This window comes from Podarcis pityusensis, assembly GCF_964106645.2.
Source record: "Podarcis pityusensis genome assembly, chromosome: 9".
Lineage (NCBI taxonomy): Eukaryota > Metazoa > Chordata > Lepidosauria > Squamata > Lacertidae > Podarcis > Podarcis pityusensis.
In genome coordinates this window covers 74397797-74468670 of record NC_138034.1, presented here as the reverse complement: position 1 = coordinate 74468670, position 70874 = coordinate 74397797, and the positions used below count along the sequence as shown (strand labels likewise).

At 48.3% G+C, this 70874-nt stretch overlaps 2 protein-coding genes and 1 pseudogene across 3 annotated transcripts in view; all 3 read left to right on the top strand.

The window, feature by feature from the left end:
* The first annotated feature begins 13281 nt into the window (after nt 1–13281).
* On the top strand, nt 13282–13588 carry LOC308485099 (thymosin beta-4 pseudogene; annotated as a pseudogene). Its single transcript has one exon. The product of its transcript is annotated as a thymosin beta-4 pseudogene (transcript).
* An 11122-nt stretch (nt 13589–24710) lies between these two features.
* On the top strand, nt 24711–43524 carry LOC308485228 (RING finger protein 145-like). The gene is made up of 10 exons (XM_081020779.1): nt 24711–24983; nt 26972–27080; nt 28769–28860; nt 29342–29577; nt 31978–32156; nt 33483–33623; nt 35488–35670; nt 37450–37597; nt 40363–40719; nt 41996–43524. Exons 1-10 carry the CDS (start codon nt 24812–24814, stop codon nt 42764–42766), a joined length of 2388 nt encoding a protein of 795 aa, XP_080876905.1. The 5' UTR covers nt 24711–24811; the 3' UTR covers nt 42767–43524.
* An 11681-nt stretch (nt 43525–55205) lies between these two features.
* LOC308485435 (transcription factor COE1-like) overlaps nt 55206–70874 on the top strand; it is a 93923-nt gene continuing 78254 nt past the window's right edge. The window contains 2 exon segments of the mRNA XM_081021317.1: nt 55206–55586; nt 56831–56952. Of these exon segments, the coding sequence (XP_080877443.1) occupies nt 55236–55586; nt 56831–56952 (473 nt within the window). The 5' untranslated portion in view covers nt 55206–55235.

Sequence of the window (70874 nt, the reverse complement as noted above, 5' to 3'; positions counted from 1 at the left end):
TGTCCTGCAAATTTGAAACACCCCTGGGAGGAGTGACTCACCTCATTTCCCCCCCAATTAAACCACTTCCCCTCAATAAGTTGAAATGAAAATGAAAACAATTATCATTATGAACTCATGCTGGGAGTGATGTGGTGGTGTTGGGGAGGCGGGGCGGGGAGGAAATGTGTAAAGTAGAAGAGATGGGGAGAGGAGGCAGCCCATGGAAGAAAATGACCAGGTGAGCCAAATGCAACCACCTGATTTCCTTTGAGGAAAGAGGCTCTTGACTCAAATGAGTCCTCTTGAAATTAGATAGTCTTGAAGAAAGGAGGTGGGACAGTTTATGAAACTGCTGGGATCAAGTTTGGACGAAGGGAGAGATGGAGACCTGTTGACCTGCCTATCTATCTATTTATCTATCTATCTATCTATCATCTATCTATCTATCTATCTATCTATCTATAGCCCACCCACCACCCTAAGATCCCACGGCAGGTCACAACATTAAAACGCAACATTAAAAACCGTTTAACTCAACCTACAACCATAAAAATAAGGTGGGCCCTGAAACTCGAACCAGCAGCTTCAGGTTACGAGAAAGGAGATTCTGACTAAACTTCAGGGAGGCCTTTCTGACAATAAGAGCCCTTCTCAGGTGGAAAAGACTCCCTCTTGGAGGGAGGTGGAAAAGGCTCTCCTTCCTTGGAGGTTTTTAAGCCGCAGTTAGATGTCATGGATGCTTCGGTTGAGATTCCTGCATTGCAGGCGGTTGGACTAGCTGACACTTCGGCTCTCAACGCTACAATTCTATGATTCCAAGTGTCAAAAGCCAGGATAAAGAGGTGCATTTTCAGCTCCCTGCAAAAGTTTTACAGTGAAGGTGCCAGGTGCACCTCTGTGGGGAGGAAGTTCCAAAGCTTAGGGGCCACCCCAGAGAAGGCCCTCTACTTCTGAAGGTGGAGATTATTTACCCTTCCTCTCATTCACTTGTGTGAGAATAATGTCTAGTTAGCAGAGTTTAAAATTACAATCCCTTCACGGTATAAAATGTGGAAACTTCTTAGTCAAGGTTACTTAACCTTATTAGTAATTAGCCAGGATGCTTTAGCAGACTGGACCTTCTCCTTTTTATCCCTCTAAACAAAGGAGAGACACATAAGTCTGTAGTGTAAGAATAAAAGTAGTTTTTACTTACATAAAGCTTCAGACTTGATTCAGGAGTAAGCAGCAGGGAAAATAACCCAGGCAGAATCTACTTTTAGATTACAGAATACATGGTGAAGATCAAAATGGAGTCTGTGCTCAGGAGAGCACAAAACAAGCAACCTCTCTCTCCAGTTCTGAACAGGGAGGGTGTAATGAGGATTACTGTATTTTGCTTTTCTTAATTTACCCACCAGGGCAAACAGGGGGTATGACCTCACAGAGTGCCCACTTTAGGAATTTAGCAGGGAACTCCATATGTCCTAACCCTTTGCTTGTCTAGCAACACATGAATTTTTATTTTGGCTGCATCATTATTCCCCACAGATGGAACTATGAAAGAGATCCCCCTGGGCCAATCTCAGCACCCTAAAGGGTTTGTAGGGAAGGAGGTGGCTATTATGATTCCTGGCTAGCATGGTGTTTTTGAGTATCATTTACTAGTGACCAATTTTAAGCCCTCAGTAGCTCCTGGAGTTGAGCCACTCTGGTGTCCCATAATTCTTTGCCCATCTAAGTGGTTATTTTAAAAATCATTTTGTTGAATTTTACATTTTTATCATAATAACAACGTATCATAGAACAAAAAAATAGTACAATTCCCAAATCCCCCCAAATTCCCTGGTTTTAAACATATTAACTTCTCCTGCTTGCTTTATATCTTGATCTTAAGTTCTTTAAATTAAATATTGTTATACTCTCACAATTTTAACATCATCTTTATAATTTCTATGTTTGTTTTCTTAGTTGTAAGTGTTTACTCAAACCCTGCTACTGAGTCCATTTCTTTACATTGTTTCTGTAGATACAACATTAATGGTTCCCAATCTTTTTTTAAAAAGTCTTTCTGTTAGCTTCGCCATTTCAGCATATTCCACCAATTTTTCCTCGCCATTCTTCTTTGGTTGGTATTTTGTCACTTTTGTATCTTTGGGCTAGGAGTATCCTAGCCGCAGTTGTAGCATACAGGAAAAGTTTCTTCTTCTCTTTTGGCAAATCTTGACCTGAAATGCCTAATAAAAAATGCTTCTGGTCTTTTAACCAAGGTTATCTTAAACATTTTTAAAATTTCGTTATAGATTGTATTTTGTCCATCAAAGTGTTAATGAAATGCATGTCCCATCCTTCCATTAAAGAACTCAGAGCAATAAACTGCAAACAAACAAACAAACCATTTTTATTCCCACAACAACCCTGTGGGGTAGATTAAGCTGCAAGGTGTGATGGCCTGGGACTCAGGCTTGGACTCGGAACCAGAGGAGACTCAGTCTGCACCGGATCCTTTGCCTCAGGCATCATCTGAACCAAGCCTGGGGCCTGATCCTGAAGAGTCCCAGTCTGCACAGGTTCCCCTGCAACAAGCACCAGCCGGGCCGAGTCAGGGGCCTGAGCCTGCCCTGGCTCCAGATGCGGGGATGACCTCGTTGCCTCCAGCTGGGCCATCACTTACAGCAGCTCCACTACCAGTTGGGTCAGGGGAGGCTGAGGCGGCTTCTGGGTCTAGTAACCCACCAACGTCTCCTGAGCTGCAGAGACTGAGGTCTGAGAGAAGGAGAGACCTGAGTACTCGCAGGAGGAGTGCTCGCCTTTGGGCGAGACAGGGAGGTGAGTCGCTGGGGGATCAGGACCGTCCGTTACCCAGACAAAGATAAAAGGCTGTCGGACCCCACCCCAGGTTGCAGGAGCAACATTGCTGTATGCTGGAACCTGCCTGAGATCCTGTACCTGTCCTTGCCTGGTTTCCTTCCTCGTGTCCTCCTTTGGCCCTGTTGGACTGACTCCTAGCAGAACCTGTGGATTCTGGACCGGACCTGGACCGGGCTTCTTGGGTTACCCACAGGCCCAGCACACGAGGTGGTGAACGTCCCACAATCAACCAGTGAGTGTCATGGCTCAGGGGGGAAAGGATTAAACCTCAGCCCTCTCAAGTGCTACTCCAACACTCTAACCACTATACTACATTACCCTGGGTCTCTAAAAACGGGTTAGAGAAGCACAAGCTGGAAGCAGATATTCTGAGACTCCCTCCTTAATTTCTCAAAGTATCACGGGCTATGAATAAAACAAACCAGCACACACAGCCCCAAACTGAGGTTCCTTCTATATCCAGCACCCCAGGATAAACAGATCATGGAAAGATACACTCCAGTTTAAAATTAGGGTGGGGGTGGGGGTTCAAACTGCAGGTGTCCCTGAAAACAAAATCACATTAAAAATAGAGCACGTCAAGAGAATTCACAAAGCAGCAGGCAAGGGGAAAAAAGAGCATAATCAAAAAATTAATAGACATGTCTGATTGAAAACAACAGAAACAGTCTGAGTGGAAGCTATGCTCCCCGGTTTGGTGTGTGGGACCGCAAGTTCACTGTTCACTGAAAAACAAAAATAACAACCAAGTATAATTGACGCAAAATTGACTCTTGTCAGACTGAGTTACAACTGCCACACACAACAATAATCAGGGCGGTTCCACCCACCCTACTTAGATTGCACTGACACCTCTGCAAAATGCAGACTCTTTTCATGAAGGCAAGGCAAGGTCCCTGTGGCATCCTTTTGGCAGCGCCACACACCTCGTTCCAGGGCATCTGGCTTTGACAGGCAAATTCCAAAGCTCAATCAAGTCCTTTGATTACCGTTATTGAGAAGCTCTGGGAGCAGATGCCTTGAAAACAGTAATTTGCAGGAAAATGGGGGGGTGGGGTGGGGCGAGGAGCTTTTCAAACATCAAAAATCATTTTATTAATCTGTAGGAACTTGACATCTTAATATGTGGGTTGATTTACCTTGAAAGGGAGAGGAATACAGAGAGAGAGAGAGAGAGAGAGAGAGAGAGAGAGAGAGAGAGAGATGGATCGCTCTTAGAGGCAAAGAGGGATGTGCCTCCCCGCTCAGCTCACAGCAAAAGCATCTGGTGAAGATTCCCAGGAAATGCAAAGAAGAAAAGAAGAAATTCATTAACCTAGCTCTATCTGCACACACACACACACAAACACATGCATGCACAAACTGTTGGGTACTTACCGTATTTTTCGCTCTATAGGATGCACTTTTTCCCCTCCAAAAATGAAGGGGGAAAGTGTGTGCGTCCTATGGAGCGAATGCAGGCTTTCGCTGAAGCCTGGAGAGCGAGAGGGGTCAGTGCGCAAACTCCCATTGGGCTCCGCAGGCTTGCAGATAGCTGCCTGCAGCCCGAAGTCCGGGGAGCGCATCGTAATTTCTGCAAGCCTTTGAGCACCACAAAACTCCTTGCTTGGGAGAAGGGTGTTCACAGAAGCACAGATGTCGTAGAATTGTGGAATTGGGACCCTGAGGGTCATCTCCTCCTCCCCTTGCAATGAAGGAATCTCAACACACCTGGTCTCCCAGATCCCACTTCAGTGCTCTTACCACCACCCCAAACTGGCTCTCTCCCCCTCCTGCCAAGTCAGGTATTTGATGGCTAATAAGTTGCATTAACTTGCTGTCTCGGGAGACAACAGAGGAGTGCACCTTTGGGGGTGAAGGCAAAGCGTTGGAGAGTTACAGCGCCTGCTGTGGCTGTAAAGACTGATATGGGAGAGACATGTTTTGTTGCAGCTGGGGCAGATGGAGGCATACAGTCTGGCTGCTGCAGATGCACCAGGGTGTTCTTCTCTCTGCAGTCCTCCCAGCAGTCATTCCTCCTCTGGTCACTGCTGTGGGTGCATGACCTACCTGCCTGCCTGCCTCTGGGCACTGCGGTCGTCTGCAAGGAATCCCAATAAACAGTGGGGTTAATGTTGCCAGCCTGTGGCATCCATGCGACACAAACCCTGCGGCAGCTAAGACCTGCCTTTTTGTTCTTTGCCCACAAGCTTTGGACAGCCTTGCCGCTGCTTTTCTCCTCCAGTCCTTGCCCAGATGTTGTGAAGCGTCTCCCTGGATATACAGGGAGAGAGGAAGGCACCCGCCTTGTGTTCAGAACTGCCTGCCAAAATCTCCATGGCAACAGGAGCCAGGAGCAACTTGCGCAGGTGCAACCGAAAGTTGCCCGTGTGGATCAGCAGGAGAGGAAAAGGTGCAACAACTGAAACCTGCATAGACACCGTGCCTCATATTCCTGCAGTCATTAAGGATTTATTTGGGGGGGGGGAGGGGTATGCTCTGCACACTGGTTAAGATCCTTTAGCTCCCCCTGTGATCTCTGGAAGTCATTTGCAACCACTTTCGGAGTCACAGATCCCTTCCATGCATTGGAGCTAAGTGGACAGCAACAAAGTGCCTTGGAGTGCATTGCGTGGTGGTTTCTCTAACGCTGAGCTGGGGTTGCTGCTTGAATTAGCAACAAAAATTCTGCTAAAGGAAGAGCAGGGGGAAGACAACTCATTGCTGAAAGCGGGGGTCCTTAAAATGGGCAAGGAATGGAAGTTCCCCCGCCCCCAGCTGTGCTATCTTAAGATACTCCAGCTCTTAAACAAAGACCATCTCTGGTCTGTTTCAGAAGGGATTTGCTTGGGAACATAGCTGCTTATACTGAGCCAAACCACTGAGCCATTTAGCTCAGCACTGTGTGCACTCACTGGCAGCAGCTGTCCAGGGTTTCAGACAAGGACCTCCCAGCCCTAACTGGAGATGGACTCTAACTTAGTGCATGCTCTGTTCCTGAGCTACTGGATGTGTGTGTCCCCCTGGCTCTCTCCAGCTAAACAGCTGTCTTTGCTACCCAATCCATCTCACTACAGACTGCTTGCCCCCATCCTAGAGGGCAGACTGCAATATAGGTCAGTGTTTAATTTTCTCCCCACTCCGGCTTGCAGGCAGAAATTAGCTCCGCGTGGCGGCTCCAGCTGAGACAAGCTGTCTCCGGGGACCTTCCTCTGTTCCCGAGGATGCCAGTTTTCTCCTGTCTCCCTTCATAGCCATGCAAAGTACAGCTGCTTAACTCCCTTCTCGCACGACTAACTTGCGGGGGGTGGGTGCGGGGAGACAGGTCTGATGGCTTCCAGGGACTTCCAGGCCATGGGAAGAAGGTGTTTCAGTCTCTGTCTTTGGAGAGTCTAGAAGTTGACTGGTGTGCAGTATTTGTTGTTGTTTAGTCATTTAGTTGTGTCCGACTCTTTGTGACCCCCTGGACCAGAGCACGCCAGGCACTCCTGTCTTCCACTGCCTCCTGCAGTTTGGTCAAACTCATGCTGGTAGCTTTGAGAACACTGTCCCACCATCTCCTCCTCTGTCGTCCCCTTCTCCTTGTGCCCTCCATCTTTCCCAACATCAGGGTCTTTTCCAGGGAGTCTTCTCTTCTCATGAGGTGGCCAAAGTCTTGGAGCCTCAGCTTCACGATCTGTCCTTCCAGTGAGCACTCAGGGCTGATTTCCTTCAGAATGGATAGGTTTCATCTTCTTGCAGTCCATAGGACTCTCAAGAGTCTCCTCCAGCACCAGAATTCAAAAGCATCAATTCTTTGGCCATCAGCCTTCTTTATGGTCCAGCTCCCACTTCCATACATCACTACTGGGAAACCATAGCTTTAACTATACAGACCTTTGTTGGCAAGGTGATGCCTCTGCTTTTTAAGATGCTGTCTAGAAGCAGGCGTCTTTTAATTTCGTGACTGCTGTCACCATCTGCAGTGATCATGGAGCCCAAGAAAGTCAAATCTCTCACTGCCTCCATTTCTTCCCCTTCTATTTGCCAGGAGGTGATGGGACCAGTGGCCATGATCTTCGTTTTTTTTTGATGTTGAGCTTCAGACCATATTTTGCGCTCTCCTCTTTCACCCTCATTAAAAGGTTCTTTAATTCCTCCTCACTTTCTGCCATCAAGGTTGTGTCATCTGCATATCTGAGGTTGTTGATATTTCTTCCGGCAATCTTAATTCCGGCTTGGGATTCATCCAGCCCAGCCTTTCGCATGATGAATTCTGCATATAAGTTAAATAAGCAGGGAGACAATATACAGCCTTGTCGTACTCCTTTCCCAATTTTGAACCAATCAGTTGTTCCATATCCAGTTCTAACTGTAGCTTCTTGTCCCACATAGAGATTTCTCAGGATACAGATAAGGTGATCAGGCACTCCCATTTCTTTAAGAACTTGCCATAGTTTGCTGTGGTCGACACAGTCAAAGGCTTTTGCATAGTCAATGAAGTGTGCAGTATAGAAGAGTCAGTTTTCTTCGTTTGGAAAGTAACTCCCTTTTCTCACTGTCCCATAACTATTTCCTGGGGGAGGGAGTGCTTCGCAGTGTCCACCAACCCAGTTCAGTCCTGAGAGTGTTGTTGTTGTTGTTGTTGTTGGCACCTGCATGTCTTGGGGGACAATGGAGAAATGTGCCTTTGGGGTAAAGTCAAACCATTGGAAGGTTGCAGTGCCTGCTGTGGCTGCAGAGACCGATAGTGGAGAGACATGTTTTATTGCAGCCGGGGCACATGAAGGCATCTGGTTGTTCTGCTGCGGATGCACCAAGGCGTTTCTTCTCTCTGTGCTCCTTCCAGCGGTCATTTCTCCTCTGGTCACTGCTATGGATGCATGACCTGACTGTCTGTCTTCAGGCACTGCAGTTGTCTGCAAGGATAGCAGGGTTGATGTTGCCCGCCTCTAGGCCATGTTTGCAGACATCTTTGCAATGCTGACTTGGTCTGACAACAGGCTTGGTGCCTGAAGCTAGTTCCCCACAGAGCACATCCTTGGGGATCCTGCCATCTTCCATGCTGTGGGCACGGCCAAGCCAGTGTAGACATCGCTGAGACAGGAATGTGAACTTGCCCTTTCCATGTGAAGGGCTGGCACATGGAAGAGGGAACAAGCTTGTTTTCTCCTGCTCTGGAAGGTAGGACTCGAACCCATGGCTTCAAGTTACATGAAGGGAGATTCTAACTAAACATCAGGAAGAATTTTCTGACAGTAAAAGCTGTTTGCCAGTGGAGCAGACTCCCTCAGGAGGCTGCAGACTCTTCTCCCCTGGAGGTTTGTGTGGGATGTGAAACACCAGAGCAGTCAAGTACAACATGCCTAGAGTGAACATGTTTACACATGGGGAGGAATGTTTGTCCAGCCAGCAGGTAAACTTCCTCTTTCCCTCTGGGCTGGGACAGACTTCCTCTGCATGTGACTAGAGGTGGGCGTGGCCTCACCTGTGCAAGGGCAAAAGCACAGGGCAGGGCAGCCATCTCTCTCTTTGACTACATGCATCGAAGAAGCAACATCTGCTTAGCCAAAGATGCTCTCTTGGCTTCCAGCCAAAAGAGGACAAAGGGACTGTCTCCTTATGAGATACTTTCCAGGTATATGTTACTTTTCTAAGCTAAGTCTGCCTTCTGGGATCTGATTGTGAACAGAATGTGAGTAAACTCTTTTTATACTTTTGTAGAAGACTGTGTCATGTCTTATCTTTTATGAGGGAATAAAGGGAAAACACCAGAACAGTTATTAGAGAGGCTTTAGCGAGCCTGAGCAAACGCATCCGCTGCAAGTTTTAAAAAGGGGGAATGTTACTCTGCTAAATTGTGAACTTGTTAACACAAGCTGGAAAGGCTATAACCAAACAATATATCCTCTCCTGCATCCTTGAACATTCCCACAGTTTGTAAGCAGACGCTGGATTGTCATGGATGCTTTAGATGAGATTTCTTGTGGTGGGAATGCAAATGCATTAAAAAATACTGGGCAACGATATATAATGAACTGGGGGGGGAAATTAAATGAATTTTGGTAAACATCCTGAAGCCTTTCTACTAGGTACGGTATCTCAGATCAAGAGCTGCTGAAAGAAAAATGGACATTATTTATGTATGCTACAACAGCGGCAAGAATCTTGATTGCACAATACCGGAAGATGGAAGAAATATCATCAAAAGAACAACGGCAAGAAAAATTGGCTATGCAGAATTGGCTAAACTAACAGATAAATTAAGAGAGGACAAAAAGGACTTCAGAAGAGTTTGGGAACTCTGGACTGGAGTCACTGGCAGGGTTTGAATAAACGTTCACAACTTTATTATAGTAACAGATATTTTAGAGAATGATAAGGGAATTTGCTTTGATACAAAGCAGGACACAATAAACAAAACCAAATAACTCAGTAGAGGGGGAGTTGAGGGAAGTCCGAAGGAGGGGAGGGAGAACATTTGTATACAATATGATGAATGAGATTTGTATTTTTATTTGTTATAAAACCCAATAAATATTTAAAACCCGGGGGGGGGGGGGAATAGATGAGATTCCTGAATTGCAGGGGGTTGGACTAGAGGACCATTGGGGTCCCTTCCAACTCTGCAATTGAGTGATTCTATGCTGAGCTAGGACAGGCCACTGGCCTGACCAAGAAGGGCTATTTTTATGTTCTTTTTCATTAGGAAAGGTTGCATCACACAAAGAGCTCTGTCCTCCAGCATTTCAGGGATGCTAACCTTCCTGCCACTGCTGCTGGGCCAGCATCTTCCGCCTCCTCACACTACCCAATGGTAGGACCGGCTCCAAGGCAGACAAGAAAACACCTTGCGCTGTCTGATTTCTCCCCCCGTTTCTCTCACTCTCCTTTTTTCTCTCCCTTTGCCTTGGGCCTGAAGGAAGCCCCAGAAAGAAACCCGCCAGCTTTTGTTTCCTCTTCTACTGCAACCCCCCCCCCAACTTTTCATGCTTTTGACTGCACTAGTAGAACAATGGGACTCCTGGCAGTGGTGGATTTCTATTAGCACTTAGAAAGGATTGTTAATTGCGAGCCCGGGACTCAGGAGGTTGGCACTGATTGAATAGCTGCCCGGTGGCAAAACCTTTTGTCCCGTCTTTAGCAGAAGGAGCTGCCCCAGGGATGGAGAGCGTGGAGGGGAATTCAAATTAGCAGGGCCTCCCCTCTCCCTCTGGGATGGGATTGTCGCTGCTGCTGTATCATCTTGGGCTCAGGAAGGCCCTATAGCCCTTCCTAGGAATAATGGGATTTAGAGGACCCCTGGAGAGAAGGGTAAAGGGAAAGGGAAATTTCCTACAGATGCCCGCACCCCTCAAAATCATCACTGCTTCTAAAGACAGCTTTACACATTGCAGACTTCACTTCTGCATCTTTTGCATAATAGCCATGATGGCTATTCTCTGCTTCCGAGGCTGAAGGAAGCAAAGCTTTTGAATACCGGTGACTCTCAACTTACCGTATTTTTCGCTCCATAAGGCACACTTTTTTCTTCCTAAAAAGTAAGAGAAAATGTCTGTGCATCTTATGGAGCAAATGCATGGTCCCTGGAGCCGAATTGCCCAGGGGCGAAAAGCAGATCATGCTTTTTTTTTTTTTTTTTTTTTGAAAGAGGGAAGGGGGTGTTGAAACAAAGCCGCTGATCGGCAAGCAGTTGGGAGATAAGGGATGCTAGCAATAAAGGAGGCAAGGGTAGGAGACAGGAAGACTAAAGCAATGAGGAGAGAAATTAGAAGAAATTAGAAATTAGAAGAAAAGGAGAAGCAAAAAACTGCTCCAGCTAAGGAAAAGACACTAAGGCAAACAAGAGGGAAGGGAGTATTGAAAGGAAGCAGCTGATCGGTAAGCAATCAGGGAGGGAGATAAGGGACGCTAGAGATAAAGGAGGCTGCCTGAGAGGGGGGAGGTAAAAGCCAATGTATCCTCAGGATTTTTACATTGGGTCACCCCAAATTCACCATCAGATTACATAGCATGTCCATGGCTACAGCCTGCACAAAAAAATACACGCACCCACTGTTTCATGGGGACGCTATGGTGCATAAACATGGTTACAAAGCACGGATCCACATGCATCCTCAGGATTTTTGCATTGAGCTACCCCAAACTCACCGTCAAATCACATATCATGTCTGTGGCCACAGTATGAACCACAAAAATCATACATCCACTGTTTCATTCAGAATATTTTTTTTCTTGTTTTCCTCCTCTAAAAACTAGGTCCGTCTTATGGAGCGAAAAATACAGTACGAGGGGATCGAGTCCCAGGGATAGCTGCACTAAGAGCAAGAACTGTGGGTAGTCAAAACACATTGTGTTCAATGACAGATGGGCTTGCGAAATGCCCACCCCCTTTAAAAAAAAAAATCCCTGCATTGCAGGTGACCCCTGGACTCCCTTCTGTGGGAATGTTGTGGGTAGCAGGAGAGGATATATTGATTAAATATTTTCCTTCCTGACTCAAACTAGTGAGTTTATTCATACAGCAGAGTATACCCCCCCACACACACACTTTTACACAACAGGAAGCTAGTTGCTAGATTCGTTTAAATCTCTTAAGTTCTATTATTCTGGGTAAGCCCCCTTGATTCCCTCCTAAAAGAATAAAGACACAACAGTCTTGTTCATAAGTAACAATAAGAAGTTTACGCATGATCAGAGCACAGTGTGGTCCCTGAAAGCAGGCTGTAGGCTTGAAGTTACAAATAAGTAGGAGTGGATTTACCCCATATGGGTATATCCCTGGCTCTCAGCCAGCAGTGCAGTCCAGGAGGCAAAAGGCAAAAGGAGTTAAAAAAGAAAAGAGGGAGATAGCTGAGCGACTGGACCTTTTGTTAGGTCTGGAAGGGTCACGCCCACCTACCTGGTCACATGCAAAAGGAAGGATGCTCCAGGCCAGGTGTAACAGGAAGTTCAACTGGCTGGACCAACATTCCCCTGCATGTTCACTCTAGGCAAGCAGGAGATGTTGTACTTGACTGCTCCAGAGGATTACATCCCACACCTTCCAACTCTATCCTTCTGCAATTCTATGAAATGAACAACGAGAAATGCTGTAATGAATCCATCATGGCTTGTCTGAAAAAGTCAGTATGAAGTCAGAAGGATAGGGAAAGCGGGTGCAAGAGCCATTGATCCTGCTCAACCCAACATTTCCTGGCTAACTTTCTCACTTCAGGAAAAAAACCCCAAAAACTTCTTTCCTTTTCTCTGCCTCAGCTGGTTCCCGCTGGGAAGGTGTCAGCTGTGTTGACATGGAACAATCAATCTAATTAAGAACCTAAGAGGAAGAGCCTGGCTGGATTAGACCTAAGCTCTGTCAGGTCCAACATCCATTTCCCAACAACAGCAAAGCAGAGACTTCTGGGAATCTTGCACAGAGGGCATGGCAAGCCCTGTCCTTTGTCTCCTTCAGCTGGTAAGCAAAGGTTTACCGGCTCTCTGGGCCACAGCACCTGTGGGGGCAGATTGCAGGTTGGAAAAGTATGAAAGGATCAGTTTCTTCCCACCTTTGTGGATAAATTTGCTTATAAGCAGCAGTTTAACACGGAACTGCAGCTGTCCAAAATTCTTGCCAGACCACTTCCGATGCTCTTAATAATAATAATAATAATAATAATAATAATAATAATAATAATTTATTGGGTTTCCCCAGCCACTCTGGGCGGCTTCCAACAGATTAAAATACAATAGTCTATTAAACATTAAAAGCTTCCCTAACAGGGCTGCCTTCAGATGTCTTCTAAAAGTCTGGTAGTTGTTCTCTTTGACACCTGGTGGGAGGGTGTTCCACAGGGTGGGTGCCACCACCAAGAAGGCCCTCCTGGATCTTTTACAGCCAGAGTCACTGAGGTCTTGCTGGCGGTTCCTGGAAAGATGGTTCACACTCAACTCCAAGTCCATAGCACCACTTGCAAAGGGTTGTACAGTGGTACCTTGGGTTACAGACGCTTCAGGTTACAGACTCCACTAACCCAGAAATAGTACCTCGGGTTAAGAACTTTGCTTTAGGATGAGAACAGAAATTGTGCAGCAGCGGTGCGGCGGCAGCGGGAGACCCCTTTAGCTAAAGTGGTGCTTCAGGTTAAGAACGGACCTCCGGAACGAATTAAGTTCTTAACCCGCGGTACCACTGTATTCAATGCTCTGCAACAGGTTTGCTATCCTCTCCCCTGTACACACACACCAAATGTGCCCCAGTGGCTCCACCAGCCCTCCAAGGTGGATTTTGAGGGCTGGGGGTGCAGAGGAGAGGAATTGGGAGCTCCAGTCCACATGCAGAAATCTCTGCTGGTGGAAGAGGATCGTTGGCGACCACCCCTTAATCCTTTCTCTTTACTCCTTCTCCTCCCCCATCCTAATAATAAAAATATTAGGGACACGGGTGGCGCTGTGGTCTAAACCACTGAGCCTGATACGACGGTCCAGAGCAAATGATGCAAAGAGCGGAATTGTACCTGAAGAGAGTGCATCACTGATCAATCGGCAGATATGTCTGACAAACCAGATATGGCTGAAATTCGACAAGTCTAAGTTGAAGAAGACGGCAATGCAAGAGAAAAACCCACTGCCTTCAAAAGAAACAATTGAACAAGAGAAGCAAGCGGGTGAATCGTAATGAAACCGGCCCTTCCAAATTATGCACTGTACATTCCACAAGCATTGCCTTCTTATTTTACTTATTTTAGCTGTTTTAACTTCGTAAGATGCAAAGAGGTTGGATAAAGTTTGAATGACTGAACTGCCCCTTTCGCATCCATTTTTTTAAAAAGAATGGAGAGAACTACTGATGCTGTGAACGAAGGTTATGATGCAATTAACAGAGTGCCGTTTTGTTGTTGTTGTTCAAGTGATTTTAATTATTGGAATGCACAATTAGTATTTTTTAACCACTGAGCCTCTTGGGCTTGCCGATCAGAAGGTCGGCGGTTCGAATCCCCACGACGGGATGAGCTCCTGTTGCTCTGTCCCAGCCCCTGCCAAACTAGCAGTTTGAAAGCACCTCAAAGTGCAAGTAGATAAAGAGGTACCACTGCGGCAAGAAGGTAGATGGCATTTCCGTGTGCTCTGGTTTCCGTCATAGTGTCCCGTTGCACCAGAAGCAGTTTAGTCATGCTGGCCACATGACCAAGGAAAGCTGTCTATGGACAAACGCTGGCTCCCTCGGCCTGAAAGCGAAATGAACGCCACACCCCATAGTTGCCTTTGATTGGACTTAAGTGTCCAGGGGTACTTTTACCTTTTTTAATAAAAATATAGGGTAGAAGCACAAATGAATAGTTAGAACATAAACAAAACAATACACACCCCACATACAACACATTTAAAAGGCCACAGAATATTAATCAGCCAAAGGCCTGGTTGAAGAAGAACCAGGAGTGTCCAGTACTAGCACCTTTTTTCCAAATGTTAAAAGTGCGACGCTTACTATAACAACTTCACAGAGAGTACCGGCACCCTTTTTTCTTTAAAAAAAGCCCTGAGAGGAATGTTTTCGCCTGGAGCCTAAAGATGTATAATGAAGGCGCCAGGCGAGCCTCCCTGGGGAGAGCATCCCACAAATGGGGAGCCAGTGCAGAAAAGGCCCTTTCTCGTGTTGCCACCCTCTGGACCTCTCACAGAGAAGGCACACGAAAAAGGGCCTCAGAGGATGATCGCAGGCCCCGGGTTTGTTCATATGGGGAGAGGCAGTCCTTGAGATGTTGCAATTCTGAGCCATTGGTTGGTTGGCCATCAGTTAGGGATTCTTTGGTTGCGATTTCTGCATTGCAGGGGGTTGGACTAGATGACCCTTAGGATCCCTTGCAACTCTGAGGTTTTGTGATTCTATGATTCCATGATAAGTCAAGATGAATGCTGAACAATTAGTCCTCTGCTGAAGTCGCGGGGGATCTTGGGAATACGTTTTGTCGCAGCACGTACCTGATTGAGCCCCACGCAAAAGGGTACAGCAATTGCATCAGTTCCTCCCTTTCCCCACCGGCTGCTCTGCTTAGCACCTCAGTGCCATGAGTAATTAGCCGTAAACCGATAAGGCCATTGGCACGGAGGGGAAACGGAGTGACGTTTCGAACGCCCGGCCAACAGAATGCAACGTGCACACCTCTCGCTTTCGCTCTGCAAAGAGTCTTGGGCTCAGCAGATAACGGGATGGGATTGCAAGCCAGACTAGGCCCAAGGTGGCAGGATTGCACCATAGCACAGGTGGTCTCTTGGCTTCTACCATGCAGGCAAAGGCAGTTTGTTGAAGGATATGTAAAGTAGTGGTGTACATGGCGACTTCTAAAAGAAACACAGGAAGCTGGCTTGTTGTTGTTGTTTAGTCGTTTAGTCGTGTCTGCCTCTTCGTGACCCCAAGGACCAGAGCATGCCAGGCACTCCTGTCTTCCACTGCCTCCCGCAGTTTGGTCAAACTCATGCTGGTAGCTTTGAGAACACCGTCCAGCCATCTCGTCCTCTGTCGTCCCTTTCTCCTTGTGCCCTCTGTCTTTGCTAACTTCAGGGTCTTTTCCAGGGAGTCTTCTCTTCTCATGAGGTGGCCAAAGTCTTGGAGCCTCAGCTTCAGGATCTGTCCTGCCAGTGAGCACTCAGGGCTGATTTCCTTCAGAATGGAGAGGTTTGATCTTCTTGCAGTCCATGGGACTCTCCAGAGTCTCCTCCAGCACCAGAATTCAAAAGCATCAATTCTTCGGCGATCAGCCTTCTTTATGATCCAGCTCTCACTTCCATACATCACTGCTGGGAAAACCATACGCTGAGTCAAAACATTGGCCTACCAAGTATCGTCCACACTCATAGAATTACAGAATTTCAGAGGTGGAAGGTACATGATGGGATGATCTAGTCCAACCCACAGCAGTGCAGGAATCTCAACTAAAGCCTTCATGATAGGTGGCCAGCCAACCTCTGCTTACAAACTTCTGAAGAAGGGGTGCCTACCACCTTCTGAGGGAGTCTGTTCCACTAGCGAACAGACTGGATTATTGTAACTCGCTCTGCGTGGGGCTGCCCTTGAGACTGACCCAGAAACACTAGCGGGTGCAGAATGCTGCGGCGAGGTTCCTTACCGGGTCCTCACTGCAGGATCACATTCATCCGGTACTATACCAGCTCCACTGGCTCCTGGTGGAGTACAGGATCGGGTCTAAGGTGCTGGTTTTAACCTTTAAGGCCCTATACAGCCTAGGAACCTCGTACCTACGGGACCGCCTCTCCTGGTATGTCCCACAGAGGACCTTAAGGTCCATGAATAACCATAATTTAGAGGTCCCGGGCCACAGAGAGGTTAGGCTGGCCTCAACCAGAGCCAGGGCCCTTTCGGCCGTGGCCCCGATCTGGTGGAACGCTCTGTCACAAGAGACTAGGGCCCTGCGGGACTTGACATCTTTCCGCAGGGCCTGCAAGACAGAGCTGTTCCACCAGGCCTTTGGCCAAGGCACAGTCTGACCTCCTCCTTTGGTAATCCTCACAGAACTCTAGCCCAATGGTTGCCATTCATTTGATTTTGAATTGATTTTAGAATGCTGTGTTACTTTTATTGTTGTTAGCCGCTCTGAGCCCGGCTTTGGCTGGGGAGGGCAGGATATAAATAAAATTATTACTATTATTATTATTATTATTATTATTATTATTATTATTATCTTCAGCCCAGTTGGTAAAGCACAAGACTCTTAATCTCAGGGTCATTTATTCAAGCGCTGTGTTGGGCAAAATATTCCTGTAATCCAGGGGGTTGGACTAGATGACCCTTGTGGTCCCTTCCAATTCTATGGTTCTATTTTTCTTTCCATCAGGAAGTTCTTCCGAATGCTTAGTCAGAATCACCTTTCTCATTTGCAATCTCCTTGCTTTAACTTCCATGGGGCAGCCCTTCAGATTTGGGGGCTATCATATTACTTCTCAGCCTTCTCTTCCCCAGACTACGCATACCCAGTTCCCTCTGCTGCTTCTCAAAAGCCCCAAGCGGGGATTTGAACCCCAGCCTCCCAGGTGCTAGTCCAACACTCTAACCACTGCACCACACTGCCTCCTGCATCCATTAAAACTTTAATTGAGCTGTTCCACCTGGCCTTTGGTTTGGACTCAGTCTGACCCTTATGTTTCCCTCCCCTTATGGTTTTGATCTATGGGCTACTTTTAAAATGAGGCTGCATTTTAAATTGCATTTTAACCTGTATTTTAAATTGGTTTTGTTTTTTCCCCTATTATGTTTTTACTGTAATTTTACTGGTGCTAGCTGCCCTGAGCCCAGCTCTGGCCGGGGAATAAATAAAATTTATTATTATTATAAAGCAAAATTGAATGAAATAGCTATGGCTGTGGAACAGATTTCGATTTGGTGCAGCCTGAGTCCCTCCCCTCAGCTGCCACCCCCTGGAAATGCACCCCCTTTGCAATTTAGAATAATAATATAATAATAATTTGTTATTTATACCCCGCCCATCTGGCTGAGTTTTCCCAGCCACTCTGGGCGGCTTCCAATTGAGTGTTAAAAACAATCACTACAAAGGAAACTGATGGATCCTGAGTCGAGAGCATTGGTCCTGGAGGTGCTGTCGGGAATCAAACCCGGGACCTTCTGTGTGTGAAATGGATGCTCTGCCTCTGATCCACGGCCCTTCGAGGTAGGCAAAGGCTCCCAAAAGTCAGCGGTTTGAAAGACGACCGAGATGCATTATATGGTGGAATTGTTTAAACATCAAACAATTTTGGGAAACAATATATAATGAAATGAAAAAAAAAAATGTCCAGATATTCATTTAGGAAAACACCAGAAGGTTTCCTATTGGGAATGGTACCAGGAAGTCTAAAGGAGGAAGACGTTATATTTATACGCAACAGTATCCGCAAGGCTATTGATTGCGAAAAATTGGAAAAGTGGTATAATACCGACAAAAACAGAGTGGCTTGCCAAATTATTGGAGTATTACAATATATCCAAAACAATGGGAGAAATTGGAAGGATCTCAAAAGAGAAGATAGACAAGGACTGGAAGGTGTTTAAAGGATACTTGCAAAATCATATTGAAAAATCAGAACTCCTATTCGAATAAACAAGTTCTGTTATAAATACTGAAATACTAAATAAGATGGACAACAATGTGTAACAGAAAAAGAAGTAGAAAAGTTGGTTTAAAAGTGTGTGAAAGAAAGTAATAGAAGTGGAAAGAAATTGCAATTGAGTAGATTGGAAGTCTAACAAAAAGGTGGGGTGAGGGGTGATGGTGGGAAAAGGAAGTCTGTGTGGGAATGAGTGTGGGTATGTATGAATATTTTTAAGGATTGTATGAAATGCATGTTTGTTTGTATGTTCGTAATATGTATGTATTAATGCTGAATTATTTTAATAATAAAAAATAATTTAAATTTAAAAAAAGAAAGACGACTGAGATGGATGGCTGATCAAGCTGCCTCGCAGGCTGCCAGTGTGTTGGTCATAAGCGACGCGCCCACCCTCTCATGTGGCGTTGAGCCCCTTGTCTCAGCCTCTGCCCGCTTTGCAGGCTTGTTAATTGCTTTCGCGCTGTCTTTTCACAGGATGCCAGAGCTGATGGATTGCAACAGTGAAGCTCAGTCAAGGGAGACCTGGTTTAATTCTCGGGGGTCACAGAGGGGTCACCCCAGCGCACACGTCGCCGCTGCTAGGTTTTACTTTTCCTGCTTCCTCCTTTTTCAGTGAGTGGAAGTGAACTGGACTTTCCGACCTCAGCCCTGCAGAGAGAAACCGTGTGGTGCTTTTGTCTGTCTGTCTGTCTGTCTGTCTGTCTGTCTGTCTCTCTCTCTCTCTCTTGGAAACCGCTGCAGCTAGTTAGCTGTCTGAAACTGTTTGCTAGGGACCCTTAGGAAAGGAAGTGGAAATAAAACGGTCAGTATCATAATGCTGTTGTACAAACCTGTCGTGCATGCACTCCAAGTGTCCCAATTTTCCAGGGACAGTCTTGTAATTATGAAAACTATCTTGGCTTCTGATCTGATCCCAAAATGCCCCCGTTTTCCCCACCGGGGGAAGGAGAAGGGGCCAGCAATTGTCCTGAGCAGCTGCAAGAGAGCATCCCATGGCCTCTCCATGGCTGCCACTATCAGTCTCTTCCCTTGGGCATTATTATTATTATTATTATTATTATTATTATTATTATACCGCCCTATACCTGGGTGGCGCTGTGGGTTAAACCACAGAGCCTAGGACTTGCCGATCAGAAAGTGGGCGGTTCGAATCCCCGCGAAGGGGTGAGCTCCCGTTGCTCGGTCCCTGCTCCTGCCAACCTAGCAGTTCAAAAGCACGGCAAAGTGCAAGTAGATAAATAGGTACCACTATTTAAAGGTAAACGGCGTTTCCGTGCACTGCTCTGGTTCGCCAGAAGCGGCTTAGTCATGCTGGCCACATGACCCGAAAGCTGTATGCTGGCTCCCTCGGCCAATAAAGCGAGATGAGCGCCGCAACCCCAGAGTCGGCCACGACTGGACCTAATGGTCAGGGGCCCCTTTACCTTTTCCTTTATACCCACAAGTCCCAGAGCAGTTTGCAGGATAAAATCAGAATATAAAACCAAAAGTACATAATCAGAATAACAACAAGAGCAACCCAATAACATCCCCCAAACACATTTTAAAAGGGCATAGGATGTCAATCAAATCAGCCAAAGGCCCAGTTAAAGAGGAATGTTTTTGCCGGGTGCCTAAAGGTGTGTAATGAAGGCGCCAGGCAAACATCCCTAAGGAGAGCATCCGACAAGCAGGGAGCCACTGCAGAGAAGGCCCTGTTCTCGAGTTGCCACCCTCTCAAGGAGGAGGCACACGAAGGAGGGCCTCAGAAGATGATCTCAGGGTCTGGGTTTGTTCACATGGAGAGAGGCGGTCCTTGAGGTATGGCAGTCCTGAACCATTTAAGGCTTTATAGGTTTAAAGCAGGGGTAGGTAACCTAAGGCCCATGGGCCGGATACGGCCCAATCACCTTCTCAGTCCGGCCCGCAGATTTTTACATGAGTAGAATGTGTGCTTTTATTTATAATGCATCTCTGAGTTATTTATGGGGCATAGAAAAGTTAACTTTGTCCCTCCCTCTACACCAACGGGACTCAGCGCACTCACGCTCCACCCTGAGAAAACCCCTTAATCCTGATTTTATTTTATTTTTCCTGTTTGGTAGATTTACAAAAAAGAAAATCCACACTGATACATAATTTTTAGGAAGGGGGAAGATGAGACGGGGATGCACAAAGCCTCTCCCCCCTTTTAAATCAAAACTCTTTGCTCTTGGCTCCGCTCCTCCTTCCTGCCTGTCCAGGACAGCCCTGCCCTCTGCCGGCCCCTCAGAGCCGGCGTGTCACACGGGGCTGGCCCTCGGTGGCACCAGCTGCTTCTCTTTGCCCACTCTCCACCATCTGCTACAAAGCCAATAAAGACTTTAAACCAGGGGTCAGCAACCTTTTTCAGCCACGGACTGGTCCACCGCCTTTCAGACCTTGTGGGATGCCGGACTATATTTTGAAAAATAATAATGAATGAATTAAAAGGGGGACAAGGAGGGTCAGCTGAGGAGGAGTGAAAAATGCCCCAATTTTCACCTGAGGAATGTTGAAGGGTTTGGTGGCGCAGCCTCATTTGGAAATCTGTGCACCGTTCTGGATGCCTCACCTCCAAAAGGATATCGTAGCGGTGGAAAAGGTTCCGATAAGGGCAGTCAAAACAATCGAGGGGATGGAGCAAATCCCCTGCAGATCTCAGGACATTTTAGAGAAAAGACAACGTGATAGACGTTTACAAAACTCTTTCTTTGTGAGATTCCTCGAGTCCCGTTTCTGGGGGAAAGGCGAAACCATAACAATAATAACAGTAAAATATATTATTATTATTATTATTATTTAACTTATATACCACATTTCATCTGATCTTAGGACGGTTCATAAAAATAGAAGATAAAAACACAAAACACATAATAAAGACAAGGAAAATATTATTAATAATTAATTAAATAATAATAATTGGAGGAGGCGGAGAACACAGAAAGAAAAATGTGTTGTGCGTGTAGCAATGCAAGCCTCTTGAGTCAGCAATGCAAGCCTCTTGAGTCAGCTGTGAAATTGGCCCAGTGTGTGATTTGGAGTTTTGCACCTTCTCGCATGCAGAGAAGTGAATCTTCCCTCGTTTCTGACACACCAGGGATTTTCTGGCAGTTTGGCGCCTCCTGCTGGCTAAACAAAGCCATGCTGATTATTTGATCTGCTGACTCCTTGAATTCTTACTCGTCTTAAAAAAATATAAATCGAAGCAACCGTTTTAAAAGCAAGAATGGCTTCAGAATGGAAGCCCATTAACAATCCTACCTTTGCTAGCATTCAGCCACCACCTTGTTCTTCCTTCCTCGATGTCAAATTCCAGACTGTAAGTTCCTCGGGGCGGGGACCTCTCATTTGTCTGCTGAGCTTTTAAAGTTCACTTTTGCCCCCAGAGGAAATAATTCTCCTGCCATCGATGTTAAATTGATCCACTTGAAGGGAACTTTGAAACCAAGACTTTGCTGGGACTATTCCCAAAGGCTGTTTAAAAGTCATTTCCCAAGGGTGTCTGACGTGAAGCCCAACAAACCCTGTCTGTTAAACAGTTCAGAGGAGAAATAACTCCATCTCAGCAAGAATAACAGAGGCTTGATTTTAAATCATCCAGAACTAAGATGTGAAGATCTTCCAGGGTCGGGGTATATTTTTTCCCCTTTAGCTGGGATGGGGGGCCTTGAATTTTTACCAAAAGGTCACCAAGGCAACCAACACTTGATAACTGGCAGGTTTTGAGAAAAAATGCCTACAGACAGCACCGATTGCAGAAGAAAAACTGCCCCACAATATCAACCCAATCCTTAACCTGCATGTTGCAATAAATTAAAAAAATGTCCAGTAGCACCTTGTTGTTGTTCAGTCATTTAGTCATGTCCGACTCAACATGGCCCCATGGACCAGAGCACGCCAGGCACTCCTGTCTTCCACTGCCTCCCGCAGTTTGGTCAAACTTATGTTGGTAGCTTCGAGAACACTGTCCAACCATCTCGTCCTCTGTCGTCCCCTTCTCCTTGTGCCCTCCATCTTTCCCAACATCAGGGTCTTTTCCAGGGAGTCTTCTCTTCTCATGAGGTGGCCAAAGTCTTGGAGCCTCAGCTTCAGGATCTGTCCTTCCAGTGAGCACTCAGGGCTGATTTCCTTCACAATGGATAGGTTTGATCTTCTTGCAGCCCATGGGACTCTCAAGGATCTCCTCCAGCACCAGAATTCAAAAGCATCAATTCTTTGGCAATCAGCCTTCTTTATGGTCCAGCTCTCACTTCCATACATCACTACTGGGAAAACCATAACTTTAACTATATGGACCTTGGTCAGCAAGGTGATGTCTCTGCTTTTTAAGATGCTGTCTAGGTTTGTCATTGCTTTTCTCCCAAGTAGCAGGCGTCTTTTAATTTCGTGACTGCTGTCACCATCTGCAGTGATCATGGAGCCCAAGAAAGTCAAATCTCTCACTGCCTCCATTTCTTCCCTGTCTATTTGCCAGGAGGTGATGGGACCAGTGGCCATGATCTTCGTTTTTTTGATGTTGAGCTTCAGACCATATTTGGAACTCTCCTCTTTCACCCTCATTAAAAGGTTCTTTAATTCCTCCTCACTTTCTGCCATCCAGGTTGTGTCATGTGCATATCTGAGGTTGTTGATATTTCTTCCGGCAATCTTAATTCCGGCTTGGGATTCATCCAGCCCAGCTTTTCACATGATGAATTCTGCATATAAGTTAAATAAGCAGGGAGACGAGTAGCACCTTAGAGACTGACTAAGTTTGTTGCAGATCAGCAGGATGTAGCTGAGACAGGATGGTTCACAACACCCTGCAGAGTAGGCCACTGCTAGCTTAAGCAGTATGTGGACCGAGAACTCCCAAAGTGCAAGCTGGATTTTGAAGGGGCAGAGGAACCAGAGACCAAATTGCAAACATGCACTGGATTATGGAGAAAGCTAGAGAGTTCCAGAAAGATATCTACTTCTGCTTCATTGACTATGCAAAAGCCTTTGACTGTGTCGACCACAGCAAACTATGGTGTTACGGTAAAATCTGGGTGCGGGGTTACTCTGCCACCCAGCTCGTCGGACTAAGTCCGCGGGTCCCTGCGGAAGAAAATGAGCTCAGCCGGAGACAGGAGCAAGTTGCAGGAGATCCGAGTTTATTGCGCAACAGGTTCAAGGCGAGATTGAACAGCGAGAAAGGGGTGACATGAACTTTTGAAATTTCCCTCCATGTCCCAGAATACAGTGCAAAATACATCCCAGTTACATCATGAATACATTAAGAAGAGGTTGGGTTACACAGATTACATCACGAATATATTAGGAAGAGGTTGGGTTACACCGGATTAACATATGGAGGAGGGAGGGGGGAATATGCAGAGCTGGAGATATGCGCAGATAAGCACATCCTGTATGCATAGTCTGTCACCTGGCATCGCCTGGAGGAAGGGTTTGGCAGAGCAATTTGACAGGATTAGGGTCTTGACACCTTGCTTGAGGGATTATGGAGGACAGGGGAGGTGTCATGGAGTCCTAGAGAAATTGAGCAAATTGGCACGTTGATTTTCTATGAATTTTATAGATTTTAGTCCCTTTTGACATTGACAATTGGAAATAAATGGATATATTGTAGCGAAGAAGAAGGAGAAGAAGACATGCCCCCCCCCTTCCGTATCAATGGCAAGTTCTTAAAGAAATGGGAGTGCCTGATCACCTCATCTGTCTCCTGAGAAATCTCTATGTGGGACAAGAAGCTACAGTTAGAACTGGATATGGAACAACTGATTGGTTCAAAATTGGGAAAGGAGTACGACAAGGCTGTATATTGCCTCCCTGCTTATTTAATACACTGATGCAGATATATTCCCTCCATTGCAATTCTTATTTATACCCCCGGCAGGGTTCCCTGTGCTACATTCCCACCGTCCTTGCCCCGCACATGGAGGGGATGAGTGGAACGATGGAGAGACGAATGGGAACCGGAAGTAATGCAACTTCGGGATCGGTCGAAGTTCAACTTCTTTGTACCTAACGGGGGAGGGGGAAAAAAAAGCGGGCGCCCTCACCAAAGATGGCGGCGCAGCCTTCAGGGGCGCTGGCGTCCCTGGAGCGCCTCGTGGCTCCCGCGGGGCGGCTTTGAAGGAAGGGCGAGCCCGGAGCCAAGATGGCGGTCGAGGCTTCACTAGGGGAGGGGCGGGACGGGACAAGGGGGCGGGGCTTGAGGGAAAGTGAAAGTACGGCGCTGGCAAGGTGGGGGGGCGTCGCTTGACCCGGAGAGGAGGATTTTTCTGCCCCCCCCTCCTCGGTGGGGGAGGGTCCCCAGCCTTGAGGGGCCCCGCACCCCAATACTGGGGCTGCCCCCCGGAAGGAAACCCGACCCCCCCGCGCCTTCTTTCGCAGCCCCCTCCCCAAGTCCTCACTCTTTTCCTCCCCCTCCCCTTTTATTTGAACCTGCCTCCCCCCCCCCCCGAGAATTATTTGACCCTCCTAACTTTCCTTGAGGGGGGAGAGGAGTCTTGCCCCCCCAACTCCTGTTTCTTCCCACCAAACCTGACGCCCCCCACCCCCTGGCCCCCTCCCCCATCTCATTTTCTCCCCACCCCTCGAGCTCCCCCCTCCCAACTGTGAACGCCCCTCTTCTTAACACCCCCCCCCAAAAAAAGAGATTTGGCCCCCTCCCTACGTCCCTCTCCCCATTCCAGCTTCCCTCCTGCCTTCCTCTGCCTCTCTTTTGGGGTTGCTGCCCCCTCTTATTTCGGCCCCTCCCCTGAGACCACCCACCTGGAAGGAGGCCTGCGGGGGGGGGAGGGAGAGATCCTTGGGGGGGGGAGAGACCCCCCCACTGGGCTCTGCTAGACCGGTAAGGGAAGAGCAGAGCCTCAGGTCCCTGCTGGAGTTGGGGTGTTTTTTGGGGGTGGGGGGTCCTTAACTCAGAGCTGCCATGCCCAGCCTGGAAGAGGTGGCCAACGTGGCGCTCCGCGTGCCCAGCATCGCCTTGCTGGACCTGCTCTACCGGTGGGATGTGCAGGCCTTCGCGGAGCTGCTGCTGCACCCGAGGAGGCCGGAGGGGACCTACCTGTGGCGACATCACCTGTGGAACGCCTATTACGCAGGTGAGTGATGCAGGCAGGGCAGGTGGGAGACGGGGTGAAGTCGCCGCAATGGTGGTTGTGCCGCTCGTGGTCTTGACGCCGCCACTCTTGAGCATGTGCAGAGTGCCCGGCGCAGGATTCAGGCTTCTGGTGTCGGCTTTGTTTTCTCAACACAGCCCACCAACTTGAGCCAAAAAGATGACATTGGCGGGGAGTTATTGAACCGATTACTGGCCATCTTCTGTGATTTTATGTACCGTTAGATGACCTGCATGTTGCAGTATAAATCTACAAGCCTAAGAGGCATTGTGGTGAAGTGGTCAGCGTATTGGACCAGGACCTGGGGGACTGGGTTCGAATCCCCACTCGACACTGGGTGACTTTGGTGCCTTTCAGCCTAGCCTGCCTCACAGGGTTGTTGTGGGAATTTATGTTGTTTTGAGCTCCTTGGAGTAAAAGAGTGGGTTATAATTGCAATTATTATTATTCATAATGACACAACTGAGTTACTGCAGATCAGGGGTTTTAGGGGGATAGAAGTCGCCTTGCCGATAGCAGTGCTGAGGAACTGGGTGTCAGAAACACGTGCCAAACTATTGCAAATAATCCCTTGATTATACCAGTATATCCCAGGCTGCTTTCTGCCCCAAGCTGTCAACATGTTGTGTTTAAAATCCTGATTCAAAGTAACTAAAATTTTCCCACTCATGCACACAATGTGAAATTATGCAACTTGGAATAAGTTATGTAAAATGAGGACATTTTTGCATATGGGTGCTCCAGGATCTGTGTATATGTTCAAATGTTCATGCACACATACACAGAAAGTGGAATTATACATCCTGGAATAAATTATGTCCGGTGAAGAAATTGATGCCTGTATCAGGTTATGAATTCTGGCTGCTCCAGAGGTCTGTCTTTCTCCTGGAATGTATTTGATCAGCGATAATTCAGCTCACATTGCTAGCCGTTGTAAGTTTTTATTGCCAGAAGTTTGGAAAGTCACAAATGTACCTTCGGCTTAAAAAAAAAAGAGTAATTAAACACTGGGGATGTGACAGTGATAAAAAATCATTACTTATATAGAAAGCAATGAGAAGATGATAATCTGTTACGCGTCTTAATAAATAGTATAGGTTTATGATACTACGGAATAATCTAGGGCTGGCCTGTGGATTTGAAAACATGTTTGCAGATGTGGAAAAAATGGTGTGTTGCAATTTTGACTGGATTAATGTTCTGCTGAGACTGACATTTTCGCTATACAATCATTGCAAAGTTATGTGTACACAGTTCTTTCTGCCTCTTCTACCCAGTGGGACCTTTGCAGACAATCTCAATCCCCTGGCCTTTCTAAGTCCCCATCAGCCGGTATTTTAAGTTCCCTCTGCCTGTTGCCGCATGCTTTCTGCTGTCATAAGCAGTTAGAAATTAGCCAGGCGCCAGGTGCATTTTGCAACTGGCAGGGACCCAATTGTGACCACTGGGAGATCTCTGGGCAAAAGCAGCTGGCAAAAGCAGAATGTCACTTGGAGAAGGATCTGAAATATTTCCCTTGGAGCATGAATTTGTTTTATTTTTAAAATGTGTTGTAAACCGCTTTGGTATATAAATATAAAGCAGCAGCAACAACAACAAGAACTAACTTTGGGGGGTGGGGTATGATGCAGAGAAATCCCATTGTGGTGACCGTAACCTAGGTTTAAGGTGCCATTTGGTGATTAGATTATATAGCTGAGTTTTCGACATTTTTTCTCAATCAGAAAAGAATTAAGATTCGTTGGCATACCGAGTTCTTTGCCTACTGCCATGGTCTATGTTGTTCAGTTGCAATCATGGCCGGGCAGAATATTCACAGGTTTGGAGAGGGGTTCAGGCAAGTGTTTGGCACAACAGCCTGACCCTTGAACATTTGACGGAAGGCAGCTAAGGGCTTTTCTGCAAAACTAAACAGGCAGACATAAGTGTTTAAAATGTTGGCTTCTCTCTCCTCTTCCTCACTGTTTTAGGTCACTTGGTGTGTGTGGTGGTTTTGCTGCTCCCAGTCCGGATGCTTGTGAAGTTGTATCTCTACATCCTGACAGCGTTGCTGCTGTATGTGAGCCACCAGACGGCCCGGTAAGGACTCGGTTGCCTCCTTCTGAGAACTGGAAGCGGCCGATCATAGAGTTGACTTGCTAGAAAGGAAGGGCTTGAGGTCGGGGGGGGGGCAGCAGGTGGTGTGGAGCAGGCTCTGCGCTCAAAAAAAAGTTCCTGGCAATGGCAAAAGGAACTAGGAGCGCTGTAGTCTCCTGGTCCTTTGCCTCTAAACTGCAGGAGCTGAAGGACGGGTCCTTGCCATTTTTACATCTTTTGCGAGGTGCAGCTACATTTTGGGGCCTGCTAGGAGCAGGTGGGAGTTTCCAGTGGTGCTTTCCACCTGCCCAAGGCCTATGTCAAATCTTGGAAGTACAGTGGTACCTTGGGTTACAGACTCTTCAGGTTACAGACTCCGCTAACCCAGAAATAGTACCTCGGGTTAAGAACGTTGCTTCAGGATGAGAACAGAAATCGCGCAGCTGCGCGGTAGCAGTGGGAGGCCCCATTAACTAAAGTGGTACCTCAGGTTAAGTACAGTTTCAGGTTAAGAACGGACCTCCGGAACGAATTAAGTTCTTAACCCGAGGTACCACTGTATGTTTCTGAGCACAGTTCAAAGTGTTGGTGCTGACCTTTAAAGCCCTAAATGGCCTTGGCCCAGTAGACCTGAAGGAGCGTCTCCACCCCCATCATTCTTCCCGGACCCTGAAGTTCAGCTCCAAGGGTCTTCTGGCGGTTCCCTCCCTGTGAGAAGTGAGGTTACAGGGAACCAGGCAGAGGGCCTTCTCGGTAGTGGCACCCACCCTCCCATCAGATGTTAAGGAAATCAACAACTGTCTCACTTCTAGGAGACATCTGAAGGCAGCTAGGGACATTTTTAATGTTTGGTATTTTATTGTGTTTTTTATTTTATTTTGCTGGAAGCCTCCCAGAGTGGTTGGGTCAGGAAAAATCATGGTGGGCCTCTGGGAGTAATATCCTTGCAGAAGTGTACGTATGCCTGGCTCCAAAAGGAAGGGTTTAAAATTCCGCATTGAGAGAAGTTCTGTCTAAATTACACAAAGAGAGCCCTCACTTGGTTCTGTTTTTGCATACTGTTGTACTTCTGTTGTTTACGGGGAAAGCAAAGAAAGAGGCGAGACTCTGAAGCCCCCGCCCCGAGCAGTGGACACACTGCAGTCCTAAAGACTTGAAACTTGCTTTTAAGTAAAAATGGGAGACTCAAGAAGCTGAGTCCTGTGTTAGGTTCCCGTTTCTGTAATCACGTAGTTCAGTTGCAGAATCGCAGGATATTCTTAGCTCTTGGGCACTGGGAGCAGCAGAAAAATGCAGCCAGGGTACTAGCTGGAAAATGGAGCCTCATTACCAACTTGCCAAGGATTGGGTAATGCTTCTGACATTGGTGACAAAATGTGGCGTAGTTGGTAATTTCTGGCCTGGACTATGACAGCCTTTGCCACTGGCAGCTCAGATCCAGCTCAGATACCTAGCTCCACACTTGGCCGGCCATCTCTGCTGTTGGTGGGAGTTGAAACAAGCCCAGAGTTTGCAAAACTGAAGGAACATCATATGTGAATGGGGCCTTGGTTGCTGGAGAAAGAGAGGGCAGGGAAACTGTCATAGGAAGAGGTACCAAGGTTTCTTTTATTAAGCAACGGAGAGCTAGCTCCTCCTTGGGCTTGCGTCCTGCTTGGCATTACAAACTATTTTCCCGGGTCCCATTCCAGAGACTACATCCGCCACGAGATGGAGCGGGATTTCCACGGCGCAGTGTACAACGACCCCGTGGCCCTTAGCCACTTTGCCACGGCACTCACAGGTGAGGAACCGTAGCTGTCAATTTTCAGATTTGAAAAATAAGGGATCAGCAGCCTTGGAAATAAAGGATCAGCAGCCTCACCTGTCCCGGGGACAGTCTACGGGATATCTAACAATCCGGGATAGCAGCGGGAAACGATGCTGCGATAAGGGAATTTCCCGCAAAAAAAGGGAAGGTTTCCAGCTTGTTCCTTCTCTTCCACTGCTCTTTGATCTGCTTATATGCAGAAAAGGTGGGGACTTTTTTTTAACCCAAGGGCCACGTTTCCGACTGGGCAGCCTTCCAGGGGCCAGGTGGGCGGGGCCAGGGCAAAAGTGGGTGGAGCATTGGATGTGCATTTTATCATTGTGGTCTGGTTTCGACACGCACTTCCAAACCCTTCTCCGTCCTACATCCAGACAAGGACGTTATCAGAGCCCTGCCTTCCTGCATTTGGGACACCCGCCTGACCCCCCTACTTTTCTCCTCCCGTCCTCCCCAGGTCAAGTCATCGTTGCCACCCTCTGCGCCCTCCTGCTGAAGACCAAGCGGGTGTGGCTCTTTGGGGCTCCACTCCTCCCTCTGGCCGCCCGCCTGTGCTGCCTCCCGCTTCGGGCCTTGCCCGCCGTGAACAGCGTCGCCACAGCTCTCACCACGATGGAGGCTCTCTACGTTGTGGCCTCCTGCCTGGTGGTTCCTCTCCAATGGGCAACGGTCGCCTGCCGGGAGGTTGCTCAGGTGATGAAGGAGGTCCAAAGGGATCGCTCCTTCGAATCGTAGCAGTTTCTGATTGGCAGCTGCTCCCTGCCAACTTGTCCTTGTGCATACCCGTCCTCCATAGTTCAGTCGTAAGGAAGCTTAGAATTCATAAGAACCCCAGACCTTTGGGTCCAGCTAGCTCATAGAATTGCTGAATGAGAATCATTTGGTCCAGCTCCCTGCAGTGAAGGAACTGTCTTTGAAATACCGTATTTTTCGCTCTATAGGACGCACCGGGCCATAGGACGCACCTTGTTTTAGAGGGGGAGAACAAGAAAGAAAAAAAAATCTCCCCCTCTCTTCTCAGCGCCTCTTCAGCAAAGCGGCAGGAGAAACGGAGCCCCTTCCATTTCTCCTCCCGCTTGGCTGAAGGGGCGCTGCACAGCTTTCCCTCTCTGCTAAAGCCAGGAGAATCTTGCTCTACTGGCTTCAGTGAAAGGAACCTGAAGCCTGCAGAGTGCAGCGGGAACTCGCGCTGCGCTCCGCAGGCTTCAGGCGGCTATCCCTGAAGCCTGGAGAGCGAGAGGGGTCGGTGCACACCTACCCCTCTCGCTCTCCAGGCTTCAGCGAAAGCAACGCGAAGCCTCTGGAGTGCGGCAGGAGTGTTCCCTCTGCGCTTTGGAGGCTTCGCGTTGCTATCGCTGAAGCCAAGGAGCCTGCATTCGCTCTATAGGACGCACACACATTTCCCCTTAATTTTTGGCGGGGGGGAAAAAGGGCGTCCTATAGAGCGAAAAATACTGTAATACTCAATATTGATCCAGAGCAGAACTCTAATGTATAGTTAGAGTAAAAACTTAAACACGTTGCAGGATTCCCAAAAAATAGACCAGAGGCAACATTTCATCTACAGAGCTTTACTGCTACTGAAGGCAAATGAACATAATGGTCACAAATCCAATACATTCAGGTTTGGCACTGCCCATAAGAAATCCAGTTGCAGCAGACTTAACTTAAACTTACAATAAGTTATAATAAGTCTAAACCTTACCACTATGTACAAAACACCACACCAGAAGGAAAGAAATAGAGAGAGTGAACCCAGGCTCCTTCTAGCCTTACTTTTATAGTTAGCATGACCTTGACAGAAAGAAAAAAGAGAACCAGTTGAAGCCAGCTGTCCTCAGCTTCTCTGAAGGTATAACTCAAACATCATGAACCTTTTGCTTGTTTCTTTCACGCACAGAAGCTTCCAGAAGCTTCCAGAGCCCTCTTGAACTCAGTAGAATAGGAAAGATTTCTACACATCAGATCAATATTTTCTGCACTAAGAAATGCAAACTGACAGGAACCTCAGCTAAAGCATCCCTGATAGATGGCCACCTTAAAAACCTGCAAGGAAGGAGAGTCCACTGCTTCCCAAGGGAGACTGCTCCACCACCAAACAGCTCTTAGTGTCAGAAAGGAATTGCAAGCAAGCACCCAACTCTTCAGGACACGGGTGGCGCTGGGGGTTAAGCCACAGAGCCTAGGACTTGCCGATCAGAAGGTTGGCGGTTCGAATCCCCACGACGGGGTGAGCTCCCGTTGCTCGGTCCCTGCTCCTGCCAACCTAGCAGTTCAAAAGCATGAAGTACAAGCAGATAAATAGGTACCACTCCAGTGGGAAGGTAAACGGCGTTTCTGTGTGCTGCTCTTGTTCGCCAGAAGCGGCTTAGTCATGCTGGCCACATGACCCAGAAGCTATACGCCGGCTCCCTCGGCCAATAAAGCGAGATGAGCACCACAACCCCAGAGTCGGTCACGACTGGACCTAATGGTCAGGGGTCCCTTTACCCAACTCTTCCAGGGAGCTCTTGCTTGGAGTCCCAATCCAATGCTCCAGGATCCTGGAGAACTGCATGAGCATCTGGCTCGAATGTTATCAAAAATGTGTGTGAGGTCCTGATTCGGAATTCTTCATAGACAGGAAGGGCCCCCAGCAAAGAGTTCCTCTAAATCAGGGACGTCCAACTCCCAAGAGATGGCAGTGATCTACCCCTTTTTTAGGGGTTCAGGTCAAAGTTGTAGAGCTTTTTTTAGGGGGGATATCAAAGTGGTATACTTTTTGGGGGGTTCTGGTCAATGTTGTTGACCTTTTATGGGAGGGGCAGGTCTAAGATGTTGAGCTTTCTTTAGGGGGGAAAGGGAAAAGTCGCTCACCAAAACATTGATCAGGGAAAAAAACAGCCTCACGGCGCAAACTCCGTCTTCCTATCTAGCGATCATGTGTGAATGGAGGACAGGGCCAGATCTTCTTTTTCCACCACAAAGGAAAAAGAGCCCACGATCAACTCAAACATCGCCGGGGTCCACCAGTTGATCGCGGTCGACCGGTTGGACATCCCTGCTCCAAGTCTAATTTGCGGTTCTCTTTGGCCTCCCTTTTCTTGTCCCCAGGTGCTGGAGGTGTATCGCCTGGTGGCGCTGGCGATGTCCCTTTGGCGGCAGCTGGCTGTCCCGCTCTTGTTCCTGGTCTTCTGGCTGGCACTGTTCACTCTGCAGATCTGTGCCCTGGTTTCTTCCTCCTCTGGCAACCCTTTGCCCCAGCAAGGCTTGGTCTTCATCTTCCTCAGCAGGTAGGAAGGTGGTGCGTCGGGGAGGGGAAGTGAGCAGCAACTTCCCACAGAGTCATCAAATTGTAGCGTTGGAAGGGATATCCAAGGGTCATCTAGCCCAACCCCTTGCAACGCAGGGATCATAGCCAAGGCAGCCCCGGCAAATGGTCCCCCAACCTCTTGAGAACCTCCAGAGAAGGAGTGTCCACCACCTTCCGAGGGGAGTCCATTCCACTGTCCGACAGCTCTTGTCGTCAGAAAGTTCTTCCTAATTTTTATTGCGAATCTCCTTCCTTGTCATTCAGATCCACTGGTTTGGGTTCTGCGGCAGAAAACAAGCTTGTTCCATCCCCCATGGGAAAAGCCCTTCCGATGGGGCCAGGGCCTTTTCAGTACTGGCCCCGACTTGGTGGAATGCTCTGTCACAAGAGACCAGGGCCCTGCGGGGCTTGACATCTTTCCGCAAGACAGAGCTGTTCCGCCTGACCTTTGGTTTGGACTCAGTCTCACCCTTATGTTTCCCTCCCCTTATGGTTTTGATCTATGGGCTACTATGAAAATGAGTCTGAATTTTAAATTTGTATTTTAACCCGTATTTTAAATAATTGTTTTTTTCCCCTTTCTTTTCTCTCTCCCCCCCCCCCCCTTATGTTTTTATTGTAATTTTACTGGTGTTAGCTGCCCTGAGCCCGGCTCTGGCCAGGGAGGGTGGGGTATAAATAAATTATTATTATTATTATTATTATTATTATTATTATTATTAAGTTGGCTTCCAACCTTTGACATGGCATACTCCCTGGTGCGCTTGGCCCCTCGGCCATGCCCATTGCTGCGTTGAGCCATGAGGAATGGAAAGGGCTCTTGGAACATGCCAACATTTTGCCCACGTTGGGCAAAAAGACCCCTGCATTGCAGGGGGTTGGACTAGATGACCCTCAGGGTTCCCTTACAGCTCTACAGTTCTATTATTCTGTGTCTTTCTTCTTCTTCACTGTGAGAACAGGATGCTGGACCAGATAACTATTGATTATTACCATTGTTTATCAAATTTATATTCACCCTAAGATCGCTGAGCCATTGGCGCAGTCCAGACAGGCCCCTAGAATCCTAATAACTTCCCGCAGTGCAGGGTTTGCTGTCTTGTGGCAGAGCGATAGCCCCTAGCTTGAAAGCAAGTGTGGTGCTTAAAGGATAAATCTTTGGCAGTGGCCTCCTGAGTCTCAGCGGCTGGAGAAGGGCTTTTCCCTCCATCTCCCTGTTTGGCCACTCTAGGAAACAGGGTACTGGGCTCGACGGCCTCTGCCTGGGCTGATCCTGGAGGCTTCTTAACGTTTTCCCTCTCCATAGTGTGGCCGAATGTTGCAGCACCCCGTACTCCCTCATTGGGCTCACCTTCACTGTCTCCTACCTGGCCCTGGCCCTCCTCAAACTCTGCAAGTTCTACCTGGCAGGTTACAGCGCTTTCCAGGACGGCAACGTGATGCACAGGTGAGAGAGCTTGAAAGAGCAGCTGCCTAGACCATGGGTAGGCAAATAAGGTCCGAGGGTCGGATCCAGCCCGATCGCTTTCTAAATCCGGCCCGCGGACAGTCCGGGAATCAGCATGTTTCTACATGAGTAGAATGTGTCCTTTTATTTAAAAGGCACCTCTGGGTTATTTGTGGGGCATAGGAATTCGTTTTTTGTTTGTTTGCTTGTTTTCAAAATATAGTACGCCCCCCCCCCACAAGGTCTGAGGGACAGTGGACCAGCCCCCTGCTGAAAAAGATTGCTGACCCCTGAACAAAACCATTCAGTATTCCATTACTACATCCATCAAAACATATTTGCACTATTGAATGCATCTTAATGCTGCCCACGTTTTCAAGTGCACACAATTTTCTCCCATAACATTTTCCAATCTTATTTAAACGAACATTCTTCTTGTTCTCTTATTCTGTATGTTAAGTCTGCAAGCGGCACGTCATCTTAAGCTGCCATTCTTCTTTAGTTGGGACCTTACTTGTTTTCCATTTGGGGGCTAACAAAACACAAGAAAAGAGGAATGTTTCTTGCCTGGCCCCTAAAAATATGTAATGGACCTCCCTGGGGAGAGTGTTCCACAACCAGGGAGCCACCAAAAGTCTTGCTGTTGTTTAGTGGTTTAGTCATGTCCGACTCTTCTTGACCCCCTGGACCAGAGCACGCCAGGCACTCCTGTCTTCCACTGCCTCCCACAGTTTGGTCAAACTCATGCTGGTAGCTTCGAGAACACTGTCCAACCATCTCGTCCTCTGCCGTCCCCTTCTCCTTGTGCCCTCCATCTTTCCCAACATCAGGGTCTTTTCCAGGGAGTCTTCTCTTCTCATGAGGTGGCCAGAGTCTTGGAGCCTCAGCTTCAGGATCTGTCCTGCCAGTGAGCACTCAGGGCTGATTTCCTTCAGAATGGATTGGTTTGATCTTCTTGCAGTCCATGGGACTCTCAAGAGTCTCCTCCAGCACCATAATTCAAAACCATCAATTCTTCGGCGATCAGCCTTCTTTATGGTCCAGCTCTCACTTCCATACATCACTACTGGGAAAACCATGGCCTTTACTATACGGACCTTTGTTGGCAAGGTGATGTCTCTGCTTTTTAAGATGTTGTCTAGGTTTGCCATCGCCTTTCTCCCAAGGAGCAGGCGTCTTTTAATTTCGTGACTGCTGTCACCATCTGCAGTGATCATGGAGCCCAAGAAAGTCAAATCTCTCACTGCCTCCATTTCTTCCCCTTCTATTTGCCGGGAGGTGATGGGCCCAGTGGCCATGGTCTTCGTTTTTTTGATGTTGAGCTTCAGACCATATTTGGCACTCTCCTCTTTCACCCTCATTAAAAGTTTCTTTAATTCCTCCTCACTTTCTGCCATCAAGGTTGTGTCGTCTGCATATCTGAGGTTGTTGATATTTCTTCCGGCAATCTTAATTCCGGCTTGGGATCCATCCAGCCCAGCCTTTCGCATGATGAATTCTGCATATAAGTTAAAAAAGCAAGGAGACAATATACAGCCTTGCCGTACTCTTTTCCCAATTTTGAACCAATCAGTTGTTCCATATCCAGTTCTACCTGTAGCTTCTTGTCCCACATAGAGATTTTTCAGGAGACAGATGAGGTGATCAGGCACTCCAATTTCTTTAAGACAGAAAGTCTAAAAGTCCCCAAATTTATCTAGAATAAGAGAGCATTTTTTTTAAAAAAGCCACTACCCGCTAAGTCTAGAGAGGTGCACTGGCCAGTGGCGATTTTCTCTCCCCATCCTTTTTTTTTTTCCCCCCTGAACCACGCCACGGGGGTAAAAATCCAATATACAGGTGCCTACTTTTCCCCTTGTTTCAGGGGTGTGACGGAGGGTGTGACCTTGCTGCTGCTTGCCCTCCAAACCGGCCTGCTTGGGTTGCAGCTCCTGGAAAGAACGTTCCTTCTCAGCATCATCCTCTTCATCGTGGTGACGTCCACCCTGCAGTCCATGATCGAAATAGCCGACCCCATCGTGTTGGGCTTGGGGGCTACACGCAACAGGTGACAGTGCTTTCTCCTTTGTGCGGACGCACGGGAACAGGGGGCGCGATCCATGTCCTCGAGGTTATAAATCTGCGTAGCCTGGAGGGGGTGGGGTGGGCATTCCCTGCACGCAAGCAAGCCCAGCCTCACTGTCGAGGGGTGCTCAGAAAGGAGCCGCCAACATTTTGGGGCCGATGCAGAAGCTTGAGGAAGTGTCGTTGGCGCCAGTCACAAAATGGCGGCCACAGTAGAGGGGGGCGTGGCCTAACACAAAGTGGCCGCCACAACTTAGAGAGCGAGAATAGGGAGTGGCAATTGCTGGCTGGGCCTGACAGCAGCTGTAGTCCAAAAGATCTGGGGGGCACCAGTTTGGGGAAGGCAGGTCTGGAAGGATGTACAGCCTGGCCCATATTCTCAATGGGGCTGGATATCTCCCTTTCTTTCTCAAATAGCAGTTCCTACACATCATGTAACCTGTGTGTCTATAAAGGGGGACACCTGAATATATATGTACTTTTAATCGTCCTATAGCAGTATGCATCATTTTAAGGGTGAAGCTTGGTTTTTGCAAATTTCTTCAGTGAGTGGGCTTAAAAATACGCTTTTGGCTGTGCGGATTTAGCTTGGTAAGTCTACGTTTGATGAAAAAGCACATAAAAAGCTTTGAGAAAACCAAAGTATTTTAATATTGCCTTCTGAAAATGTCAGGTAACGCTAAATAACAACAACAACAACAAGAATAATAATGCATGTCCTTGGCATCATTTTTAAATTGTTTCTGTGCAACTTTACACACCTTTTCTGTACCAAGCGAAACTGAACTATATAAATTTAGCCGAAATACCTTTCTAATTCCCAAGTCATGTTACGACTTTTTAGCACCCCTCATCATTTTGGCGAATTTGAAAGTTGAAAACTTAAGCAAGCCCTATTCACACAGCCTTCATAGGAAGCTGACTGATGCAGAGTCACACCATTGGCTCATCTACCTCAGTACTGCCTGTTCTGACTGGCAACAGCTCTCCAGGGTTTCAGGAATGAGTTTTTCTACAGCACTACCTCAGAGATGCTGTCTGTTGTTGAACCTGGGACCTTCTGTGTCCAAAACTGATGCTCTGCTGCTCAGCTACGACCCTGCCCTAAAGTAAAATGCTGTTTCCTCATTACAGTCGTACCTTGGATCTCGAACGCCTTGGCTCCAGAACAAACCGGCTTCTGAAACCCGGAAGTGAGTGTTCCGGTTTTCAAACGTACTTTTGGAAGCCGAACATCCGACGGGGCTTCCCATTGGCTGCAGGAGCTTCCTGCAGCCAATCAGAAGCTGCGCTTTGGTTTCCGAACGTTTTGGAAGTCGAACGGACTTCTGGAACGGATTCCGTTTGACTTCCAAGGTACGACTGTGTTCTGGATCTGGGAGATTTAAATAGGAAGCTGCCTTCTGCTGAGCCAGGCCCCTGGTCCACAGCTGTTGACTTTTCCCTTTTCTTGCGAGGAATCCTATTTGGAATAAGGGAATTTCCCTTAAAAAAAGGGAAACGTTAACAGCTATGCCCTGGTCCATCCAAGCTCCGTATCTGAGGCCGTAGCTGATAGGGATGGACTTTGCAGCAGCCTTCGTGGGCCTCTCAAACTGTCCCTTCATCTCTTAGAATCGCAGGACCATAGAGTTGGAAGGGACAACTAGAGTCATCTAGTCCAACCCCCTGCAACACGGGGGTTGCCCAGTGTGGGGCTCGAACCCACGACCCTAACAGCCTCGTGCTCCACCCACTGAGCTTTCCAGCTGTGTTGTTTCAGGAGTTTCTGGAAGCACTTCCGGGGAATCAGCATGTGCCTCTTCCTCCTGGTCTTCCCGGGCTTCATGGCGTACAAGATCGCTCACTTCTTCCACATGGACTTCTGGCTCCTGATCCTCGTCTCCAGCTGCATGCTGACCTCCCTGCAGGTACACTTGCCCCTTTTTTGCCCGTAGCCGGAGCTGGTTTATTTCTGGGACGCCTTTCCCATGAGGGCATCTGTGCTCATGGCGGTTTTCCTTTAAAAAATACTGTGTCCAAATACCGTGTAGAACAGTAATGGCGGCTGGCATCTGTCTGTCTGGGGAGACCACAAAGGAGTGTGCCTTTTGGGGGTGAAGTCAAAGTGTTGGAGAATTATAGCGCCTGCTGTGGCTGTAGAGACTGACTCAGGAGAGGCATGTTCCGTTACAACTGGGGCAGATAAAGGCGTCTGGTTTCGGTCCTGCAGATTGTGATCCACGCGAAAGTCACCTCCAGACTTGATTATCGTAACTCGCTCTATGTGGGGCTGCCCTTGAGACTGACCCAGAAACTCCAGTGGGTGCAGAATGCTGCGGCGAGACTCCTTACGGGGTCCTCGCCACAGGATCACATTCACCCGGTGCTATACCAGCTGCACTGGCTCCCGGTGGAGTACAGGATCAGGTTCATGGTGCTGGTTTTAACCTTTAAAGCCCTATACGGCCTAGGACCCTCGTACCTACGGGACCGCCTCTCCTGGTATGCCCCACGGAGGACCTTACAGTCTTCAAACAAAAACATATTGGGGGTCCCAGGCCACAGGGAGGTTAGGCTGGCCTCAACCAGAGCCAGGGCTTTTTTGGCCGTGGCCCCGATCTGGTGGAACACTCTGTCACAAGAGACCAGGGCCTTGCGGGACTTGACATCTTTCCGCAGGGCCTGCAAGACAGAGCTGTTCCACCAGGCCTTTGGCCAAGGCACAGTCTGACCCCCTCCTTTGGTAATCCTCACAGAACTCTAGCCCAATGGTTGCCATGGATTTGATTTTGAATTGATTCTAAAATGAATTGATTTTAGAATGCTGTGTTACTTTTATTGTTGTTAGCTGCTCTGAGCCTGGCTTTGGCTGGGGAGGGTGGAATATAAATTTATTATTATTATTATTATTATTATTATTATTATTATTATTATTGCAAATCTACTCTCTGCGCTGCTCTCAGCAGTTATTCCTCCTCTGGTCACTGCTGTGGATTAAGTTTTCATGGGGTGGTGGGTGGTTGATGGAGAGCATAATAATAAAATAATCATGATAACAGTCCCAGTCCCCTTCCACACTTAACAGGCCATACATAGGTGCCAATTCTAGTGGGGGCATCCAGGGCCCCCACAAATCTTTTGGGTGGGTGCTCAGAACCCACAATGCGGGAATCCGAAGGGACTTCTGGTTCCTATAGGAAGTCGCACCGGAACCCCGATGCGAGTTCCCAGACAACGTCCAAGGCCCTGCGAAGCCTTGGAAGCGCCACCACGTCACGTTACGTCATGGGTGTCAGTATGCCTTTGAGCCGATGCCAACAACTGGGCTCAACAACTGGTTCTGCCCCGAATGGTCTAGGTGAACTCGAGCACTTCCAGAGACCTTCCACTCCTGGAAAGCAGGTCTAAGCGCACTGGACCCACAACTGTCCATTGTGGGCACCGAACTCAGCAGAGTATGAACAACACAGAAGAAAGCTGTGAAGGATAACTTCTTTTATTTCTAACAGCTACTGCAAACTAAAACTAAAGAGCTACTGGCTTGCATGAGTGTTACTCAGACTCCACACAGAGTCAGGCAGGAGCGGAAGAAGCAAAGAGCAGTTTGTGCCCCCTCCTTTCTGAAAACATCATATCAGGAGATTCTGGCAGTGGGAGGGGGTGAAAATATCCACATTGGGTACCATTGGGCACCCGTAACCCGGGGCCCCTGAGGCCATAGATTAATTAATGGCCAAAGAGGAATGTTTTTGCCTGGCCTCTAAAGACACATAATGGTGGTGTCAGGAGAGCATCATTATCCCTCTGTATAGAGGCAGGATACCTCTGCTTTCCAGGTGCTGGGAAGAATTGGGGGGCTTTCTCCATTGAGCCCTGATGATGCGCTTGCTAGTGCATCCCAAGTGGTATAAGAATAAAAGAAAATCATTACAAATTAGTTTGGAGATGGTATTTAGCACCAGTCAGATTAAATGAAATAAACAAGGACTATTCGGTGTTATGTTGGAAGGCATGCCAGGAAATGGGATTATGTTCACATGTGGTGGGAGTGTAAATATGTATAATTTTTTTGGCAAAGGGCATTTAAGGAGATAATTAGATACCACTGGGTTAAAGCTGACCAAAAGTCCAGAGGTAGCACTATTATCAATTTACGATGGGGTGGAAGGTTCACAGGCTATGAAGGACTTGCTCACAAATTGATTGACAGCTGCATGAATTATTATCGCTAGGAAGTGGAAGGGGCAAGGTGAATAAAAAATGGAAGAATGGTATAAAGAGGTGTGGGATATAGGTATTAATGATACATTAACATGTGCCATTAAGGTAAGACAGGGAATATGCAGGAGAAATGATTTTGAGGAGATATGGAAGGTGTTTGTAGAAGTTGTACTGTTAAAACGGAAAGGGGTCTAACCATTGCAAGAAGTGTTGACATTTTGGGAGGTTGGTTAGTTACAATGGAATGGTCTTGGTGGCACATTTTTATTCTTATTTATTTATGATTTTTACTTCGTCAAAATAAAATTAAAAAATGAAATGAAATGAAATGAAATAATAAAATGGTGCATAGGCATTGCAGCTAGTAGCCATCGGTTGCTGGCCAATGGGCTCTGGGCTTGATCCAGTCTGGACCTCTGGGGCCTTCAGCTTTGGCTGGAGAAACCAATGGTTCTCCTCCTCCTCCTTTCAGGTGATGGGGACCCTATTCATCTACACCCTCTTCATGATCGAGCTCTTCCAGGACACCCCGATGGAGAAGATGGACGAGATTGTCTACTACATCAATGCCATCAGCCGCGTCCTGGAGTTCCTGGTGGCCGTCTGCGTGGTGGCCTATGGGACCTGGGAGTCCATCTTTGGCGAGTGGAGCTGGCTGGGGGCCTCCGTCATCATCATCCACTGCTACTTCAACGTCTGGCTGAGGGCCCACTCCGGGTGGAAGAGCTTCCTGCTCCGCCGAGAGGCGGCCAAGAAGATCAGCTTGCTGCCAAGGGCCACCAGCAGGCAACTCTTGGACCACAATGACGTCTGCGCCATTTGCTTCCAGGTGAATGTCAGTGAGCCGCAACCCCCCACAGTTCCCTCCTCTGGACCGTCTGTCCCCACCTGCCCTTGTTCATTTTAATTTGGGGGACTGGCTTGGGTTAGGGCCTCAATCTAGAGTCAATACTGGACCAGGTTGGGGAGCCCTGCGTTAGGCTATCCCCACTAACTTGTGGGTAGCCCAACACGGTTTCCTCCATAGCAGGGTAGTCCAATGTGGCCCTCGAGTTCTTTTTGGGTGGCCCTCAACAACATTTGATGCCCACCAGCCCTCGCGCTGCCTTCCCAAAGCTGGGTAAACGAGACGCTAAGCTTTGGGAAGGAGGGACAAGGCTCTGGCAGAGCCTTCCCTCCTCCTTCTCAAAGCCTATATTAGGCTTCAGGGAATCCAGTGCCTCCCATGATGGCAGCCAAGAAGCAGATAAAGAAGAGTTCTTACCAAGTATTGTATTCAATACTCACACAGAGAGAACATAGAAATGCCATCTCTTTTGGGTAATGGCATTGCTCTGAGTAAAGTCCCACCTCCTCCGTCTCTCCTATTACAGTGGTACCTCTGGTTGCGAACGGGATCCGTTCCGGAGGCCCATTTGCAACATGAAAAGAACACAACCCGCGTCTGTGCATGCGCGGGTTGCGATTTGCCGCTTCTGCGCATGACGTCATTTTGCGCAGCTGCGCGTGCGCGAGCGGCGAAACCCGGAAGTAACCCTTTCTGGTACTTCCGTGTCTCCGCGGGATGTATCCTGAAAGAACGTAACATGAAGCGGACGTAACATGAGGTATGACTGTATACGTCATCCCTGCGTCAGCTGATCTGAGCTTCTGCCTCTGAGCTTCCTGTTCTACTACCTTCAATGCACGCCGGGTCCTTGGGGGGGGGGTCTGTCTGCTGTCTCTGCCCTAGTGCTGCTTCTCCCTTCTGCAGTCTCTGAACTATGACCTTCTGCAAATCACTGTTGTAAAACTATACTGTCCTCCTCTTCCCAGAAAGGTTCAGAAAGGGTGGGCGATGGTCCCCACCATTCCTCCTTAGTCCAGTCCCTGACAGCCTAGTTTTTCCAGCTTTGGAAGGGGGTGGAAGGACTCTAGGCTGAGGATTACCTGTTCCACTTTGGCAGCAGGTCTCCAGCAAGTTTTCCAATATACCACCTGCTCTATTTTAACTGGTGATGCCAAGGAAGTTCTGCATGCTGAGCAGGTGCTCTACCTCAGGGCTGCGCTGCCCGTTGCCCCTCCAGGCACTTCCCCGCTAACCGCCTCATTCTGCCCCCTTTCAGGAGATGACCCTGGCCGTCATCGTGCCGTGCGGCCACTTCTTCCACGACGGCTGCCTGCGCAAGTGGTTCTTTGTGCAGGACACATGCCCCCTCTGCCACCAGCAGGTCAGGCTCGAGGATCGCGCACAACAGGCAGAGCCCGCGGCAGGGAGGGAGGAGGCTTCCGGGAGCACAGAGCCCGCTGTTCTCGACCGCGTGGTGCGCCCCGGTGGGGACAGGACTGCGGAGGCCGACGAAGCTGGTGGGACAGAACAACAAAGCACCCTCTCCGGACACTCAGCTGGGGAAGGCCAGCAGACGTTCGACAGCTCGGGAGAGGTGGGGGAGAGCATTCCCGGATATGACGCACCCCAGAGGGACCTGGGCCTGCCCACCTCCGCAGGAAACGGCAGCCAAGCGCTGGATCTCCCCGTTCCCGAAGTGCTGCCAGGGGACTGGTGCGGCAGCTCAGGAGAGCCCATGGCCCCAGAGCGGGATGTTCCTGGGTGTGTCTCTCTGGGAAGAGAGCCTGACTTAGCCAGCAAACCGGGAAACAGCTGTCCTCAGCTCTCAGCTGCTCCGGGAGTCCCAGCTGAGGGTCGCCTGGAGGGGGAGCCCCCAAGCCCAGTGGCAGCCTCCCCAGTTGCGCCAGCAGAGGACACAGTGGAGATCTCAGCCAGGAAGCTCCCACAGCAGGGTGATGCCAGAGGGGAGAGCCTAGGCCCGTCGGTCCATTTCAACAGCAAAGCTGAGCTCAGTCCTGGTCTTTCCACCGCCTTCTCCCCTCCCTAGCTCTTTGCGCTCACGTGCCGTTTCCCTTTTCCATAGCCTGGGAGGCCGATGCGCCAAACAGCTTCTCCTACACCCAGGGAAGCAGGCCGCCCCAGCCGAGTTAGAGCAAGCACAGTCTGCGCTGCGTCTAGCAAAGAGCGCTTTATCTGGAGCCGGGGAAACTCAAGTCCCGCCTCTCCTCTCAGGAGTGCTGAAGGACTTCCACTCTGCAGGCCAGACCTTCTATACCAGCAAGGCGATGCAGTACGTCTTATTCTTCTAACCAGAGGCGCAGGGGCCTTGCCCCAAACACCGGCCGCTGCCATAGTTTAAAAGTTTCAGCGCTGGCCGCAACACGGAGACACGACCCGGCAGAATGGCAGATTCGGAGACGAATGCTCTTATCCAAGATGGCGGCAGCCTCGTTCCAAAATGGCTGCAGGGTCTCCGTGTCTGCCTCCCTACCTTTGCATCCCACCCGTTGCCTGCCTATAATCTCTGGCAAGTGTGTGAAACGGGGAAGGTTTGGACTTCTGCCCAAGCGACGGGTCCTTGCAGGTTTTCCCCCGGGTTGGCCTAGAACGTTTGATGAGCCAGGGAGCCCCTTCCGGGGATCTGGGCCACCAGCAAACATTTGTGGCTTTGGTGTCCCGCCCCATCATTGACCGTTTTAATTTTATTTTTAGCATAGAGGTGATTACATCGCGGGGCAGGTGAATCAAACAGCTGTGGACAGCGGGAGACCTTTGCTTGCAAGTTAAATAAACAAATCAAATGGATGGCGTGAGCTGGTTGTGTGCAGTTCTGCAACGGAAAGGGGGGCAGCAAGAAACACCCCGCTCACCGCCACAGAGTAATTGCTAATAATAATGTTATTATTTGCACCACCAACTGGATTTCCGGTCTAGGGGAAATGGCTCAAGAGTGAAGCAGCTGAAGGACAGGGTCAGAGATGTGCTTGCAGTCTCTGATATACCTGCATCTTACCTGCCAAATGTTAGAAGCAAAATGTTGCTTCCTTAATAATATAATAAGAATTTTATTATTTATATGCCACCCATCTGGCTGGGTTGCCGCGGCCACTCTGGGCGGCTTCCAGCAGATATAAGAACACAGTAAAACATCAGACATTTTTAAAATTCCCTATACAGGGCTGTCTCCTGAAAGTCAGTTTATTTCCTTGGCATCTGATGGGAGGGTGTTCCACAGGCCGGGCACCACTACCGAGAAGGCCCTCTGCCTGGTTCCCTGTAACCTCACTTCTCGCAGTGGGGGAGCTGCCAGAAGGTCCTTGGTGCCGGACCTCAGTGTCTGGGCTGAACGATGGGGGTGGAGATGCTCCTTCAGATATACTGGACCGAGGCCGTTTAGGGCTTTAAAGGTCAGCACCAAAATTTTGAATTGTGCTTGGAAATGTCCTGGGAGCCAATGTAGGTCTTTCAAGAATGGTGTTATATGGTCTTCCAGTCACCAGTCTAGCTTCTGCATTCTGGATTAGTTGTAGTTTCCGGGTCACCTTCAAAGGTAGCCCCACATAGAGCGCATTGCAGTAGTCCAAGCAGGAGATAACTAGAGCATGCACCACTCTGGCGAGACAGTCTGCGGGCAGGGAGGGTCTCATCCTGCGTACCAGATGGAGCTGGTAAACAGCTTCCCTGGACCCCGAATTGATCTGTGACTCCATAGACAGCTGTGAGCTGCTGGTAGAAAATGAATTTTGGGAAGGGGGCAGAACGACCCCTCCACAAACAAATAGGTAGAAACAAGATCATTTCTGTGCTGTTTCTTTCCCCCCCTAAAAAAAAATCCATTATTTTGATGCATTTGTATCACAAGGTTTTATTTAAGGAAGACACAGAGCCCCGAGGGAATACAATTAAATGTCAAGCCCCAAAGCATGCTTAATTTTTCAAAGCTCTAGGGGTTTAATAGCACAGTTGTAAGTTTTAGATGCTGGGAAGGGGGTTGTCAAAGGTGGTTTCTGGAGCCTCAGCAAGTTCTGTTTAGATGAGGGATGGAGAGCTTCATCTAATACTGTTGAACTACGACTACCATCATCCCTGACCCTTGGCTATGCTGGCTGGGCCTGATGGGACTTTGTCCAACAACATTTGAAGGGGCACAGGTTCCCCATCCCCTGAGCCCATCGAGCTTCCAAGTTTGGGAGGTCGCCTCCCCTATTATCCTTCCCGTAACCGTCATAGAAGATTGCCAGTTTAAGTGCTTCTTTGAAACCGGACGAGAAAGCAATGACACAGCTTCCTGAGGCAGCCTGTGTCCTTGCAGGTATCAAATGCTTCTGCCCTTCTTAAAATTAAAATCTGTGTTCTGATAAGAGCCAGGCACACACCTGAATTCTGCAACGTCAAGAAAACGTGGTTCATTCTTACAAATTTGCACTCATCTGTTAGTTAAGGGGACGGCTGTTGTCCTATCCTTTGGCGTCTGAGGTCTGCCAGGTTTCAAAGTCAGTCTTCACAGCCTTATGCATTACAAACGTACTTTTTTTTAAAAAAAAATGAAAATGCCCTAAGATTCCTGTAATAATAATAATAATAATTTATTACTTATACCTCCGCCCATCTGGCCAGGCCTCCTCAGCCACTCTGGGCAGCTTCCAACAAAATATTAAAAATACAATAAAACATCAGACATTAAAAACTTCCCTAAACAGGGCTGCCTTCAGGTGTCTTCTAAAAGTCAGAAAGTTGTTTATTTCTTTGTGGAACACCCTCCCATCAGATGTCAAAGAAACAAACAACTTTCTGACTTTTAGAAAGTCAGGGTGCCACCACAGAGAAGGCCTTCTGCCTGGTTCCCTGTTCAGGGCTCACAGCTGTTCCCAGAATAAGATGTTGTGGTACTGTAGATTTCATATGTTGGGAGGGGGGTTTCCCTCTCTTAAAAGTACTCAGACCTGCATTGTATTTTTCTGCATAGCTGAAGGTTTTCCCCAGTGCAGACCCAAACCGTATCTAGGAGGTGGCCCCATTTTGCACGCTGTTTTCTTTATTTTAGGGAAGAAGGGCAATATTGCATGAGATTTGGGTCACTAACCGCCTTTGCAACTTCTTGCCACTAGGTGGGGCAACGAGCCTATGTTCTTCCATGTCTGACTCTAGTCCTGGGTGGTTGGTGCAGAAAAACGCGTTCCGAGTTTAAGCCCAAAATGAAGAAAATGGAATGCCAAAACCATAAAGGAAATAAAAACCAGCCCCTTGACCTGTCGTCCTCCTGGAATTGCTGGACTCCCCAACAGTCTGGAACAACCTTTCTCAATTTTGGGTCTCCAGATGTTGTTGGACTACAACTCGGCTGACTTTAAAAGAGGATCTCAAAGGCTGTCAGAGGAAGAGGGAACAACTTGGTTTTCTCCTGCTCTGGAGGATAGGACTTGAACCTGCGGCTTCAAGTTACAAGGAAGGAGATTCCAACTCGGCATCAGAAAGTTTTCCCTGATGTTAAGAGCTGTTTGACAGTGAAACAGTCTCCCTCTGGAGGTTATGGACTCTCCTTCCTTGGAGGTTTTTAAGGAGAGGTGGAATGGCCATCTGTCAGGGATGCTTAAGCTGAGATTCCTGAGATTGCAGCGGGTTGGACTAGATGACCCTCGGGGTCCCTTCCAACTCTACAATTCTATGATTCTATTATTCTACCCATTGCTGGAAACTACAGGAGAGGAGGGGGCTCTGGTGCTCAAATCCTATTAATAATAATAACAATAACCATCATCATCATCATCATCATCTGGGTGGCAAGATGTTGGACTTGATGAGCCATTGGTCTGATCCAGCAGCCTCTTCTTAGGCTCTTTTGCGTGACCCGGCTGCAGGGCCCTTCTTACGAATGCGAATGGTGCTCTGCAAATGGATCCCTAGTGGGCACTGCTTTGGTGCTCCACGGGTCCTGAGATCGAAAGCCGGAGGCTCCCATCCCATTGGGGAAGAAGCTTTTTCCCACGGCGCCTGAGGTCCACTCAAAAGGACTTCTCTCCCATCCGCTAATGGCCTTGTGGGATGCAGGTGCTGCTATTTCCGCTAGGATAAAATGCCCAAATGAGTCCATTCCCAGTAAAAGGGGTTTCCATTATCTCCCATCTCGGCTTGGCTCCTCACAGCAATGACCTCACTCTTCCCGGCCACCCCTTAACATAATCGCTCCTCCATCTTTGGGTGCATGAACAGGGAATTAGCGCCTCTGTTTCATTACCAGTGGGGCGGACTTTTTTCTGTGTGACCCACATTCCTCTCGTGGGGACGGGTAATACTCTGTCCGGCTGCAAGCTGGTGGTGGGTGAAACCGAATCTGGCAGTGGGTGGGGGTCAGAGCTAAATGGAAAAGACCCCCCTCTCTCTCACCTCCTCTCTCTCACACCCCTGGTCCCTCCTCCTTGCCCAGCAAGTTACGGGCAGGGAGACTTCCTGATGTCTGAAATCACAAAATCATAGAACTGTAGAGTTCGAAGGGACCCCAAGGGTCATCTAGTCCAACCCCCTGCAATGCAGGAATCTCAACTAAAGCATCAATGACAGATGGCCATCCAATCTCTGCTTAAAAACCTCCCTCTTAGCCTGTTCCACTGTCAAACTGCTCTTAGCATCAGAAAGTTCTTCCTGATGTTAGGTCAGAATCTCCTTGCACTTGAAGCCATGGGTTCGAGTCCTTCCCTCCAGAGCAGGAGAAAACAAGCTTGCTCCATCTTCCATGAGATATTTGAAGATGGCTATCATATCTCTTCTCAGTCTCCTCTTTTCCAGGCTAAACATACCCAGCTCCTTCAGCTGTTCCTCATCCACGATCGGGAGCCTTGGATCTGAAGGGGTTAGGTCATGAACAGAAAAAAACCTCTCGTTTTTATTACCTGGTGACTGACAGCAACAAGACTGACCAAGAAAGAATGGCACATTGGAAGGCTAACAGATCTGATGTGGTGGTCCAGAGGAACCCACTTTGGTTGCATTAAAAAAGGATGACCTAGGTGAACAGTAGGATCATATAATGGAATCTGGGCTGGTTCCGTTGCTGAGCTGCTCTCTCAGTCAAGACATTTGGGATAATGTTTATCCAAAATCTGTTCTCCTGTAACTGATGGTGCTGCCCTCCAAGGACAGCAGAGAACACATCTTTATTGTCTGGGTAGCTGTATAAAAACACTTGCATACACAGCAACGAAGAAAAATACTGTTGCTTTGTAACGTAAGACCAAAAGGGCAAGCAGTTTTTTAACCTTGGTTTTGTAAACCAGAAATATTTATCTTACTCTCTTCCACACTTGGGATCCCCAGTTTGGTAGTCATTTCATGCGTCCTGTGAAGCTGGTTCCTCTAGCCCAACTGAAGACCTCGGCCAGAAGAAATCAGAAGTTACGCCGGTTGAGTTCAGTGGCACTTGCTCCCAGGTAAGTGGGTCTAGGATTGCAGCCCTAAATCTGTTGGTCTTCACAAGACACTCTGTTGCACCCCTCTAAGATTTGTGTGGCTTATGCAAGTTTGCAAGATTTCCCTTCATCTGCATAATTTATTCAGGTCCCACTCACAGGGAAAAGCATCAAACCACCCAGGGCATTCCATCCTCTGCAAATCTTTCTCTGGCTTTTGAAATTTCAGCAAGGGTTACCCACACTTTTGCAGCCAACGGGGGACAGAGACTTGCTTTGCGTTTTACTTTTCGGTGGCATCCGAGATTACCAGGGAGCTACATTCTGAACCCAGCGCTGTATTTTGCATCCAGCACTCCCTGTGAAAATTTGCCCTGTGCTGCCTGGTAGCTGGGATGGAACTGTGAGCTGCTTAGCAAAGGAGTCTTTGATACTCACACAGAGATCTTGGGAATGAGGGAGGGAGACATCCAGGGCTGGGAGAGGGAAGTGGTAAATGTGAGGGGCAGGCCTGGAAGAGCAAAATAAAACAGACAGGATGATGCTCCAGGTGAGAAGGTTCTGCCTTCCAGGTGAGAAGGATGATGCTCCAGGTGAGAAGTACTTTCCCCAAAAAACCCCAGAGTCCTTTCTGTTGGGGATAATTCAGACTGAAATTCCCAGGTGTCAAAAAAGGTTATTTATGTATGCCACCCTTGTTTTGTTAGCCCAAAAATGGAAAACGAGCGAGGTTCCAACAAAAGAATGGCAACATAAGTTGACAGAATATGTGCAGCTTGGGGACTTAACATATAGAATAAGAGAACAAGAAGAACATAACATTTAGAGAAGACTGGAAAACGTTTATTGAATATATGGGAAATAACTGTGTACAGCTGAAAACGCTGGCAGCGTTAAGATAAATTCAACAGTGTAAATAAGTTTTGATGGATGTAATAATGGAATACTGAATGGTATAGTTTTTGTAAAATATGCAGGGGTTTATGATATGCTAAGTTGGATGCGGGTGGCACTGTGGGTTAAACCACAGAGCCTAAGATTTGCCGATCAGAAGGTCGGCGGTTCGAATCCCCGCGACGGGGTGAGCTCCCGTTGCTCGGTCCCTGCTCCTGCCAACCTAGCAGTTCGAAAGCACATCAAAGTGCAAGTAGATAAAGAGGTACCGCTCTGGTGGGAAGGTAAATGGCGTTTCTGTGTGCTGCTCTGGTTCGCCAGAAGCGGCTTAGTCCTGCTGGCCACATGACCCAGAAGCTGTACGCCGGCTCCCTCGGCCAATAAAGCGAGATGAGCGCCGCAACCCCAGAGTCGTCCACGACTGGACCTAATAGTCAGGGGTCCCTTTACCTTTTATGATATGCAAAATGAACCATGGAAAGAGAAGAAGGGAAGTCCTTGATATCTTAAACCTGCTGGATGGGGTTTGATTGCATGTGCAACTGCAATTGTGCAGTGTGTGTGTGTGTGTGTGTGTGTGTGTGTGTGTGTGTACCAAGTACAGGGAGTTGCAGAGCCCTTGGTGTTTGTGGCTTTTCCTGCTTCCTGAGAGTCGCAGGACATCTCTGGAGCTACCTTTTTGGATTGGGCCGCTTCCCTTGGAAGGACAAAGAGACTCCATGGCTGCTGAGGTTTTTTTCTGGTAAGATCTCTTTATTTACAAGGTACACAGAGAGCAGGCAGGCATCCACACAAACTGGGACAGTCTCTTAAAAAGCAACGCCAGTTTCCTCAAGACCAGCAGCATGAAGCGTTGTCCCCGCACCCCGAATGCTTCTTGCCACCCAGCTGCAAAAAGATGGAAGAGTTCTTCCACTGTGCACCTATAAAATACGACCACGTTTCCCATCCACCTGCCTTACCCCCCTCCCCAGCTTTCATGGAAGCTGTGGCATGCTCAATAGCTAGCAGTCACCAGCCATCAAAGACAGTTAACTTGTGCCAAAGCCCAGAGTGGGATGGTGGTCTTTCCAGGGGACATTCCCACAGATCGTATTCACACGATCACTCGACATCTTGTATTTCGGTGGCTCATCACGATGTGCAGAATTGCTCTCTGTTGAAAAGCATTAAGAACAGAACAACAGGTGGTGGGATTGCAGAGAAATTTTTAAAAATTGGGAAATGATATATAATCAGTTGAAGAAAATGTTTAAATTAACGTTTGTAAAAAAACCAAGCATTTTTGTTAGGGTTTGCAGGGAAAGACCTGCCAAGGAAAATGAAGAACATATTTATGTACACGACAACGGTGGCAAGAGTCTTAATAGCACAAGGATGGAAGAATGAAGAAACCCTGACAAAAGAACAGTGGCAAGGGAAATTGATGGACTATGCGGAACAGGCAAAATTGACACACAAACTGCGTGATAAGGACAAGTGTGACTTTAAAGAAGAATAGGAACCTTTTACAAAGTACTTAAAGAAACAACAAAATGAATTGGACTCCTTGGCAGGTTTTGAATAAACAGACACAAATTTATTTGTTAATATAATAGATGGATAATTTAGAGATTTTTACATTTTTATAACATGCAGAGAATGGTATGTGTTAATAAATCAGAAAGAGGAACTGAGGGAAGTTGTAGGGGGCAGGGAGGGGTATGAGGGGGAGATGGGAGTGGGAAAATGGGGGGAAATATAATTGATGAAATAATTTGTTATGTGGAAAAAGTCAATAAAAAACGTTAAAAAAGAAGAAGAAGATAACAACAGGCTGCTGGATCGGACCAAGGGACCAGTTGGTCCAGCATCCTCTTTTCTCAGTGCCTGTGGGAAACCCCCTCCCCTCCCATTGTTTCCAGCAACAAGCCCCCAACTGCGGAGGCAGACCATAGCCCTCCTGGCTAGTAGCCATCAATATCCCTCTTTTCCTCCATGAATTTGTCCAATCCTCTTTTAAAGCCATCCAGGTTGCAGGCCATCACTGCCCCTTGTGGCAGAGAGTTCCACAGTTTAACCATGGATGTGCAACCGGCTTAGTCCAGCGGTTCTCAACCTGTGGGTCGCCAGATGTTGTTGGACTACAACTCCCATCATCCCTGAGCTCTAATAATCCAAATGTTCCGCCAAATTTTAAATTTTTAATAGGACTTCCCATGCTTCAAGTTCAGAGGGTTCTAATCATCTCCTATCTCTACTGCTTTTCATAGTCATTTCCGATGGTTCCTCTAATTCTTCCTGTTGTTAACCTTCCTTCTTTCGCAGCCTCTGAGCTGCTCCCACAAGCGAGTTGAGACACTCAATCTCATGGTTTTAGGTTCAAGCCTAAAGATTCCTGCATTGTTTTAGCTGGCCCGTATGGTCCCCTTCCAAGTGTACAATTCTATGATTCTGTGAAACTATCTTTGGATACCGAAGTAAATGTTTGTGTGAGCGCTAATCCTCACTCTCTGCCTCCACTGGCAGAGGCAGCGATGCTTCTGATTGCTGTTGCTGAAAACTGCAGGACAGGAGAGGGATCTTGTGTTCGAAACCTGCTTCCATTAGGGCATTTACTTGACCACTGTGAGAAGAGGATGCTGGACTAGATGGGCTACTGGCCGGATCCTGCAGGGCTGTTCTTATGTACATCATTTTATTCTATTCCCTTACAGCTCACCTTTCCAAAGAGCCCATTCTGGCATACATAATCTCCCCCATTTTATCTTCACAACAACCCTGCAAAGAAGACTAGGTTGGGAGACAGATGCTAACCCAAAATCACCTAGTGGGGATTCAAACCCCGGTCTCCGGGTCTTGGTCCAACCCACTAACCACTTACACCACACGCTTCACCTCCCATATGCAGAATGTCACCTGCTTTTGACGCAAAGGCTGGGCATCCATCTGCCAAGGATGCCGCTGCTGCAAATCACACTGCAGATTCTGCACTGAACGGGGTTGGACTAGATGAGCTCTGAGGTCTTTTCCGCAATTCTGTGTCAGGACTGAAGAGGTGAAGAAGGAACTAGTGTGGGGTAGTGGTTGGTGTCTCGGTCTAGGGCCTGGGAGACGAGGGATCTAGTCTAAGGTTACCAGATTTTTTTCAGTGAATATGGGGACACTTCAAACAAACAAACAAACAAACAAACAAACAAACAAATTACACATTTGGGACATTGATGCTGCAGGGATGGTGGTGGCAGAGCGGCCGCCACCTTGACCTCAACTGCCATGTTTCCCCTTCCTCCGAGGCTTCTATCTCCAGAAGTGCTTTTCCTGTCTGTAGTGTCACTTCCAAAACTCGCATCAGCAAATATCTCAAGACCGCCAGACTTCTGGTTGTTAAATCTCAGTCTGTAGTGCACAGTGCCTTTCAAATAATGTGCTATGCATTTCAGAGCTTTCCAATCCTTAACAATAGGATTGTTGACATGTCTGCTTAGCAAATTCGTACTAACTGCAATGTCAGGTCTTGAACATCTGGCAATGAAGTTTAGTTTGCCTAGCGCACTTCTGTACAGTGTAGTGTCAGAAAATGCTTCTTCAGTATCATCTACGTGATAACCTGTTGTCATTGGTGTGTCTACAGGGTTAGCATCCATCAGGTTTAGTTTGGTTAACACATCAGCAATTTTCTGTGACTGGTGTACTAGAATGTTACCATCTTGACCTCTCTCTATTTCCAGAGATAGGTAGTTGGTTACCTCACCAAGGTCTTTCACGTCAAAGTGCTCCTTCAGTTGAGCTAAGGCGCTATTGTACATTTTGACATCCTTCCAAAAGAAAAAATTACCATCAACATAAAATAAGCAATACAGCTTCTTTTGAAAAACACACATGGATCAGCTTTACCTTGCTGAAAACCTAGAGAAAACAACACTTCAGTGAGTCTAGAGTGCCAGCATCGTGCACTTTGCTTGAGACCGTATAGGGACTTTTTCAGAGAACAAACAAATCCCTGTTTTACTGACAAGGCTCCGACAAGAAGGAGAGCCGAGAGCAGCAGTGGCAAGGCCATTGGAGCATCCCCAATCTCATTCCTACTTGCATGCAAGCAGGAGGGGGCAGGGGTCCCTCAACTGGAAAGGGAGAGATCCCTGCCCCCTCCTGCTTGCATGCAAGTAGGAGTTGGGAGGCTTCTCCGAAAGGCAGCATGAAGCCTCCCTTCGCAGCTTAGTTGCTGGGGTCAGGGAAGGGGGAGGCAGCCCGGAAGCTGCGTCTTTGAGCCCCTGCACCACCATCACATGGGGACTTCTGAGCAGCTCCTGAAGCCAGCCAGAGCCAACTGCTCTGGGCTGCTGAGACTGCCGCTGCTGCGTTTCCCGGGGACATTAGATGAAATCCGGGGACATCCTGGGGGTGGAATTTGTCCGGGGACTTATTCGCAAATCCGGGGACTGTCCCCGGGAAATGGGGATGTCTGGTAACCCTAATCTAATCCCCAATCAACCATGAAGCTCACCAGGTGATTTCTGGCCAGTTTCTCTCTCTCAGCCTAGCCTTGCCTACCCTCGCAGGGCTGTTGCAAAGATAAAATGGAGTGCTGAGAATTGATGTACGCGGCCTTCAGTTCCTTGTGGGAAAGGTGGGATATAAAGGTATTAAAATAAATAAATGAAAACAAAATATGCTGTTACTCCTGCTGCCCATCCAAGCTACTGGACTCCTCCTGTAAGTTCTCATTCTTCCCCAATGCGCCTGTGAGCAGGAGAACTTCCTATGCGAAATGCAAAGTGATTTCCAGAGGAGCGAAAAGTCTACTTTCCCTCAATTCAGTCTTGTTGCTTTTCCCAGTTTAGGGGCTTCCTGGAATAATAATAATTAAAAAAGCAGGTGCCATCAGCTTTCATGTCCCACTTTAACCACATTCACACATAACTCCATGCCGAAAGGTGCCCCGACATCACTTGTGAACATTAACACACAGGTTCGATGGGGTTGCATTAAACAGGTCAGGGCGGAATGCCGTTGCAGCGAAGCCTGTTTGCAGGGCTTTTGGGGCCTGTTCCTGGCTGGGTGCATAGGAGCCAACTCCCAGGGGCCGAGTTCCCTTCACACCCCCCCCCCAATAAAATATATGAGGGGACCAGCCCCCAGTGGCGTAGCGTGGGTTGTCAGCACCCGGGGCAAGGCAAGTAATTTGCGCCCCCTAACCTGTGGATTTTAGCAGAGGGCAGAGAGCTGCGAGTGCGAGCGCCCCCCCCAGATGTTGCGCCCGGTGCGGCTGGCCCCCCCTGCACCCCCCACGCTACGCCACTGCCAGCCCCTCCCCAAAGTTGCTGGGCATTGCCATTCAAATGGTGTGTGTGAGCCACATCCTGTGACAGATTATGCAGGTCAGGACTTACCTGCCCCCCCCCCTATTTTATTCAAGTTGGCACCCCAGAGTGACTGAGTGGGAGAACACGCGGAAGAGAGCTCAGGGCAGGGGGCGACTTAGGGTGACGCGCTTGTGGTGCTGGGTGAATCCTGGTCCAAAGACTCCTCTACAGGGCTGGTGTACAGATGGGAGAATTTGCTCTCAGGACCCCGACGTGGGGACCAAAAACTCCTCTTTTGCAGAAGGAGGCAATCCTGGGAACGTTTTGGGGAGCAGGTATCCAAACGCCTGCCGTGGGGGAGAGAAAATCTGGGGCCAGAGAGGGTTTTTCCACTTTCCACATGCTTTTGAGGGGGGGGGGTGAAATCCGTGGGGTTTAGAGAGGCACATCTACTTTTGGAGTGGGGGGCGCCATATGGAGAGGTCCCGGAGGCAGCGCGCCCTTGGAGAGGATTTCGGGGGTTCGCTGGGGACTTGGTCTTGGGGGCTACTTGGGAGGCTGCTCCCCTGGGTTTTTTTGGGGTGGCGGCGGCTGGGGTGAGATCTGTGGGATTTAGAGAGATGCGTTTCTTTTTGGGGAGGGGGGGCGCACACATGCGGAGGCAGTGCGCCCTGCAGAGGTTTTCGGGGCGCGCGCTGGGGTGTCGACCTTGGGGGCCACTCTCATATGGGGGGAGGCTGCTCCCCGCCATCATCCCCCGCGCGCCCCCCGCCCGCGGCCATCGTCCTCCTCCTCCGCCGCCGCCTCCTCCTCCCCCTCCGTCCGTCCGTCCCCCCGGAGTCCGCTCCTCCCCGGATGATGTCAGCCTGCCCGGCCCGGTGGCTCCAGCCCCCTCCCCTCCTCCTCCCTCCCTGGGGAGGCGGAGGGAGGCGGCATGGCCCGGCTCGGCCCGGCCGGAGGCGGCGGCGGCGGAGGAGGAGGCAGCCCGGTCGTCCCCCTGCGCCTGGAGTCCCCGTCCGCCGGCCCCGCGCCGCACTGGCTGGCCGTGCTGATGGTGCTGCTGCCGGACGGCGAGGACGACGACGAGGGCGACGAGGCGGGAGCCCAGGCCGGTCGGCGCAGGAGGAGGCGCAGGAGGCGCGCGAGAGCAGCCGCCGCTCCAGCCGCCGCCGCTGGGCTGCTCTCCGGGGACCCTCGCCGGAGGCTCCTCCTGCTGCTGCTGCCCGCGAATGGGGGCTCCGCAGGCGGCGGCGGCGGCCCGCGCTCCCACCCGCCTGCGCCCTCGGTAAAGCCCCTCGGGGGGCTCCAGTCCTGGGGGGTGGGGGGCTCTCTCCAGAAGGGGCGCCCCAGAAAGTGCCAACTGTCCACCATACCCCCAAAAAAACCGCCGTTCACTGTCTCTTCCCCCACGCCACCCCCATCCTGGGTCCCCAGGCGCCCTGATCCGGAGCGCGCACCGTTCCCCCACTCACCTCCCTCCCCCGGTGCGCCCCTGAACTTTCTCCGTATCCCGGGACGGGCCGTCCGTCCTGTCCCCTCTCTCCATCACTTCTTGGCGTCTGCTCTTGATCCGGCCCGCCGGGCGCTCGTCCGGCCTCTGAACTCCTCCCCGCCCGCCCGACCACCCATCCATCCATCCGGCGCCCTGCCCTCTCCATCCCTCCCTCCGCCTCCTCACCTCCTCGGCATCCTGCCTCCATCCCTCTAGTCTCTCTCTCTCTCTCTCTCTCTCTCTCTCTCTCTCTCTCTCTCTCTCTCCTTTGCTCTGGTCCTCTCTGCGCCTCCTCCGGTTGCCCTGACCCCGCTCTCTCTCTCCATCCCTCCAGCCACTCCTTTCTTCCTCTGCCTCGCTCTCTCTCTCTCTCTCTCTTTCTCATCCCTCCTTCCAGCCCTCGCTCCCCCCTCCTCCCCCCTTTCGCCACCTCCTCCTCCCCCCTCCCCCTCTCCCACCGGGGCTTCTCTCTCTGCCTCTCCTCCTCTGCTCTGATTCCCTCCATCCCTTTCTCTCCCCCCCCCTCCTGCACAACCCTCCCCTCCCAGCTGCTTGGCTGCTGTTCTCTCCCCCCCCTTTACACACAGCCAGTCCCACCCCCCGCCCAACAAGAACCACCCTCCCCAGTCACTTGGAAACAAACAAACCGGTCCAAAATACTCCGCCTTTGGATTGTCACCCCAACACCTCGTGGTTTTGCAAGCTGCTCAGGAGCAGGTGGCTGAGTAGGGAAACTCTCTCCCTGAATCCACCTTGGAAGCCGCTGGATTTTGGTTTTCTGAAGAGATCCCCTCTTTCTGTTTTGCTTTGAGGGGGATTCTAGGGGTTTGCCCCCCACCCCGCCCCAAGCTTGGGGGGAATTTCCAAAAAAGCAAGCAAGCAGAGGAGCCCCAAACTTTCTTCGGTGGAAGCCCTCCCTGACTGGGGGTTGGGGGTTGGGATTGTTTTGGCGAGAAGACCTGTTCCCCACCCACTCCGCGCCCCCTGCCGTGCACACCTAGGACCCTTAAAAGGCTGTTTTGATGTTCTCCATCCAGGAGGGTCTCCCCAGAGGTGGGCTGACCATGAAGGAAGAGCCTTTGACCGGTGGTGGGCTGTCAGCTGTGAGGTCTTGGATGCACGGGACTGGCATTCTGGATGCCAACACCGCAGCTCAAAGGTAGGGCCTGCAGAAGGCTTGCAGAAAATTCTACCCCCCCCCAAAAAAAGAGAGAGAGAGAGTAAGAAACACCCCCAAACTCCTTCTTTCAATAGTTTTCTCTCGCTTTCCCCATCCCCAATATCTGTCTGTTTTGAAATTTGCCAAGAATTTACTGGGTTCTCCTGCAGAAGTCGAGGCAAGGAGTTTGGGACGGGAAAGGTGTTCATTCTTCTTTATTTTTTTCTTCCGATGACTCTGATGACTGGCGCGTGTTATTCCAGTTTTCCTGTTTGACGGGCAAAGCGTGCCGTTGATTTATTCGCTACGTCTTGGGGGGGGGGAGCTGCTTAAAGGAAAGGGGAATTTCAGAATTGCAATTGCGATTATTTAGTTTTCAGGAGGGTGTAAGGCCTTCATCATTTCCCCTGCTAAATCTCCTGGTAAAACACCAACCCTAAAGCTAAGTACGAGAGGAAGAAAGACAGATACCTTGATTTCACCTTTGTTGTTGCTCTTAAAGTTTCACTATAACTCATTGGAACTTTCATGAATATAACTCTTTTCAGATGGGTTTTTCAGCAGAATCAAAAACAGTTTAGGTTGGAACTGACGGGAGGTATCAGATAACATTTATATGAATATATATATATATATATATATATATATATATACACACACACACATACACACACCCTGAAACTGGTTTTATATTTCTTGTTGTCAAGCTGTTGGAAAGTGTTTCTGAAGTTAACACTTTGGGGTGGAAAAGCAAAACAGCGTTGGAAGAAAGTTAGATTGATGCCAAGGATGCACGTTCGCAATTCTGCTTGCAAATTTCTTAAACAGACATTAGTGGGTTGTTGTGTTTTTTTAAAAAAAACAACAACTGTGGTTCTAATTTTATTATTCCTCTCTCCTCCCCCCAAGAAGTATGCTTTAATTTGGTCCTCTCGTACAAAATTGCTCCACATCGCAAACTCCTCTCTCGCCCCCACCATTCCTTTCTATCTTTTACAATTATTCCTGTTGGTCGATAAGCTGGGATGTATGAATCATTTCTCCCTGGGCTCAATGGCTCCGGGAGTTTGCTTCTTTTTGATTTGAATTGATTTTCTATCGATCTCAAATGTTCCCTGACCTTTGACATCTGATCTTGCTTGACATTTACTTGAGGTTGCTTAAACAAAGGAAGCAAGAGTTAGGTTGCATAACTAACCATGTAGCAGGGATACAACTCACCCCCCTCATTTCTCCAGTATATCATTCACCTGCAATTTGCAACTGGATTTATTGTTGTCAGCCTGTTGTCTCCCGGAGTTTGCAAACCTACTAGCTGGGTCCCGTGCATCGCTGACCCAAGTCACCTTCTTTGGCTATATGATCTGAGAGTTGTGCCCTAGTAAAGGGTTTTGTGGCGCACTTTGTAGATTTATTTGTGTCTCTGGAAATGCTAATGCCGCAAGCTTTGAAAGGCCTGTGCAGCTGTGCTGGGCCTGCGTGGTCCCTAGTGCACCCCAGGTCCCCAAATAAATGTTGAATATTTTAGTAGCGGAGCACATTCTTGGAATGCAGAAGGTACAGACGTGGGCATCTCTGCTGAAAGGATTTCAGGCGGCATCTGGGAAAGACCGGGAGAGCTCTGAAGAAATAATTTTGTGCTAGCTGGCTTGAGTCTGCGTGGGGCAGCTTCACGTCTTTAATGTTGATCATTCCTCTGTTTTCAGTATAAAAAGGCACAATCCACCCAGATGTTCTCTGGAGCAAGCAGGGGGAGCAGAACCTTCTGGTGGATCATGCCCAGTTGTACTTTATAATTCTATCACAGTTTTTTATTCTCCCCGGAACACCGTGTGTAGGCTAGAAACTGGCAGAAAGTGACTGGTTTGCTGCCTCAGTTTCTCCGTCGTTGAGTCCAGACCTCGGGCCTTCCATCCTGTTTGGGGTGTTTTTTGTTTTTGGTAGAATGCCCCAAACAGAGACGTCGCTTTGTAGTAGCTTGTGAGAAGTAAGGGTTTGGATCTGTGTCGAATTAGGTCTTGCCGTGGGATTTCGCGCAGCTAAAAATCATCGTAATTCGCTGAGTCTGGATGAGATTTGTGAGTGGGCTTTTTTCCTAATGACCCAAGAAGAGATGATAACCTGATACGATAATTAGACATAAGAAGAGGCAGCGAAGCTTTATCAAGTCAAGGAGCGTGTTCACCTCCCTTTATCCGGGGGGCCCCTAACAAGATATTGCATTTCTCCATTATCTCCCTGGACTGAGCAGGTCACCTCAAATGGTTAAACAAAACTGGAATATCTGAGGAAAGGCAGTGTGCGAGACGCAGACAAGATCCCTTGATAGAGTAAGGATCAGCATTTTTTTAAAAAAAAGACAGAGAACGTTCCCCTTGTTTTTGCATGAACCATCCAGGCTGATTTCACCCAGAAAGAATTTGCACTAGATTTGTTGATGTTGTTGTTGTTTTGTGGCAATCTCCAGGAAAGAATGAGAAACACTTTCTTTTTTTAACCGTAAACTGCATTGAGATATTGTATCTCGCTTGCAGCCCTGCCTACTCCATGCAACTGTTTTCCTGTTGCATCCTTCCCACTCCTATCGTCACCCCTCCGTTCTGCCCTCATCTTCTTCCAAAGGAATAAACCACACTTAGCGTAATAGTTTATTTACCAGCCTGGCACTCTCCTGGTGTTTTGGACTACAGTTCCCCACGCTTGCTGGGGCTGATGGGAGTTGTAGTCCAGAAATATTTGGAGGGCACCTGGTTGGCCAGGGCTGATCTCATCTACCCATCCCACCTCACTCTACCCCGTTCGTTTTCTGTGTTTGTGTTCGTCTAGCATTAGCTGAGATTTATATAACATCAAAATATATAGAACGTATGCAAACAGGCAGTAAACTCACTGCCATTCCTAGGGCCCAGATGCCAGAAGTCAGAGCATGTTTTGTCCGACTGTGTCGAAGCTGTAAAGCAAGACATGGAATGTATTTGCCAGAGGGCTCAGAGGCTCCTGCCCCCCCTGTTGTGTTGACTTATCTTGTCCTGGTGTCCGGTGGTTTGCGTTTTCTCCTAATTTTCGGCGCTGATTCTTCGTAATGCCTCCTGATTCTGAATCTTCGTTCAAGAGAAATTCTGAAAGCTGCCGTTTCAAGAGTTCACCACCCTTACCTTCGTTTGGCAAACTTTGCCATGAGTTAATTTACACTTTTGTTTATTTGGAAGCATTTATATTCTGCTTAGTGTTTCAAAAACTCATAAGCGGTGCACAGCAAAGGGTTGTGCTCAGAGCAGTGCCAAAATGTATTTCTCTGTGGGCAATGGAACGTTATCCCTGCTTCCCACCCCCCACCCCAGCCAAGTTTATTCTGCGGGTTCCCTTATACTTCTTGAAACAGTTAAACTATGGAACTCCCTGCCACAGTGATGACCACCAACCTGGAAGGCTTTCAAAGAGGATTAGACAAATTCATGGAGGAAGGGAGGCCTATTGATGGCTAGTACGCACAATGGTTACACTTTGCCTCCACGCCTGCAGGCAATAATGCTTTTGAATCTCAGTTGCTGGAAACTGCAGGAGGGGAGAGGGCTCTTGTGTTCGAATCCTGCTTTCAGGTTTCCCACATGCGTCTGTTTGGCCACTGTGAGAACAGGATGCTGTGCTAGATGGGTCGTTGGTCTGATCCAGCAGGATCTTCTTACGTTCTTCTTTGGGGATGTCATGGGGCATAGTGGGGTGGGAAGCTTTGCGCCGCTGTAAGCACTGAGTTGAATTCTTCCCAGACAAGCAGGCATTGGCCAGCCTGTTCTGCTGCATCCAGTCTCATGGATGCAGCCAGCAACAGATCCCATCAGTCTGATCAGTTAAGTCAATTGCACCGTAGTCCTGAACCTACCTGCTTGAACAAATCTCGTTGATTCAAAGAGCACATTCACAACCAATAGTCTGTAAATCAGTGGGAAGAAGGGGTTCATCATAGACACCAGTATGTGTGTGTGTGTGTGTTTTTTTGGGGGGGGGAGTTGTTTTAAAAAAAGAAACTGGTCTGAGTCGTGCAGGAGTTGGATTGCACGTTGAAAGCAGAGAGAATTCAGCCCACCTGGGGAAAAGTTTATGTTCAGCTGCAGAATCGTGCCGGATGCAAATGAATCAGATTTTCATTAAGCACCTTGGGTAATCTGGGCTGCAAGGGAGGGGACGATGTCAGGAATATTTGCACAGGCGGTTCAAGCAAATCCAGCCTAAAGTGGCCCAAGTCACAATATTTTGACTTAATAGCACAGTGGATGGTGGCTGTTACCTTTTGGTGGTTTCTGAGACTTTCCAAGCGTTTCCGAAATTATGGGCAAATAGGCCGTGCAAAACAGAGAAGGCAGCTTTGTAAAAAAAATGTACGTGGGGATAAAAAGGCTGATTACAGGATCCAGCCAAAGGCAATTCTGGCACCCTGTTTACCTTGGGCAGCAGATATGGCCAAATGTCAGGAAGGATGATGGACAAATCTCTTCCCAGGTCTGATCTCTGTAACCTTCCTCCAGAGAAAGCATCCTCCCTGCTGATCAGCTGAGCAAAAATCTTGGGGAAGGGGGTGAGATTTTGGGGTGTGTGTGTTTTGGAAGGCTTTTTTAAATTTAGTGGTAAATAATATTTTAGAGGCTAATAATATCAGTTGCTGGTAGGTGAACATAGCTGTCAACGTTTCCCTTTTTTCCCCTTATTCCGAATAGGATTTCTCACAAGACAAGGGAAAAGTTGACAGCTGTGTAGGTGAAGGGAGAGGGGGAAGGGGGCTGTTGCATCTCCAACCTCTCAGCCATCACTCTTGCTGGTTTTCTTCGTAGTCGGAGATTAAACACCTGGAAGATTGGTTCACTTTGGTGCAGATATTCCTCAAATCTTGGTTTCCTGTTTTCCTTTCCTTGAGCTCGAGCTTCTCTTGATCGGTTCACACTCAATTTCCAGTCCCTCCACCGGTGACGGAATTGATGCTTGACTTGATCGTTGAGTCCCCAAGAACTGTCTTCTCCGTTCCAGTAGCCAGAGAACGATAGCCAACCATTTTCCTTTCTTGCTCCCACATTTCGCTCCCACCCCCTCTGCTCAGAGAGAGAGTGGCATCGATTTGTTGAAAACCTCTCATGGATTTTCGATCGCGACTGTTCAGTTTGGAGGATCAGATTACTGCAGCCCTGCTTTCTGCAGGGCTGCCCTTGGAGACAGATCTGAAGGCTCCCACTATTGCAGTTGTTGTTGTTTAGTGGTTTAGTCGTGTCCGACTCTTCGTGACGCCCTGGACCAGAGCACGCCAGGCACTCCTGTCTTCCACTGCCTCCTGCAGTTTGGTCAGACTCATGTTTGTAGCTTCGAGCACACTGTCCAACCATCTCGTCCTCTGTCGTCCCCTTCTCCTTGTGCCCTCCATCTTTCCCAACATCAGGGTCTTTTCCAGGGAGTCTTCTCTTCTCATGAGGTGGCCAAAGTCTTGGAGCCTCAGCTTCAGGATCTGTCCTTCCAGTGAGCACTCAGGGCTGATTTCCTTCACAATGGATAGGTTTCATCTTCTTGCAGTCCATGGGACTCTCAAGAGTCTCCTCCAGCACCAGAATTCAAAAACATCAATTCTTCGGCGATCAGAATTCTTCCACTATTCCACTATTGCAGGCTACTTATCAATATGTGCAAACTGAAAGCCCAGGTATCGTCCGTATCGATTGCCGTTTGCCTCCAGGCCAAATTCAAGGTTCTGGTGTTAACTTTTCTGACATCTTGCATCCTTGATGCCTTCTTCTCCCATATATTCCTCCCTGAATACCAGCTGATGAAGCTCTGCAGTACTTCCTGTTCTCTGTGAAATGATGTGTAGAATGCAGCCCTTTCTCTGTGGAACTCCTTGCTGCAAGAGAATCCCACTCACCCTTACACTATATGTTTTCTGCCCCTCATCACTTTCCTTTCGTGTGATTGCACAGCTGTTTGTTGGCTGGCCTCGTTTTCCGAAGGAACGTACTCGCTCTTTTAGGTTTGCTGTTATATGATTTGATTGGGTTATTCACTTCCCACACCACTTAATATGTTTAATAATAATAATAATAATAATAATAATAATAATAATAATTTATTAATTATACCCCGCCCATCTGGCTGGGTTTCCCCAGCCACTTTGGGCGGCTCCCGATCGAGTGTTAAAAACAATACAGCATTAAATATGAAAAACTTCCCTAAACAGGGCTGCCTCCAGATGTCTTTTAAAGATAAGATAGCTGCTTCTTTCCTTGACACCTGAAGGGAGGGCATTCCACAGGGCGGCGCCACCACCGAGAAGGCCCTCTGTCTGGTTCCCTGTAACCTCACTTCTCGCAATGAGGGAACCGCCAGAAGGCCCTCGGTGCTGGATCTCAGGACGATGGGGGTGGAGACACTCCTTCAGGTATACTGGAACAAGGCCGTTTAGGGCTTTAAAGGTCAGCACCAACACTTTGAATTGTGCTCGGAAACGTACGTTTAAAATATCTCTATGCGGTGTACCAAAAATTGAAGCGGCAACTGACAACTTTGACAAAGTATTTGCAAAAACACACAATTGCATCGTTCGAAAACACCCTGCGTGTGCCCCATTTGTAGAGGCTCTGAGATTGAGCGTCAAATGCGGAAGACCTGACTACACAGTGCGCTTTTGCGGATAACCCCCTAGAGTCTAGGCCAGCCTGGTGCCCTCTGGATGGGCTGGACTACAATTCCCATTAAGCTGTGCAAGCTGGGGATGATGGGAGCTGTAGTTCAGAAATAACCGGTGGGGGTACTGGATGAAAGAAGGCTGCACCCGGCCTGCCTCCAAGTTACTAATATAGTTTAGGGTAAAAATTGTCCTCAGTGGGGCAAATTGTAGTCATTCAACCAGGAGGAGTGATGGGGGAAAGGGTTATAGTTTCTCCCTTGCAGCCTCCCCTTCCTTGGAGGTTTTTAGCAGAGGTTGAATGGCCGTCTGTCATGGATGCTTTAGTTGAGATTCCTGCCTTGGAGGGGGCTGGACTAGATGACTCTGGGGGCCCCTTCCAACCCCACAATTCTATGATTCTGCTGTGTCTGGGCAACATCTGCTACCTTTGGTTCTGGAAGTGGTAGGCAGCCATCCTGGCCATGGATAGAGTCACAGGTTTTTAACTTTCTCATTCATCAGCACTCTTAAAAATATTTAACTGGGATAGCTCAGTCGGTATGGCCTAAGACTCAGGGTTCCTTCATTGCAGAGGGTTGGACTTTTGTTGTTGTTGTTTAGTCGTTTAGTCATGTCCGACTCTTTGTGACCCCCTGGACCAGAGCACGCCAGGCCCTCCTGTCTTCCACTGCCTCCCGCAGTTTGGTCAAACTCATCTTGGTAGCTTTGAGAACACTGTCCCACCTCTGTCGTCCCCTTCTCCTTGCGCCCTCCATCTTTCCCAGTATCAGGGTCTTTTCCAGGGAGTCTTCTCTTCTCATGAGGTGGCCAAAGTATTGGAGCCTCAGCTTCAGGATCTGTCCTTCCAGTGAGCACTCAGGGCTGATTTCCTTCAGAATGGATGGGTTTGATCTTCTTGCAGTCCATGGGACTCTCAAGAGTCTCCTCCAGCACCATAATTCAAAAGCATCCATTCTTCGGCGATAATATAATAATAATAATTTATTATTTGTACCTTGCCCATCTGGCTGGGTTTCCCCAGCCACTCTGGGTGGTTTCCAGCCGAATATTAAAAACAATACAGTGTCAGACATTAAAAACTTCCCTAAACACGGCCACCTTCAGTTGTCTTTTAGAAGTAAAATAGTTGTTTATTGCCTTGACATAGATGACCCTCATGGTCCCTTGATTCTATGATGTTCTTTGACAACAGAATGTTGGCACTGAGCAGTGTTTCTTTTCTTTTTTATAAAAAGAAAAACAATATTAAGAAACAATGAGGTGTCAGTGCCCATTACTTTCTCAAAGTGTCATGGGCGCCAGCACAAAATGGCACACTGGTGAGTCCCATCACAAAAAAACAGAAGCCATTTATGAAATTAAAATATGAATCCAGTTGAAAATATGAAATAAAATAAATAGGATGGGGATGGGGAGGGAGTACCAAAAAACTAACAAACAAACAAACCAGGGTTTGCATCCATTACCTCATAAAGAACATTCTCAGGAGGTTTACCTCCCCCCTTTATTTTATTTCATATTTCCCACTAGATTGTTGTTTTAACTTCATAATAAACTCTTGCATTTAATAATATTAAAAAATCCGGTAAGCCTGTAACTTATGTGGGGGTTGCTTTTCGGAGATCTCGCCTACAGCCAAAATTGCGTATAGTCAAAGCACTCCAGGTTCACTAGTAGGTGGAATTTGCCAGACTCTTTTTCCCCTTAAAAGCTGACCCCTTTTAATTTTAATTTTTTTTAAAAAAATTGCCATGTCCGTAAAGCTGAATGTGCACAAATTAAATGTACGTCAGCTGCAGGTGTGCTGTAATTATTTAAAGTTGGGCTGTGCAGCCCACTTGTAGGAGGATATTATTCTCCAGCCCCAGGTGTGAGGTGCTAGTTGAGGAATCCCACAATGAGACAATTCACCCGGCCTATTGTTTTGAACTCAACGGAGGCTCTGTGCCCACACCTGCTGCTTCCAGGAGATTATCCCAGGTGCTCACCGGTTTTTCATCCTCGAAATCTCCAACCTGCATTTGTGGACAGTCTAGCCAGTCTTTCCAAAACGGCTTTCACCCCACTTATGCACCTTAATGTCGATGAAGCAGGACGGGTGTTGAGGACGGGTGGCGGTGGGAGAAATCGAGTTTGGGGAGAAACGGCATAAGCTCAGAGATGCTGGAAATGGAAAAGCTTGTGGCTTAGGCTAAAGGCAGAGAGGTGACAGCTGGGAATTGGCAAGGAGTTGGGGAAAAGGTTCAGCAAAAGACTAGCAAAATGATCAAGGGGATGGAGCTACAGCAATTTGGATTTTTCTGTTTGGAGAAAAGGCAAGTAAGGGGCAATGTGATGATGATGGTGGTGGTGGTGGTGATTGTGATGATGATGATAATTATTTTATTTATTTATTTATTTATTTATACCCTGCCCATCTGGCTGGGTTTCCCCAGCCACTCTGGGCAGCTTCTAGCAGAATATTAAAATACAATGGTACCTCGGGTTACATACGCTTCAGGTTACATACGCTTCAGCTTACAGACTCCGCTAACCCAGAAATAGTACCTTGGGTTAAGAACTTTGCTTCAGGATGAGAACAGAAATTGTGCTCTGGTGCCGCGGCGGCAGCGGGAGGCCCCATTAGGTAAAGTGGTGCTTCAGGTTAAGAACAGTTTCAGGCTAAGAATGGACCTCCGGAATGAATTAAGTACTTAACCCGAGGTACCACTGTACAGTGATTCATCAAATATTAAAAGCTTCCCTAAACAGGGCTGTCTTCAGATGTCTAATAATAATAATAATAATAATAATAATAAAACAATTGATTGAAATACAACTTAAAAACAAGATTAAAATACAACATTAAAATACAACATTAAAATGCAGCCTCATTTCAGTAGAAACTCAAATCAAAAACTAAAAGTCCAATAGCTGTTTATTTCTTTGACATATGGTGGGAGGGCGTTCCACAGGGCGGGTGCCACCACCGAGAAGGCCCTCCACCTGGTTCTCTGTAACCTCACTTCTCACAGTGAGGGAACCGCCAGAAGGCCCTCGGCGCTGGACCTCAGTGTCCGGGTAGAACAATGGGGGTGGAGACGCTCCTTCAGATATACTGGCGATAGGAGCTTGTAAGATTATGTCATGGCACAGAGGAACCAGACAGAGAAAAGTTTTCCCCCCTCTCTCCTAGGACTAGAACTCATGGCCATTCAGTGAAATGGGAGCAGGAGGTTCAGGATAGATAAAATAAAGTCCTTCTTCGCACAGCGCATGGTTTTTTGTTTTTTTAAAAAAATTATTTAATCATTTTTTCAATACAAACAACAACCGCAAAATACACAACAAAAACCATAATAACAATAATAACACAATTTGACATTTCAGATTTAAACACACTGATATATCTATGACTGCACCCTTTTAGCAATATTTCCCCACCTCTCTCTCCTCCCCCCACTTCCCCCCACTATCTGCCTTTCCACTTAAATATCCATTCCAGATTCCTTCATATTTATCCGTTCTTAATTTGCGTTGACATGCAATTCGTTCGTATGTAGCTAATCTGTCCATATTATCAATCCATGTGCTCAATGGAATCTTTTTGCAGCTCTTCCAATTCATCAAAACAGGTGGGGGGTTTTTTTGCTTCGCATGGTTGAGCTATGGAACTCTCTGCCACAGGATTGGTGAGGTCCACCAACCTGGAGTACTTTAAAAAGGGGATTGGATAAATTCATGGAGAAAACGGTTGTTGATGACTATGAGCCATGATGGCTCTGCATTGCCGCCACAGTTGGAGGTAAAGATGCTTCTGAGACCCAGTCGCTGGAAACCATCGGAGGGGAGAGATGCTTTTGTGCTCAGATCCTGTTGCTGGTTTCCTACAGGCACCTTGTCGGCCACTGAGTACAGGATGGGTCTTCTTATGGGTCTTCATCCAGCAGGCTCTTATGTTCCCTTGCAGCTATGGAGGTTCTGATGTCCATGGACAAGGGCACTTGAATTAGCCATAGGCTCACCAGCCCAACAGGGACCCGGGTGGCGCTGTGGGTTAAACCACAGAGCCTAGGACTTGCCGATCAGAAGGTCGGCGGTTCGAATCCCTGCGATGGGGTGAGCTCCCGTTGCTCGGTCCCTGCTCCTGCCAACCTAGCAGTTTGAAAGCACGTCAAAGTGCAAGTAGATAAATAGGTACCACTCCGGCGGGGAGGTATACAGTGTTTCCGTGCGCTGCTCTGGTTCGCCAGAAGCGGCTTAGTCATGCTGGCCACATGACCCGGAAGCTGTACGCCAGCTCCCTCGGCCAATAAAGCGAGATGAGCGCTGCAACCCCAGAGTCGTCCACGACTGGACCTAACGGTCAGGGGTCCCTTTACCTTTACCCCAGCCCAACCTGGCCTGCTGCTGTGCCTTTAACAGCAGTAGGCTATGTGCAGAAATCTGTTGGCGAATCCTTTGGTAGTCGTACAGACAGCCACGGCGGCCAGTTCAGAAGCCGGGGACTCCAGCCACTCCCTCCCTCACCCTTTGCAATTAAGTCCCGTCCTTAAGTCCACGCACCCCTGGTGGCTGCCACACACCCAGCCTTCCTGCAGGTACCTTGTGACCTTTACAATATAGCAGCCAACTTTTGTAAAGCTGTCTTGCTTGGTTACCTGGAGATGATCTGCGATCACCATAGGTGACCAGTTGTTCACAAGGTTGTGGCCGTTCTGTTGAAGTTCATGGCGAGTGCTGCCCAGAGTATCTGGAGCAACGCAGGCAGATGGGTGGGATATAAATAAATAAAATTAATAACAACAACAACAACAACAACAACAACAACAACAACAACAACAATAATGGAGGACTTGTTATGCACATAGGTGTGTTCTCAGGGGTTGGGCGTGCCATCTCGCTCCTATTCTTATTTTTACTGGCATTACTGTGGGGGCAGAACATAGCCATGCTGGCTAGCAGCCATTGATAGCACTTTCCTCCATGAATTTGCTTATTCCTCTTTTAAAGCTATCCAGCTTAGTAGCCATCACTGCCGCCTGCAGAAATGAGTTCCACAGTTCAACTGTGCTGCATGAAGGACTTTCTCTTTTTCTTTAATAGTTTTTATTAAGAATTTCATCATAACAAATGATCAAAAACCTATCCTCTTCATCCCCCCCATTTCCCCCTCCCCAAGATAAACCCTCCCTCCCTCCCCCCCAGACTTCCCTCAGCTCCTCTCTCTGATTTTTCAACACATATTTTTCTCTGCATATTATAAACTTGTAAAGATTTATCTGCCTGTTATGTTAACAATAATAAATTTGTGTATGTTTATTTAAAACCTGCCAAGGAGTCCAGTTCATTTTGTTGTTCTTTTAAGTAATTTGTAAAAAGTTCCCATTCTTCTTTAAAGCCACAGTTGTCCTTGTCTCGCAGTTTGTATGTCAATTTCACCAGTTCCGCATAATCCATTCATTTCCCTTGCCACTGTTCTTTTGCCAGGATTTCCTCATTCTTCCATTCTTGTGCTATTGGAAAATAAAGAACTTAATTATGTATGTGACAACGGCGGCAAGAGTCTTAATAGCACAAGGACTTCCTCTTATCTGTCCTAGGAATATGTTGTTCTCCCTTCAATTCTCTCTTCTCGCAATAGTTGTTGAAGGAAAAGATAAAGGTAAAGGGACCCCTGACCATTAGGTCCAGTCGTGGCCGACTCTGGGGTTGTGGCGCTCAACTCACTTTACTGGCCGAGGGAGCTGGCATAGAACTTTAAGGTCATGTGGCCAGCATGACTAAGCCACTTCTGGTGAACCAGAGCAGTGCACGGAAATGCCGTTCACCTTCCCACCGGAGCGGTACCTATTTATCTAATTACACTGGTGTGCTTTCAAACTGCTAGGTGGGCAGAAGCAGGGACCGAGCAACGGGCGCTCACTCCGTCGCGGGGATTCGAACCGCCGACCTTCTGATCGGCAAGTCCTAGGCTCTGTGGTTTATCCCACAGCGCCACCCGCGTCCCTGTTGAAGGAAAAGCCCCCCCCCAAAAAAAAAAGATGAAAGGAAGGAGGAGGGGAGGAGAGAGCTGGGGAGAATGCCACCCCAGTCAACCACCATTGTGCCCTGGGATTCCTGCGCAGGTTCCCCAATGGCAAGGCCGGCCTTACGAAATGAGAACGCCAATTGTCGCAGGAAAGAGAGAGCCATTGGGGGCTTTCCTGTGTGTGGTGGCGGTGCCCGTTCACCCAGCAGCTCAGGATGGAGGCCTTGGTGATCCCAAGGGGGGGAGAGAGTGTGAGAGGTGGGGGTGGGGATTTCAGTTTCGTTGACCCTAATGGAGCACGTCTGATTTCTGCGCCGTCCCCCAGCTGGGTTCCTGGCGGCCCAGCGCATGGAAGAGTTGGTTTTCCTGTAAAGGCTGTGCGGTGCTCTGGTTTGCTAGGAAATGCTCCAATTTTCTTTAATAATTGATGGGCGCTGCCTCGCCAGCCTCGGAGGCTCAGTGAGCGCAGTCATTACCAGCATCCTGGTGTTTTTTCCACCCTCCCTCTCTCCCTCTCTCCTCCTCCTCCTTTGCCTCCCTCCTTCCTTCCTTCTGCCTCGAACAGAGAGAGCAGCAATGGCAAGGTTTGGGGGAAACGGGAATGGAATTGAATGCAGGTGTGTTCACTTGGCCGGGAGGTTCGGAAGGAGGGAGAGAGATCTGCAGACTCAGGGAGTTTCTGGAGGCTTAACTTTTTCTCAAGGAACAGCCTGAGGCAGCCGTCCCCAGTCCAGCCACTTTGGATTACAGTTCCTAACCAGTGTTTGAAATTCGCCAGGCGCATTTTGCACCTGGCTTCCGGCCACTTGCAACCAAGGTGCCAGGGTGCCAGGATGGTGCTTGAGATCTCCACCATCTGGAGGTGCATGCCAGCGGATCTGGACTGTTTTCGCACACTAATACCCCACCCTGTGGAATTCTATCCGTTATATTTTTATCTGCGCAATCAGAATCAATTTCTGGAACCCAAACACTTTTTCTGTGCAGTCTGAGCAGGAGCAGGGAATGACGTTATAGTGAATTGTTGCAGCTTGCCTTCGCTTGCCCCCTTCCCATTGTCCTGCTCACAGTTGTGAAGAATATTCCTATGTTATGAATGGTCTGTGACACCATTAAGAAAAAGAGGTGGGGATATATCTGTGGACTGGCCCTGGATAAGGTGACTTTCCCTCTTTAAGTTCCCAAACTCGGCTCTGAACCGTGTGCTCCGTGCAGAAAAAGCTGGAATATAAATGCCATAAATAAGCTATA

Excerpts from the sequence above, each read along its gene's own strand:
- LOC308485228 (XM_081020779.1), top strand. The coding sequence starts at position 24,812 with ATGCCCAGCCTGGAAGAGGTGGCCAACGTGGCGCTCCGCGTGCCCAGC. Across the intron at positions 27,081-28,768 it reads GTGAGCCACCAGACGGCCCG|AGACTACATCCGCCACGAGA; the intron begins GTAAGGACTCGG and ends GTCCCATTCCAG. Across the intron at positions 33,624-35,487 it reads GACGGCAACGTGATGCACAG|GGGTGTGACGGAGGGTGTGA; the intron begins GTGAGAGAGCTT and ends CCCTTGTTTCAG.